Genomic DNA, 56,862 nt, shown 5'->3' with positions numbered 1-56,862 from the left:
AGTGTGTGCTCTTTGCCATTGCGGCCATTTATCTGTGGCGCAAGTGCAAGCGCCAGACTGTCTGGGTCCAAAAAACAATTCAGAATCGCAGGCAGTGTAACAGATCATCGATCACGTGTCCGCTACTGTATTTACTCCCATCAAATTCCCTTTGTCGCGTTGCTGAACACACCCACATCTAGTCACCAACGGACGCTATCGCTCATGTTGCCGGAAGTCACCAGCTCTCATTGAAAATCAATGGTCTCTGTTCGCTTTGTCGCTAGGAGACACTGTATGTGTGAACGTAGCTTTAAGAGGTACTAAACTGCATGTCTTCTTGTTGCTGAGGTGGTGATGTTATCTTTTGTATATGTGTTTAACCTGGAAATGTGGATATAGTGTGTCTTTAAGAAAGATTAAATGAACACAACTGAACTGTAATTATCTTGTAGTGGGTTTAAAGGTAGACTACATACACCTTTTTATGTAAAAGATGCATACTAATGGTACTAAAGATAACCGTATCACCACAGTAATGAGGAAACAGAGTTTAGTTAGAGAGAAACAATGCTCTTAACCATCTTGGAGATGCTGTATAAAATAGATACAAATTTAGATAAAAGGGTCTACCAAATACATTCATTTATTGTACTTAAAAATACAGCCATCTATGATAAATTGATGAAAATCATTCTTAATAGATCCAACTAATATTTGCTCAAAAATTTAATGACATGATGGTCCTGGTAATGTTTAGTCTCTATATACTCAACATTCAGCCAAGAGAAATACAGGCCGATAATGCCACGTGACCACACCCCGAGAGAAAATATTGACTCAGTGTTGCACCTTAGAGCCGCGCCCTTACATGAGCCACTGTTTTATGGCTTGAGAACCGCCAAAGGCACCGAGATTTTATTAGTCACGTTCATGCAAACGTGCACTAAGAACACTAAGCAGAACAGAGCTCTATTTATCACTTCACTTACACTTTTATTCATTAGACTTGCAGAATTCATATGCACAGATGCCGAAAGGAGGCTTGCACATCACACAGTCATTGTCACTGTATAGCAGGTCAGTTTCTGCTATTTCCTAATACCATGCATTAATATTATATATTATTCATGAACAAGATTGAAGGTATCCATGCTTTTTGTGTAGTTCATTCATTACAACACATTGAGAGGGTTTTGTTTTTGTTTTTCCTTCCTTTGAATTAGAAGTGCAAAATAATAAATATTAAAAAATTTAGCATTGGTGCGTACTGTATTTGTACCAATTTACAGATTTATAACCTGCTAAATGTTTACTTAAGTTGTCAACATGTAATAACATGGACAGCTGAAAAGGCTGAACTTTATCGCTTGTAAAGAAAAGAAGTGAGCTAAGGGTGTGTCTGCATGCAGGAGGATCACATTCATTCAGTTTGAGAAATATTTTATACTGTGTGAAGAGGCTGGAGAAAGCTTGAGGTTACATTTATTTAACGTGGACATAATTGTGTAGCTGCATGCAAAGTGCATGAGCAGAAATACACACTAATACCATTCACTAATTATGATATTGTATTTCATCCCATGTTAATGGATGAAGTATAAACCAGATACATAACACAGTTGATATAAGAATTGGGTCAACAATTTGAATAGCTTATTGCTGCTCAGTAAAAAAATATATATGCTAAAAAAGACAGCATTTACAGTGCCCTCCACTAATATTGGCACCCTTGGTGAATATGAGTAAAGAAGGCTGTGAATTTTTTTTTTTCCTTATTGTTTAACCATTTGATATTTTGTTTAAAAAAAACAACACAAAAATAATCTCTCATGGATATAAAAAAAAAAATTGCAAACAAAACAGATTTTGTTAAATGTGTGCAACAATTATTGGCACCCTTTTAGTCAATACATTGTCCTACCTCCCTTTGCTAAGATAACAGCTCTGAGTCTTCTATAATGCCTGATGATGTTGGAGAATACATGGTAAGGGATCTGAGACCATTCCTCCACACAGAATCTCTCCAGATCCTTCAAATTTCAAGGTCCATGCTGGTGTACTCTCCTCTTTGGTTCACCCCACAGGTTTTCTATGGGGTTCAAGTCCAGGGACTGGGATGGCCATGGCAGAACCTTGATTTTGTGGTCAGTAAACTATTTTTGTGTTGATTTTGATGTGTGTTTTGGATCATTGTTCTGCTGGAAGATCCAAGCATGGCCCATTTTAAGCTTTCTGGCAGAGGCAGTCAGATTTTCATTTAATACCTGTTGGTATTTGATAGTCCATGATGCCATGTATCCTAACAAAATGTCCAGGTCCTCTGGCAGAAAAACAGCCCCAAAACATTAAAGAGCCACCACCATATTTAACCGTGGACATGAGGTACTCTTCCAAATGACTACCTCGCTACTGTGCACCAAAACCACCTCTGGTGTTTATTGCCAAAAAGCTCTATTTTGGTTTCATCTGACCATAGAACCCGATCCCATTTGAAGTTCCAGTAGTGTCTGGCAAACTGAAGACGCTTGCGTTTGTTTTTGGATGAGAGTAGAGGCTTTTTTCCTGAAACCCTTCCAAACAACTGGTGGTGATGTAGGTGACTTCGGATTGTAGATTGTGATCCTTGGAGATTATTGGTCACTCGAACCATCCTCTTCAGTGTGTTGAAACAATATAGACACACGTCCAATTCCAGGTTGATTCATACATTTCCAGTTGGAAATTCTTAATTATTGCCCTGAAGGTGGAAATTGGCATTTGCTTTTCTTTTTCTTTTTTTATAATCATAGAATTTTTATTGGAAAATCGCATGTTACATATTATAACACCCCATCCAACAACCCCAACAAAATAATCACAGCCAAAACCAAAAGAAAGGGGGAAACAAAAAACAACAACAAACAAACAACCAGAAAAACAAAAACAAGCAAACAAACAAATAAATAAAGAGAAAAAAAGACTACTGTCTACCTCTCCTCAATCCACCTCCAGGGTGCGTACATCATTGAAGTAGGTAATAAATTGTTGCCATTTTCCCAAAAATGAGTCACCCCTGCCTCTGATGTTATACTTGATTTTTTTTTTTCAAGTTTTAAAAAAAACATTAAATCTTTAAACCAGACTGATATAGAGGGGGGTTGTGGAGAGGTCCAAGACAGCAATATTCTGTGCCGAGCAAGTAACAGTGCAAAAGCCACAACACTAGCTTTTTTATGGTTCAGAGTCTGAAGCTGAGATGGAACACCAAAGATGGCAATTAAAGGGCAGCCATCCAATTTGATTTTAAGAACATCGGACATAGTTTTGAAGAAAGAGTTCCAAAAGTTCTTCAGTTTGGGACAGAGTGCAAACATATGACTGAGGTTACAGGGCGAAAGTTTGTATTTTTCACACGTCAAGAATGGACATGGGCATTTTCACTGCTTGTGCTATTTTCTTATAGCCACTTCCCATTTTGTGAAGCTCAACAACCTTTTGCTGGACATCACAGCTATATTCCTTGGTCTTACCCATTGTTATGAATGACTAAGGGAATTTGGCCTATGTGTTACCTCATATTTATACCCCTGTGAAACAGGAAGTCATGGTTGAACAATTTCCTAGTCAAAAATTTTAAATATCAATGAGAATATACTTCAAATATATTTTTCTCATATGAATTCCTAGGGGTGCCAATAATTGTTGCACACCTATATTCAATTAAGGGTGGTTGTTGTTTTTTTATTTTTTTAATTTTTTTTTTTTTTGCATAAACCTGTGTTGTTTGCAATTGTTTGATATCCATGAGAGCAGAGTATTTTTGTGATTTTTTATTTATTTATTTTTTTTAAACAAAAGATCATAAGGTTAAACAATAAAGACAAGTTTTTACAGCCTTCTTTGCTCATATTTACCAAGGGTGCCAATATTTGTGTAGGGCACTGTATTACTACAGAACCAGGAGGAACTGTTCTCAAATAAAATATTTTTTCCTGTTTAAGGCTGCTTCAGAATTAAAGAGTCTGTGTATCTGTTTTACAGGAGTAGTTTGATGATGCCAGGAATGTTTCAGACCATCTACATTAGTACATTTGTGCTGTTTAGTTCAGATACAGAGGACCCATCTGTTACAGATTCATAATTTGTTAGTTTTGTTATGGAGGTTATACTGACCAGACTTGCCAATTGCATTGACCTAGAGGCATAATTACTGACTTAGGAATTTGTCCAAAGACCTCACATGCATCGTCAAATACTCATCCAAGAAACTCGCATGAGAATTAATGAGTGCTCTATAGATGATTTTAACATTCAAAAATGATTTTCATCCCAGCCCTCCTGAAGTACTTTTCATACCTGTAAACTAAACTCTTTCTGGCAAAATTCTGCGTTTTTGAATTAAAATAGGTCATTTATGTGAATTGTGTATATCGAAAGTGTTTGTTTTTTTTGGGGGGGTGCGAGCACAATAAACCTCACAAGAATTGGAAATTGGGTTATTTACATTTACGGCATTTGGCAGACGCCCTTATCCAGTGCGACTTACATTTATCTCATTTATACAACTGAACAGACAGAAAGTGCAGGAATCCTGCAGGTTGTGTGCAGCGTAGAGTAACACCACCCCTCCGCCTCCGGTTGGTGCGAGCAGTCAGTCACCTGTGTGTGAGTTGCCCGAAGGAGGTGAACCCCTGGAACTTCTTCCCCTGTCGAAAAAGACTGTCTGCCGTATGGTAATTTTTCATGTACCGAAAACATTCAGACAGCCACAGCTTGGAGGAGGAAGAACATCCAACTTAAAAGATGTGTTTAAGAAGAGCGGCTGTTAGAGGAGGCAATACGTCAAATATGATATCCCGTGTATGGGAGTACCACCCATCACTCTTTGCTAAATTCAAGGTAGCACTGTCTTGAAATGAATATTTGCGTGAAATAAATACTATTGGCTTTCTACTGATGCAGATAACTTGGCTAATTAACTAGCTAACATCAAGCCAGTTTCCCCCTTCACGTTTCTTCACAGAGCAGGGAAGAACAGAGTACTACGTTTTATACCGGCCCATGCTTACACTGGAGTGAGACCACAGCCGTCTCTCAAGCTGTTGCGATCTTTTTCCAAATAAAACATCCTTTGTGTGGCGCCTCGAGTCTTTTGGCCAATCAGAATCAAGATAACGGCATTGTCTTCTTTTCCATGGACAACTTTTCACGGTACTACGACAATTCTGAGGTAAGTTTAATTCTGAGACTAGTTTAACATTAGGTAACTAGTTGCTACAGTAACGTTAACTTGCTAAATCGAGTTACTTTGTTGGTTAGTAAGTCAGTCAAGTGTGTCGGGGCAGTACACAGGAGGCCGTGCAGCAACATCAATTCAGCAGGAACAAGAGACAAGGCCCAATGACAAAAGAATTTCCGAAAGAGGAGGATGGAGTTTGACTGCCAGCCATCTACAAGTGCTGCAGAGAAAAGGCTTGAAGCCAGAGAGGAAGAAAATGTTGCAAATGGTAAATGGTCTGAACTTGTATAGCGCTTTTTTTTTAACCTTAGCGGTTCTACAAAGCGTTTTACACTGCGTCTCATTCACCCATTCACACACACCAATGGTATGCAAGGCGCTAATTTGCCATCGGGAGCAACTTGGGCTTCAGTGTCTTGCCCAAGGATTCTTCAGCATGTGGAGTCACTTGGGCCAGGAATCAAACCACCAACCCTGGTGGTAGAGTGGGACAACCCACTCTACCACCTGAGCCACAGCCACCCAAGAAAGAAGCACATTGCTAAGCAGTGAAAGTGGGCACTTGAAAGACTTGTGCAGGCCAAAAGAATGAAGAAATAAACATTTTGACCAGCAAGTTGTGGCTGGTATGCCAAAAATTTTAAATGAAGTGGTGTCAATATATTTATTTATTTTTTAAAATATATTTTTAAATACTGGAAACAAATGTTGTTGTCTTTTCCCTTTATTTTGCTGTCAGAGTGGACCAGAATGCTTCGTTTACATGTTTAAAATCACAAAAATTTTCTCCTGGGGAAGGATGCCCCCTGACCCCCTACAGGGATTTAATTTGTAAACGTCACCTTTTTCACCTCTTGTGAGTTTTCAGCTCTGGCCTTTACATGTAGACCTTAATCTTTGCTTTCTGGAATATGTGTCAGTATAGATAAAATAATGTAAACGAAAAAACAACTACAATCAAAATGGCTGCTCACTGAATGCAAATCTAATTCGCTACAGTGTCGGTGCCGTTCTACTTTTCAGCCCAAACTTCTATAGTTGAGTACCTAATAAATATGTTGTTTGAAATTTCTGTGCACTCTGGAACTACATTTAACATCACTGTAATTCTTAAAACACATCCAGAAGATTTCTATCTAGTTCACTGACTGTCCTCACAGCAGCCAGGATGTGCCTTAAAGCAGCCATATAGACAAAACCTTGGACCTAAATAGGAAAACAGACTTAAATGTACTGACGTTTCTGCTTTTCATAGGTTTGGTAAAATGATTCCTGCACCAGTAGCTTCCAACATGCTCTAAATCCTGAAGCAATATCTATTCCAGTAAACGTTCACATCCTATAGAGCTTTGGGTTGATGTGAAGTGCAGGATCACTTTAAAGTCACAGAAGTTTTACAAGTTTTACAGAAGTTTTACTTACATTTGACATTCGACTTTCTGATTTTTTGGGGCAAACGTGACATTCATTGATGGGCTCTAAATGAACTGCATAAATAACCACATGGACAATCTATAAACAGCTACATACACACACACACACACACACACACACACATATATATATATATATATATATATATATATATATATATATATATATATATATATATAGAGAGAGAGAGAGAGAGAGAGAGAGAGAGAGAGAGAGATGTGTGTGTGTATGTATATGTGTGTATATATATATATATATATATATATATATATATATATATATATATATATATATATATATATATATATATATATATATATATTATATAGGTATAGATTTGTGTGTGTGTGTGTGTGTGTATATATATATATATATATATATATATATATATATATATATATATATATATATATATATATATATTGTGTGTGTGTGTGTGTATGTATATAGATGTGTGTTTAATCCCCTTCAAAGTACTTTCCTGATGCAATATACCCAGCATTTCTCCCATTCCTAGAAACATTTCCTGTAGTCATCCTTTGTCATCATGTCTACAGTCTCCTGCATTTTCATACCACTCCATCAATAGTAGGAATTACTAAAATTCTGTTGGTATTAATGAGATTACTAGTTGATGCTAGTACAAAAAGTTATTCGTTCTGATGCATAATATTTAGGAATTACAATGAAACTAATGAGAAAGGCACGTGAACGGCACAAAAGGGCACAAAAACAAACAAGAAACCTAGAGGAAGTGAAGCAGTCCTAATTTATATCAGCGTACATGGGTATGAGAAGCGTTTAACAAACACCAGAATTGCAACGCTGCTACTGTTCACTCACAAAAGTACATTAAATGCAGTCTCCACATTGTTGGACAACTTTTTAACCTCACTGTAAACTGTGAGCACAGAATCTAAATTTCTTTTAGTTAAAATTAAAGCATCACATTAGAGCAATGTGGGGTTTTGTTTGTGATACTTAAAATATTCAGGTATTTTAAAAATACTTAAAATACCTGAGATTTAACCATACTGTATTTACAGCCATATATTAAAGCATATTTAGTTTCTCTTATTTAACCTCTACCTGTCATCTCCGGTTGACCCATAATCTATTATGATCCCCTGCTTGATATCAAACCGTGTGTAAGGCCATAGCCTACTCTTGAAAGTTCTTTTGTATTTTATTCCTTTTTTGTATGTTTCTGATCTGCTATATTATACACTCATCAGCCACTTCATTAGGTAAAGCTGTACACCTGCTCAATCATACAATCAGCCAATATGTGGCAGCAGCACAATGCATCAAATCATTGTCAAACGCTTCAGTTAACGTTCACACCAAACTTCAGCATGACCAGGTGATGTTTTCCAATCATCAGCCGGTCAATGAGCCTGTGTCTATTGTAGTCTCAGATTCCTGTTCTTAACTGACAGGAGTGGAACCTGATGTGGTCTTTTGCTGTCGAAGCCCATGGTTCAGCTTGTTGTACATTCTGAGATGCTTTTCTGCTCACCATGGTTGTAAAGATGGTTATTTGAGTGACTGTAGCCTTCCTGTCTGGTCATTCTCCTCTGACCGCTCTCCTCAACAAGTTGTTCCTGCCGACAGAACTGCCACTCACTGGATGTTTTTTGTTTATCTCTCCATTCTGTATAAACTCTAGTGACTGTTGTGTGTGGAAGTCTCATGAGATCACATTTCCCCCATTCTGATGTTTGATGAACATAAACTGTAGCACTTTACCTGTATCTGCAGGACTTTTTGTATTGCACAGCTGCCACATGATTGGCTGATTGGATAATTGTATGAAAGTACAGGTGTAGAAGTGTTCCGAATAAAGTGATCAGTAAGTGTATTACATCATTTTATTTTATTCTTTTAAAGCGAGAAAATCGGAAGTTTATCTGTGATCTATTTATAATTTGATCATTATTTGTAGCGTGTTTACGTCATCATTTTTCCAGTTGCCATGAAGAATACCAACAATTCTACAGTTGACTTTAGACAGATAAAGGTGTTATTTTATTTATTTATTTATTTTTTTATACATTTACGAAAAGGTAATAGTTAATGAACAGAAACTTTAGTAGGTCTGTTGAAATGCTGTACATACCAGCAAGTCTGTAGTGTGCTTAATCAGTTTCCACTAAACCCAGCTGTTTCTCTCGCTTGTGTCTCTCTCATTTTTAGCCAAAATCTGTTGAGCAAATTAGAGAAACTCTGTTGAACTTCACAACATGATTGAGCCTCTCATCTAACAAGCCTGTATAATACAAGGTCTTTAATGATGGAGCCTTAATTTGATCTTAAAGTTATCTCTCTGTCCATGAAATCCTTCACAAAAACATATTCATGTGCAGTTTTTTTTTTCTTTCTTCTACTTCTTCTTTTTTTTTTAGCTCTCATGTGGATCACTCAATGTTGTCATATAGTGACGTTTACCAGTTGGAAAAAGGAACTTCATAGAGAATTAATCTCAGAAAACGTTCCATCCTTCCTAATTGCATCAAGCAGCTTTCAGTAAGCTAGTTCTTTTTCTTTTTTGCTTATGAGTCAGAGAGCATTGGAAATGGCATGTATATAAAATCAGAAAGTCAGAATTCTAAGGAAGTATCTTGTTAAACATGGTACATGGTTTTTATTTTGTCTTTGAATGGTGAAAACCAATTCCACCGATTCCACTGAGATTAATACCTGCCCTTCAGTTGTACACAAATGCTGTTCATTCAGACTGCAGTAAATCACACTGCAGGTACTAATTAATTGGTAATAAATCAGCTTGGACATTTTTTTTTGTTGGTTTTATCAAATTGATTCTTACTCATCTTAGTTGGTTGTATTTGTTCTAGGCTTCAATATACAAGCAGAACATGGTTGTTAAAAGTTTATTGTCCAAGATGACCGCTAGTGTGCATGAAATGATGAATAGTGAGAGTTCGTAGAAAAAGAGCAGTCTGTAGTTTTCTTTTATTAAAAATGAGTGCATTCCTATGTTTGAGAAAGTGATTCCCATGTTTACGAGCTTCATATCATTGTGGATTTAACAATACCAATATCATTTGTTTTTAAAAATACAACATGGCATACATCTTGTGTACGCACAGGGAAATACTGTCATTAATAGGCAATTCTGAATCACCTTCAGTGGAGACATTTATCAACATATGTGTCTAAATCTTTAGACAGTATGTGCCCAACAGTTCGAATGACGTACAGACCCATTTTATGAGATATTTCTAGTAGATGAGGTACTATCGATACTTTTGGGATTACAGTTGTGCTTGAAACTTTGTGAACCCTTTAGAATTTTCTATATATCTGCATGAATATGACCCACCAGATAAAGAGAAACCAGTTAAACAAATGAGACAAAAATATTATACTTGGTCATTTATTTATTGAGGAAAATGATCCAATATTACATATCTGTGAGTGGCATAAGTATGTGAACCTTTGCTTTCAGTATCTGGTGTGAGCCCCTTGTGCAGCAATAACTGCAACTAAGTGTTTCTGGTAACTGTTGACCAGTCCTGCACATGGGCTTGGAGGAACTTCAGCCCAGTCCTCAATACAGAACAGCTTCAACTGTGGGATGTTGGTGGGTTTCCTCACATGAACTGCTTGCTTCAGGTTCGTCCACAACATTTCTATTGGATTAAGGTCAGGACTTTGACTTGGCCATTCCAAAACATTAACTTGATTCTTCTTTAATCATTCTTTAGTAGAATGACTTGTGTGTTTAGGGTCGTTGTCTTGCTGCATGACCCACTTTATCTTGAGATTCAGTTCACGGACAGATATCCTGATATTTTCCTTTAGAATTCACAGATATAATTCAGAATTCATTGTCCCATCAATGATGGCAAGCCTTCCTGGCCCAGATGCAGCAAAACAGGCCCAAACCATGATACTACCACCACCATGCTTCACAGCTGGGATAAGGGTTCAAAAACTTTCAAGCACCACTTTAATTAATCACGCTACCATCTTAATTAACAAAAAAATAAAAATAAAGCACATGCTGCAGGAGCCAAATATGTTGGACTGTCGCATAACAGATGTGGCTGCTTTTAATGCTGAAAATATTTAGAATCCACCAGCATTGTATTCGAATCTGAAAAATGAGAAAAGGTCTTAATGAAGATATCAAGTGTCTTAATTTGTTCTGACTAAATGCTGAATGTTAAACTGCATAGATGAATGAATTTATTTTCGTGTCAATGCTTTGGAAGCCATTGCACGTATATAAAGCATCGACACAATGATGATGATCATGTTCGTGTCTAATGGCCTGTGATGGACTGCTAAGGAAATGATGCTTTATTTTGTTTTTGAGTTGGATATTCTGTGCAGGGTGTCAGAGCAAGGATTAGTGTTGCCAAGGTGTTGGCAAGGTAGTATAGCCACCTCACAGCTCCAGGGTCCCCGGTTCGATCCAGATCTCAGGTTGCTGGCGGCTGTGTGGAGGTTTTCACGTTCTTCTTGTGTCTGTATGGGCTTCCTCTGGGATCTGCAGGTTCTTCCAACCTCTCAATAAACATGCCAGTAGTGAATTAGTCTGCAAGTGTGTGTGTGTATGTGTGTGAGATCCTGGTATAGGCTCCGGATCCCCCACAACCCTGACCAGGATAAAGCACTTGAATAAAATAACGGATGTATCTCAGTCACACAGGTCATCTTCACCTGATCACAGTCCCACAGGACATCCAGACTTCCAGCCACACGGAACACTTTTACTGCTCAGATCTGCTACACTTAATCCAACTCAACACTCTAGAGTCTTAGTGGAATGTTTACTACCCCATTCTATAATGTACCTTTTAATATCGAACCTTCGCAATGATTTTGTTTATAAGTCATGTCTTGTGAGTTGTGTGGACACGCTGAGAAGCTCTCAGGTGCTCTTCTGCTCCGAGTTCTCGTGGAAGGCTGAGCCCGAGCCTGACCCTTCCTGGCTCTTCTCACCTGATGCCGTGTTGTCTTTTGGCCCTGAAGTCACAGTGGACGTGGCGTCTATACTCTCGTACGCTTCTGATGTCAACTGGCAACAACAAAGAGAATAATATTAATTGTACACTACTTTTTACCTAAGAATGTATGTCTCATTGACACAAAGCCATCACCTCTAAATGGAAAATCGCTAATAGGGAAATAGAGGTGCAAAAGCACAAAGGCACAGATGGGAGTGTAAATAAGAGACACTTTTTTGTTCCTGAGTTGTCATTTTAACACTTCTGTTTTTGTTATCTGGAATATAAATAGGATTTAAAAAGTCATTAGCTTGTGTTCATTAGAGAAGTCATTTTTGGTAGGGCTGCAACAACAAATCAATACAATTCGATAGCAAAAAAAGTAGCAAAGCTATTTGAAACCAATAAGGATTAAATTAAGCACGGTTTGGAGCTAATCTAGGATTTGTTGATCTGGGCTTTATTTTAAATCGAGTTGTGTTGCACCACTTCATTTTAAACACAGATTAACAAATCAGGGATTAGAATTCTAATAACTAAACAGCAACAATGTAACTCTTTCACTCGTTCATCCAAATCCAGGATTAACGTGATGGTTTAAATGTAAGCCTGCTTATTTCAAACAAGGTTTAAAGTTGGTGCAGCAGAATTATTAGATCAACCTTGATTTAATCTAGATTTAAGCTTAATCCTTATTGGTGCAACCCACCCTATAAGTAGTTAAATTGATAAACGTTTAATCATTTTATTTTCTTAACTTACACAATATCTGGGGGGTTTTTTTTATACAGTATGTTGTGCTTTCAATTCGCATCGAAGGTAGTTTTCACACTGGGCATGTTTGCTGCGGTCCGAATCCGAGTGCGAATGTCGTCCCCACTTCCAACAACAATCTGGACAACAGAATCTGTCTCTATCTTCAAAAGACAGCTAAAGACCCACCTCCTCCGTGAGCACGTAACTAAACCCTAAAATACCAACCCCACATTATTTAAAAAAATAAAAATAAAAAAAACTTCTGCTCTTACACCTCTACTCTGTGCACTTTGCTTCTCTAGAACTCAATTATAAATCTTGCATGGTAGCACTACTTAAGTACATACCATACTTGTATTGTTCTCTGCTTGATATATCGCTTTGCTTGTATTTCCTCATTTGTAAGTCACTTTGGATAAAAGCGTCTGCTAAATGAATAAATGTAATGTAAATGTTTTTTTTTTTTTAAATGCTGAACCAGCAGAGAAAAATAAACAGAATACCATGACCTTATATTAGGTTTGGTGTCTAATTTGGAGGGGAAACAAGTGCTTGGCATAATCACTTGATAATATTCTCATGCTGTAACAGATTATATGATAAATGTCATTTATGCTGTATTTTATTATAGTGAGCTGTTATTTAATTAAGACAGGTTAAGAGTTGTGTAGTTGTATTAGTCGATTGGAATGGTGCAGAAATATTCCAACTAATCGATTAATTCAATAGCTTAAACGATTATCCAAAAAAATCATTAGTTGCAGCCCTAATTTTCAGCAAGAATATAAAACAAACATCATGGTTAAGCGGTGTAGATTTTCTACAACACTATGATGTCGCCATGACATTCCTCATACTTGTGTTAAGACGTGTGTGTGAAGCTGTACCTGTGAGTGTGTGTGGCGTACTGATGGTCCTGCGGTGATGATATTGACAGAGCTGGATGACTGTGTGTCACTGCTGTTTCCTCCCTCGGCAGCGGAGAGACCCGACATGACCAGACCACTGGAGAAACTGCGCTTTCCGAACAGCAGGCTGAGAGTGGAGCTGGAGGAGGAGCCCTGACTGCAGCGTGGCTGAGCTGAGAGCACGGCACCCGCCGCAGACACACGCGGCACCTACGATCATCATCATCATCAGCTTAGTTGTAGAGCAAGTCTTATATGTGGAATTCAACTCAACATAGAAAGATCTGAATTCATTAAGGATCAAGGATCGGTCAGGATTTAGACCTCATCATAGCACAGAGACAGCGTTAGTTAAAGTAGTAAATGACCTTCTACTGACTTACGATCAGGGTTGTGTCTCGCTGCTTGTGTTACTCGACCTTAGTGCAGCTTTTGATACTATAGATCACACAATTCTACTTGATAGATTAGAAAATGTTGTTGGTATTAAGGGAACAGTCCTCTCCTAGCTCAGGTCTTATCTGACCGATCGTTATCAGTTCGTAGATGTAAATGGTGATTTCTCCATGCGTACTGAGGTTACTTTTGGAGTTCCACAGGGTTCTGTTTTAGGCCCACTGCTCTTTACTTTATATATGCTACCCCTAGGTCAAATTATTCGTAAACATGGAATTAGCTTCCACTGTTATGCTGATGATACACAGTTGTATGTTTCAGCGAAGCCAGAGGACAGACAGAAGCTTAGTAAAGTTGAGGATTGTGTAAAGGACATTAGACATTGGATGTTAATTAACTTCCTTCTACTTAATTCTGATAAAACAGAAATACTTTTATTAGGCCCACGTGTAGCTAGAAGTAATCTTTCTGATCACATGGTTACTCTGGATGGTCTTTCTGTTTCATCATGTACAGCAGTTAAAGACCTTGGAGTGATTATTGACTCCAGCCTATCGCAGGGCACAATCGCACACACTCACACACTACAGACAATTTAGAAATGCCACTCAACCTACAACGCATGTCTTTGGACTGGGGGTGGAAACCAGAGTATCTGAAGGAAACCCTGAAGCACGGGGAGAACATGTTAACTCCACGCACACAGGGCGGATGCGGGATTCAAACCCCCAACCACTGAGGTGTGAGGCAAAAATGCCCCCCAGGGGTTTACTGCACTAACCAAATTAGTGAAATACAAAACATGGCAGTAATCCAGCAGTGTCTCATGATCTCAAGGTGCTTATACTGTATTTGTGCCTAGTTGAAGGAGGTAAAGGAAGACTTTTTTTCCCCTACAATTCCATTCAAATCCTTTGTCCAAATAATTGAAATAATCCCTGGAGAATGTTTTTCTCTCTCTAGCCTGTGAATGGGAGTGCAAAATACACTAGGATCCTTTTCCATGTTTATTATAGCTCTGGATATTTTCAACTTAAAGCTATTTATATAGTCATGGTCTAATTTATGGAGGTCAACACACTTTTGTCTCATTTCATTTGTGTTTTCTCTAGTCTTCCCCATGTTTATGAATGAAATGACTTATAAATACTAGCAGTGTCACTAATTGTAACACAGACATCTTTGTTTCAGCTTTGTTGTTGTTGTTTTTTTTAAAACAAGATATTTATTGTTTATTGATATGTATTGATTGTTATTTCCAGTGTGTGATTACGCTACTTAACCACCAAGACATTTTATAACCTTCCTTTATCTATCTTTACTAGGGGTGCCAATAATTCTGGAGCTGACTGTATAGTACTTAATACAACTAAAATAGCTATAAATAATGAAGTAACCTGCAATAATGAATAATAACCTGTAAATCAATAGCTTGCCATAAAACTAAACTATATATGTAATACTTTACAGAAAGGTGAATGGTTCTGAGCAGAAAATTAAATGTATGGATAGTTTTGGGTTTGCACGGGAGCTATGAGATGAATGCAGCTATCATGCCTTTGCTTAGAGTATATGGATTTGCATGATGGTTTTTTTTCTTGGGGGGGTGAGTTCTGCACATAAAAAGCACAGAGCACCTGGGAGAAGACAGAGGCGATAGAGGAGGTGTTGAAGGACTGCTGACTGTTGGAGAGGCCCTGCACAACGCCGTTAGAGCCCTGCTGGAAATCCAGGATCGGCCCAGAGCGACTGCTGACCGGGGCTCGCTGACACTGAGGCTGCACAGATCCACTGCGATACTCACGACGTCCTGCAGGGGGAGACATGAGGGGACATCAGCCGACTCAGGCAAGCGTGTGACGTTTACAAAGAGTTTAGTCTTGAGGACATTTTGAATACTTGTAGTGTTCAGTCAAGGTGACAAACAACAGAATTTCTACCTCAGTATTACATTATCATTTAAAATCTTTTGTATTACGGAAGTAGAACTGGTGAGACTTAAAGGTGTTAAAGGTTAGACCACAAGTTCAGGCTAATTCATTTAATGCTACTCAGTCTGTACAGGATTTCACGGAGGTTTTTTGTTTGTTTGTTTTTTGTGATTGTTGCGGCCAAAAATGCTTGATTTTGCTGCGTTTTTTTTCTCTCTCGAAATTTGCAATTCAACTTTCCATCCATCCATCCATCCATCTTCTATACCGCTTATCCTTCCTTCGGGGTCACGGGGAAACCTGGAGCCTATCCCAGGGAGCATCGGGCACGAGGCGGGGTACACCCTGGACAGGGTGCCAATGCAATTCAACTTTCTTTGCGGAAAACTACTTGAATTGGCAAAATTGCAAGCACAGGAAGCTTCTTTTAAACTACTACCAGTGAAGACACATGTAATCACTTTCTATGATTAAAAAGTATACCACAGGCGCCATTTATTACTTTTCAGACCTCAAGAACCGTTGGCCTCTAAAATTTTTGAAACCATTGAAATTTATTCAAATTCAAATAAAAAATCTGAGAAATTCATTAACGTAAAATGTAAAAACCTAGTTTTAAAATTTAAAGTGCCAGTTGCTTGTTTTATGTACTTTTATGTTAATCTGTATTCTTCTGCAATTTAACAGAACACGAGCTATTCATCAATTTTATATCATGTCATGATGATCTGCCTTGGCATTTTAGACACAGCCACCATTTTTTTTCGCAGAGGAAAAGTGACTCACCAGACTTGATTTTATATTATGTTACATTTTGCCTCCACTTTCATGTAAAACATCTGGATAACTCCGGAAACTGTCTTTCGCATTGACGTTTGTAGGTAAATGAGACCTTTTAACTGTACTCATGTTCGACGCACGTGAACCGGAGAGGGCTTTGGCTGAATGCGTGTTATGGTGAAGTCACACGACACTTCTTGACCCAAATCTACAGAAATCTTGAAAAGCCGCGACCTCCTCCAAATATTGCGGAGTTCGCTTGCTTGATATCCTTGAGGGACTGACTGTTAGACAAATCTGTGAATTTGTCATATTAGAATAATGTGTGAATATCTGTAATGAGGAAACTATGAAGTAAACTTCAAACATTGTTATAATTCTTCCCTGTGTCCAGTATATTAAAAGAACAGTAGAAACATGAAGTAAATAAAGATTTCCAGATATTAGCACAAGGTTGATTCATTAATTGTGAGGCTTTAAAAGAAAAATAGACTATTTTCTATATCTGTCATGCTAATTGTATAACCAATACTTGCAGTTTTCATTCAAGACAAGTGCTTTGTCCTAGTCAGAGCTATGTTGGAGCAGGACTCTATCCTTTGAACACTGAGTGTGAAGCAGGAATACAGCCAGGATGTGATGTCAGTCCTTCCCAGGGCACCATGCACTGATACGTTTACACGTAGAGGCAATTTGCCAGTCCACCTACTTATTGTTAGATAGTCAGAGGAAACCTGAGAACCCAGAGGAAACTCACACATACATAGCGAGAACGTGTGAAACTCCACAAAGGTAGTAACCTGAGCTCTGGATCAAACCGTGTATTCTGGTATAGGAACACTTCCCGCTGCACCACTGCGCCACCATTTTGTGGTTTTGACCTACTCGATTTATCTATATATGCTTATACACATGCTTCCATCCAGATTCCATCCCATCTTTACTTCTGAGAGACTCTGCCTCGCTAAGATACTCTTTATATACCCGATCATGTTACTGACCTGTTGCCAATTAACCTAATTAGTTACAAAATGTTCCTCCAGCTGTTTCTTTTTAGTAACACTTACATTTCCAGCCTTTCGTTGTCCCGTCCCAAGTTTTTTTGAGAAGTGTTGTGGCCATCAAATTCAAAAGGTTTTCCTTAAAATGGTACATTTCCTCAGTTTAAACATACGATATGTTTTCTATCTTCTATCGTGAATAACATACGAGTTTATGAGATTTGCAAAATCATTGCATTCTGTTTTCATTTACATTTCACACAGCGTCCCAGCTTTTTTTTGGAATCGGGGTTGTATAAACAGATACGCAGAGGCGCTCTGACCTGTACTGTGGTGTCGTGTGCGTGAGCTGCGTGGATGCGCCTGCTGCGTGCTGACGCTTTGGGAAGTGACGGAGTTGTGTGTATGACTAACGGAGGAGCCGGCGCAGTCCACATCTTCCATGTTCACTCCGCTGTTACAACTCGTCAGATTGTCCTTCCTTACACTGACAGAGAAGAGCAGAGATACCGGTCAAAATGACAGTGTGTTTCTATTATATACAACTCAAATCACACGTTGTTAATTTCACTTTAAAAAATCAGGCAAATTCAATCTGATCAAACTTAAAACTTTTCGTTTAACTTGTTACTATTAATTATTGAATCTATTTCTAGGCTTTATTTTTCTTTACCTACTTTTATTATTCATACTAAACTCACCTTTTATTTCAAACTTACTTATGTTAACTTGCTAGTAAAATTTACAACGTGCTGCATTTCAGATGTAAGAAAAGTGCTATCTCCATGTGACCCACCGGAGCCACCGGGAGCAGAGCCAAGTGCGGATGCCCTCAAGGCTGAGTGTGCCGCCCCACATGCTGCCCGTGTGCTTGTGTGTTCCTGCGTACGAGGTGGTGAGGGCAGACACGAACATGGGGTAACCTAGCGGCTGGTCACATGATGAGTTGATCATGTTCCGCAGTGCCTGCTTTGAGTTCTGGATGCTTCCTCGCTCTGGATTACGGTTACGCAGGAAGATCAGTTCCTGCTGCTGTCCTGCCCACAGCCCACGCACACACTCCTTATTGATCTGAGAGAGAAACAGACAAAGGCGTAATGGATATGAGAGCACTTTATACTTAGTAGGAAGGGATCACACCCTGATTGGGGCAATAAAGAAACTTGTGTTCTGTAACACTACGAGTGCACCCAATTCCTCAGGTCCAGGCAGAGTTTTTAGTGCTTTCAGCTAAAATAAGTTCTTAAAGGGATAGTTCAGCCAAAAATGAAACTTCTGTCATCAGTTACTCCCCTTCATGTCGTTCCAAACTAATAAGACTTTTGTTTATCTTCAGAACACAAACGAAGACATTTTTAATGAAACCTGAGAGATTTCTGTCCCTCTGTTTAAAATCCAGTAACCAAAACTTCAAAAAGTTCATAAAGGCATTGTAAAAGTGTAATCCATGTGACTCCAGTGGTTTAATCCCTATTTCATGAAGTGATACGAATGCTTTGTGTGCAAAAAACCCCCCCTAAAATTAAGTCTTAATTCAAAAAATATCTTCACTTCCGCATATATCCCGGCATGCGTGTTGTGTTGACGCGAGAGCGGACAAAAAAGTTCTCAGAGGGACAGAAATCTCCCAGGTTCCAGAAAAATGTCTTCATTTGTGTTCCGAAGATGAATGAAAGTCCTGAGGGTTTGGAGCGATGTGAGGGTGAGTGAACTACCCCTTTAATGTGTCACACGCAGAATCCCAGAATCACACTGTCTGCTCTTTATCAGTGCTAAAATAATCACTTTAATTGATGAACTTTTGTCCTGTTGGCGAAATTACTCATTTTTTATTAGTAGTCAAATATTACAGTTTTGTTCGCTGCGGTGTCTACAGAGCAAACGCACATCACAGATCGTTCCACATCCTATGTTTAGACCAAGTGAATGTAGTAGGTTTATGTTCATTTCGCCATGGCATACATCCAACAACTCGGTCGAATCATAACGTTCACTGCAAGCGGAAAGCATTCTTAGCTACCTAAAACTTTTTTTTTGACCATTTGTTAAACGTTCTCCTTATCTGCATAACATGATCTTTCCAGAAAGTACGTTTAGAAGGTTAATAAAATATTGCTGCATTGTTTTAGAGACTGTTACAATATTTATATTAAAGCCGATGCGTCAAAGTAGGTAGGAAAGGCAGAAAATAAAATCGCAGTTTCTGGCTGTTTGCCAGAATTCAGCCAGTGACCTCCGATGGTTTTTCCCAGATGACTACACATATGTGTAAATGATTTATTTTCCATTAACATGTCTTACCTTGATGACTTTAAAGTTGAGGTAGCGTTTGTACAGCATGATGATCTTGTATTCGTCGTTGCCATCGTCCAGGGTGTGGCGTAGCGTCAGTAGCGTATCTCTGCCGGACAGCACGGCCTTACGCCACGCCGGGTCGCCCTCATCACATATCACCAGCGAGCTCCTGTATGTGCTGATGGCCTCGTATAGCACGGCCGGCTCCTCGCTCTCCTCCAGACTCGTGAAGTGGTCCTTTCATCCATATGCACAGCAATGGACATTAATGAGCTTGCTTTCAGAAGATGAATAGATTTTATAAAGGTTGCTTTCATAGATATGTACAGTGCAGTAATCTAAGCAAGGTCTGAGCAGCATGTGATTCCCAGCTCAGTGTTTAATCAGTTCATCGGTTCCCTTTTTCATAAACTGTGCTTATTGGGCTTAAAACTCATAAATTTTCATTCATTCATCTTTATTAAATGCTTCATCTTGGTCAGGTTTGCAGTGGATCCGGCTTCTATCCCTTCTATCCCACTGACTTGAGCCGAGAATACACCGCTGATGGGATGGCAGTCCATCACACCTCACCTGTTCACACTCCTGTGAATAACCTGGACTTTCATTTAAATGTCTTGCTCCTAGTGTGTAATTAGTGACATGACTGAGCCTCCTTATTGTGTTAGTATCCTGGTTTTGTTTGGTAACCTATTTTGTCCCTGCCTAGTTTAATCTGCTTGCTGATCACCTGTTCTATTTGGGTTTGCTTTCCACTTTCTGCCTGCATTTGCATTTAATACATTTGTACTTACAACCCCAAAATAGTTGATAGTAACTTTAAAGCTTATAATGAGAAATAAACACATGAACTACTAAGTGATTTGTCAATAATTCTTAGTAAATGTTATGTGTTTATAATTATGCATTACTAGTCCTAAACTTAGTGAGCTAAGCGATGTTATATGTTCTCAAGTCATCATAAGCTTAATCCTTTCTATCAGAACAGTGGCGTAATGGAAATAGTAGGATATTTTCAATCAGTATAAACAAATGACTTATTTCATTGCTGCACATCTGTTATAAGATTAGTCAGGACGCTGTTGGGTTTCTGTGTGTAGAGTATCATGACTCTGTTTAGCTGCTGGTGAGCAGGATGATGGGAAAAGGGGAGGGGTGTGAGCGCCCTATTGGGCAAACAATTCACATCTCTCAACAATAACATTGGTACAGAGATAAAAAAGGACAGCACAAGTAAAGCTTTTTCGATAGTAAAAGATTGTACGCAACGGCCACAATAAAATTATAACATTTAAACTTGGTAAAAAATAAAATAAATACTTGTGAAAAACTGAAAATTCTTAAAGCCCTTAGTGTCTACTTTCATATGAGTCATTAACCACTACTGTGGAGTGTGACAGCACAAATAAATACAATGCTGAACACAGGCACCTCCAAAACCTCCCATTTTTTGGCCTCTGGTAAAAATGGTTAATCATAACCATTTATTTTGTCGCCTTACATTTTTTCATTTTAGAGTTGATAGAAATTGTCATGGTTATGCCGATTATGGCACATCAGTACGATTCCCATCAGCCACTACACCCCACTAGATCGTGACCCTCAGTCACATGACTGTTTACACCTTATTTATATTTTGGTTTAATGAGCATTAGTATAAAGTCAAGTCTTGTATAGCACTCATTGTCTAATTTTTGTCTTTACTTGCCGTTTGTTGTCAGGTTGTACCTGCTAGTCTATGTTTTCTTGAGATCATAGTTCATGTTTAGGTGTCTAAGGTTTAAGGTGTCTGTATTGTTTGTGTTTTGTTAATTACTTCTTAAACTTAATCTGCACTTGCATCCACCTCTGCTACTAATTTGTGACCTTACGAATACTTTTTTTTAAAAATATAATTTAGCGCTTAGGGGACATCATGTTTATTTCATTTTCTTGCTCCCTGTCTTCCTAGCAGCACTGCACACATTCATACCTGATGAAGTTTGAGGCTCATCCTAACTGCCGGCGCAACCACCTTCTGGAGTAGATCCATGTCAGCAAAGACCCACTCGTCCTTCGCTGCAATACGGAAATCTCCTTTAAACAAGGCGCTGAAGCCATACAAGAAGGACTCCAAACTGAAAGAGAAACAACAACGAGAGCGTATTAAACACCTGAACTATTATTAGACTGACACACTGTATAACATTCTCACTACATGAATGAGTGTGTATGTCACTCTGTCCTCTGACGCAAAAAAGTCAGAGGATAAAAGTCAGAAAAACACTTTATGTGAAAGAATTATAAAGGCATACACTGGGCCATTCACAAGAACTGTAGAAATATTTTACAAATGAATACTTACAACTGACACAGGAAACAACTGAGCAGTTGAGGGTTAAAGGTTTTGCTGAAGAACCCAACAATATAAGCTTAGCAGTGCTGGGATTTGAACTAACAAAGCGCTGAGCTGCAGGCCAATGCCTTAACCTTTGAGCCATCGCTTCTCTATTAAGATAGGCACTAAGCACTTTTACTAAGGAATGAAGATGATACCTGTTGGACATGCTATGCGATGCCGTGCCTAGAGATCTCCTGCCCAGGAGCGACAGAGCAAAACACAACGTGACCAGAAGAGAATCCTCATCACAGTCCACCGGCTGAGAACATAAACCACACACACTCACTTCACTACATGCAGCAGTTGGCCATTAAAAATCTGTTATATACACTACAGGTCAAAAGTTTGGAGACACTTGACTGAAACGTTTCTCATGATCTTAAAAACCTTTAAACCTTTTGATCTGAAGGTGTATGATTAAACATTTGAAATCCGTTTTGTAGACAAAAATATAATTGTGCCAACATATTCATTTCTTTCATTAGAAAGCTGACATTTTATTTGAAAAAAAATATTTATTTAAACGGACGACTCAGAGCGAAATATTCCGAAAAGCAGCTGATAAGTGTCCAGTGTAGGTGGGAACTCTGTTTAAAAATCATCTCTGGGGATTCCTCAAGAAATCGGTTGAGAAAATGCCAAGAATACATTTCTGGAAATTCTGGGCAAAAAGCTGTCTACTTTGAAGAAGCAAAAATATTTAATTATTCTGATTTATTTTGGATTTTTTTAATCACAACATAATTTCCATAGTTCCACTTGTGTTACTCCAGAGTTTGGATTCGGGGGATGAGGCGGGGTGCCAACCAATTGCAGGGCACAATCTCACACACAGACAATTTCAAAATACCAATCAACCTACAAGGCATGTCTTTGGACTGAGGAGGAAGCTGGGGTACCCGGAGAAAACCCCTGAAGCAGAACACGCAAGCTCCGCACACACAGAGCAGAGGAGAGAATCGAACCCCCAACTCTGGAGGTGTGAGGCAAACGTGCTAACCACTAAGCCACCATGCCCCCTGCAGCTCAATCTTTCAGTTTATACAGTACTGTGACAACAGTATCTCACTTGTTCCATCTTGCCGGCGCAGTACTGGATCCACTCGAGATAGACATTGCAGTAGCTGGCCCTGGTGACGCCCTGCAGGCAGTGGACGTAGTCCTCGTCAATCTTAACGCTGAACACCACTGGGTCTCTCTCTATATGGTGCCATTTACTGTAGGGCTGCAGGGCCTCATGGATCGACTGCTCCTTAAGCCACGTCTGTAGCTTCGGGTTGATCACCAGATAGTAGATGATACTCTAAAGGCAGAAAATGTAGCACAGACATTCTTTGGTATCATATCAGCTATCATTCCTCCATGCAGTCCCTTCTGATTGGTCAGGTGTTGATTCATTATCTATAACAGCACAGCTCAGCCACTAGTGAAAACGCATGCAGTTGTTCATATGGTGAAGTTTTCTGTGAGTCGATATTTATTTAGCATTTTTGGAAGGAGTCTCCAGTGTCAGCGCTTTGTAACAGTCAAAGTTAAGGCTCTACCTTCACAATTTCAGGACAAAAGACTTGGCAGCTGTTTTGTGGATGTTCCACAACATTAGATGGAATTTATAAATGGTTATGGCATGTCGTTCTCTCATAAACAAACATGGTTAGCACTGGGAAATTGCTGTGGTATGTGAGGAATAAAACGCTTCAGGATGTTCTGTTGCTGGAAAATAATCAACATCACACCACCCAGTCATCATTTATTTTCCTTTACCAGTACATCCTGTAGTGTTTTATTCTTTCATACTGTATGACACAGACTGGGCATGATAAATAGAGACATCCATATTGGATGCTTCATGTTATAATCATTGACTCTATGTACCATTTAACTAAGCTGAGAGATTAAAAGAAGTATTTCTGACTTAGCAACTTTCATGCACATAATAGCAGAGGTGAGGACATTTGGCAGAAGGGCAGGCATAAATACTATGAATGTGGGATTTTTGTAAATACAATATTATGATCGAAACATATAGGTGATGATCGTGATATGAACATCCAGTATCAGCACAGTGCCTTGTATATTTGTATTTGTATATTTTAACTTTGCTCTACTGTCTATGTGAGCTTCAGTACAGCAAATCTGATCATTATACAGTCCATACAGTCTGAGGTTTTTTTTTTTGTGATTGATTGAAATTGAAAAATGCTTGATTTTGCTGCAGCTTTTTTCAAAATTTTAGATGCAACTTGCAGAGATTTTTGTGTTTTTGTGCAGAAAACTACTTGAATTGGGTAAATTTCAATTGCACAAACTTGCTTAGCACGGTCTTTCACAGTGATGTCTGTTGGTAAATGAGACCTTTTAGCTGTACACATGTTCAGTGCACATGAATTGAAGAGGGCTTTGGCTGAATGCGTGTTATGATGATGTCACATGACGCATCTTGGCCCAAATCTGCAGAAAATCTGCATTAATTTAGAAAAATTGCAAGCTCCTCCGAATACTGCAGAGAATATTGCTTGATTTTGTGTTAATTTCTGTGATTGCGAAATCTCAAAATCCTGGAGGGACTGATTATAATCATCAACACTCTATCTAGATCATGGGTGCTGCAATACTGTAAGTGTAAATGAAAAACTGTAAGCCAGGGCTGTGTAATTGTGAGTGGATCTCAATATATGATCAAGTACACGATGTACATGAAAAATAACCAATGATTCATATGACACAATTTAGAGGGGAAAAAAAGGGTCAGGAATGAGAAGCCACACCTCTTTAGATGGCAAATGCCAATACACTCTTCCTCAATACATGCTATTTTGAATCAGAGTAGCTGTATAAATACCAAGACTACTGCACTAATTTGAATCAGCGAATCTTTATACACCAAGCTGACATGTTGTCAATGACTCGTGGAAAAAATAAAAACTACTCAGGACAAAATTCCACAACTGTTAACGTCATGAATCCACGCTAACATTTTACTATAAGAGGAAATGATGTGTCATATATTGTTTTATCCATCATACCTTGAAATAAAATATTCAACATAATATGTAAAAGCTCAACCTTGTGATAATTCGTACCTATGGAAACAGGTGTGAGGTAAAACTAATGCAGGTGGTACCTTGAGGTAGTAGGTGATGAGCAGTTTGCGTAGGTCGTAAAGCTGCAGCATGGTGGCTGCGTTGTTCTCACTGATGCTGTAGCTCTGAAGCACGTACTTGGTGGTGGTGAGCTCCCAGGCGAGCCAGCGCAGATTAAACGCAGCGTTACATGAGAGAACGTGGGCCAGGTGACCCGGCTCGCAACAGCAACAGCCCTCATCCTCTTCCACGCCCTCAGTAATGGCCTCCACCTCCCGCTGCTGACAGTATGTGCCTGATCGGTTAAAACAAAGAACAACAGTAAGTGATTTCCCTACAATATTCTACTTGTTATAGATAATAAAGTGATTTTATGTCTTATATCTGAGAGAGACAAAAGGAGATGGACAGACAACAAGAGAGGAACCAGAACTTGGTTTACTAAAAAAAATTCCATTTGAAAAGTACACACCAAAAGAGGTTTTTAAATGGTTATCGATTTCTAAAGAGGTCTTACTTGGAACATTTTCTACAACGTGTCCACATCCAGGCCGTTAGATGTATGTATGAATACTGTTTTCCATTGTCTAGGTTTACCACATTTCTAATTTCTCCCCAATCCTGGGTAAGGTTTGAGTATGTTTTACCCTCACCATTCACAAGGCTGTATTTTTAAACTCAACAGTACAAAACTATCAAACATATTGCAAATGCTTAACTACATTCCACGTCAGTACTTCTCAAACTGGGGGCCGTGGCCCACTAGGGGGGCCACCAGATGGCGCCACGGGGGGCCACATAGAAATTCTAAAACATATTTTATTTTACCTGTATGTAAATCAGGATTGTCAACCTTTGAATGTGCATAAAAATGAGAAACATTAATAAATTAAATCAATTATACATGGCACACTAAGACACACAACAAACAGAGTCATCTAAGTTTTTAGATAGAGGATGTAGTCTTTTAGCTGAGAAAGTTAATACAGAAGAGCCTAGCGTGAAATCTGATGACTCTAGGTGGCCACAAAGGGATGGACCCTCCACAAGGGGTGCCTCACGCTGATAAAGTTTTGATAATAAATAAGGGTAAGCCTCTTGTTATGTGTATTAATTTTTTTTTTTTAATATCCAGCCACCATAATCTGAAGGTTTCCATTTCTCTCTATACCTACTTACCCCTGAACTCGAGACCCCTCAGCTGGAAGGTGACGAGTCCGTTGCCAACCTCGATGAGGTGTATGAGAGCATTGAGGTAATCAGAGCCCAGAATGAAGCAATCGCCTGTGCTGTAGTTCCCCCAGCGGCCCAGCAGCAGATCCCCACAAAGAGAGTGCTGCAGTGAACGTGTCAGGTACTCATAGAAGATTGAATTCAGATTGTTATCATCACAGCCTGGAAGGAAAAAAATGAATATAGTCGAATTTATAGTCGAATTCGAGTAGAATATTGTTGGATTTATAATAATAAGATTACACCAAATCAATGAGCCTTGTTCTCATGTGTACATCTATATTATCCGCTCTAGAGTTAAGCATGAAAAAGTCATTTACCGGTATCCTTGTCAATCTGAGACATCAGTCTGCTGTTGGAATTGTCAATACGTTTTGTACTGAAAATAACAAATCAGAATAATCAGTGCATAAATAATAAGTATAAAGTCATAAAAGCATCATTTAAATATCAGGCAAGTCTCTAGACTGTTGAGACATCACTGTGGCAAAACAGCTGGCATTCCCAAATTCCATCAAAGTGCATCAATCATCCATCCATTTATCTATCTAACAATAAAGCTTTTTTTTTACTATTAAGGTTTTTTTTTCTATACACATCAGCCTCATCAACCCAGCTATACTCAAGCATGAAAAGTAATTTTGCAGTATGTAGACACTAGCATTTGAATATACAGTACAGTAATCTGAAAGACTTGCTCCTGCAAAGAGCTTACGAATATTCCGTGAACCCTGCATTTTGAGTGCAAGAGGCTCTTACTTGTAGTTCCTCTCCCAAAACTTGACGGGACGTGGGTAGGATGTGATGAAAATGGCACTGCCCAGAAACGGGCTCAGTGGAGTGTAAAAGACGGTGGTGATTAATGTCTGCACCAGCAGCATGGCAGAATCTGAGCACATCTATTAAGGAAAATCGAAACATCTGAACCAATGAGTAAATGGTTATTTAGCACTCATGCACTAAATTGAAGGGCCTTGGAGTCGAAAATATTACTTCAATATTTATGTAATGAAAGTTACACATGTTCAGAGTTGATTTTATGAGTTCCCCATTCAGACTATGCAAAATAATTGTGTGTAGTTTACACCTCTGAGGTTGTCAGATTTTTATCAGAGATGGGGCTCTACAACAGCATCTACACCATCACTTTTAAACCCAAGCGCTTGCTTTTAAGTCCCAAAACACATTTTGGAACATTTGGCTTTGACATCAAAAGATGAATATGAGATGATAGATCAGAATTTCAGCTTTCATTTCCACACATTTACATCTAGATGTGTTAAACAACTTAGAACACGGCCACAGTAAAGGAACAGACTGTATTAAAGTAAATGAAAGTAAAACACTTCATATTTGGTTGCATATCACTTGCTTGCAATAACTGCATCATGTATAACACATCTCTGTATTTCCTTGTGAATGCCAATCTGGCCTTTTGATTCTTGCGGCTCATGAATGGTTTGCATCTTGTGACATTCCAAATTGTTGCATTGGCTATGCCCAATGTTTGTGCAGTGGCTCTGATGCAAGGGTTCAAACAAAATATGGCAAGTTGTTTATCACATCTAGATGTAAATATGAGGAAATGAGAGGCTGAAATTCTGATCTTATGTCTCATATTCATCTTTTGGTCTCAAACCTAAGTATCTTCAGTGTATAGTGAAAACAATTGAATTGGCCTTGCTGTTCCAATACTTTCAGAAGGAATTGTATATAAATGAGAAGATGGCAAGATAAACATCTGAGATAAACATCTAATATCTAATACCCTGACAATATATTCCTGCATATTGTGGTTATATCAAACTGTCAGACAGTGGCACTGTGCCAATACTGTAGCACAACAACTTGGGCTTAAATCCAAGCTCGGAATCATGTGTGACTGAGACATGCCTTTATTTTACTGAAACGTAACAATCTGAATAGTTCTTAAGCCTGCAGATCTGAATACTGATGTGGGCAATTTCGGGATTAAATTCTCACTACACATGTTTAACTCAACTATGATTACAGCCCCAAATATGCATATGATATTCTGTTTTTCCATTCAAATATTGGTAAGTATCAGTTTTTACATGCGGTAATTACAGCATGCAGGTCAGACTGTAAGGATACGTGGCACGGCGAAGGGCTGGGCGAAGGCGTGAAAAGCGCTGCCCCATGCTATCTGCCAAGGAGCAATGTAGACTAGAACAAAGTGCAGCTTGTGCAGAAGATCCCAGAGCTGCAGACAAAACACAGACCAGCTGACAATAAGCAAACACTGAACTGAAAGCACATTCTGAACTGACTCTGCAATCATCATGGATAACTGATAGTACACTACAAGATGGCAAAAAATAACAATGCCGTTGCTTGGCTGAAATCCACAGTAATGCTTAAGACACAAATCAATGAAATATTACTCTATAAATAATGAAGAAGTAGTTCAAGTAAGCATGTCATAATTATCTAAGGAGCTTTTTAAGTACACTAGACCCTGGAGCTGTGAAGTGGCGATGCTACCTGCTGCACTACTGTGTACAACGAATAACTTGGAATACTTTGAAAGGATTTTGAAACTGTTCTGTGCATAATGCACTCCCAAGCCTTTCCTAATTGAGAATGCAGTAACGTTTCAGCCAGCAGAGCTCACCTTGTGGAAGAGTATGGACATGAGGAAGAAGTTAAGCAGGAAGGTCTCAGAAGCCCTGCTGTAGTCAAACTCGAAGAAAATGATGGTGAAGATGAGCGTGAGGAACTGGTAGCTGGGATTGCAGAAGGACGAGCGCAGAAGCTTCATCCCCGCAACTGTCATCAATAAGACATCACAGCTGGAGCGAGACACAGACACCTGAGAAACTCAGGTGCAGAGGCAAGACACAGCCAAGCAAAGCACAGAGACATAAGGACAGGACTGGAAGCTAACAGCTAATGCTGACAAGCGCTAATGCTAATAAGCGCTATCACTGACAAGAGAGTTAATGCTAAAACTGAGCAAGAACTAATGGTAACAATTCATATATATATATATATATATATATATATATATATATATATATATATATATATATATATATATATATATATATATATATAATGTCTTTAGATTTTTGAAAGCTTTCTTTACTTATTCATATCCGGAAAAATCTTGAGTGGCCTTTTTTTGTCAACTACTTGGTCTCATTGATCATTCCAAGTCGAGTTATTCTGTTATTCTGATTTATTTGTTTTTAGTCGTGTCTTGTCTGTGAATTAAAAGCCAATATCAAAAATGTCTTTCCTGCTCTACTAGGGCACGTGACAATTTTACATGAGCTTCCCTTTTTAAAATGTTGTGCTTAAGTGTATAAATTATGAGTGTGATTTTTTTTAAAAATACAAATCTGCACAGACACTTACTGTATACCCAGCTTTTTCCGGTGACTGAGAGCGAAGCCATCATTAGTAAGGGCACTGAGCACAATGGCAGGGTACACGACATACTTCTCAAAGCTCAAGAGTCCTACATAGAGCCGCTCGAACCACATTAACTGAGCATCGTCTGAAATGCATCCATGACACACACACACACACACACACACACACACACACACACACACACACACACACACACACACACACACACACACACACACACAGTGAGGCACTGCTTTCTCTATACAATGGTGCTGGTTATGAATCAAAGAAATGTATCTGCAAAACGTGGCGTAGTAAAGTCTGAAACAAATGACAAATGATATATCAAAATATGATATTATGATGAGGCCATTTTCCACTGCACATTAAGAAACTTTCTGCCCCATAAAACTGGAACTGTGCTTTTTCCATTGGCCACAGGACCTGTACCAATGGTTCAAGTTTTACAGATTTGTGTACCTGTCGAAGATTGTCACTAACAGGAACTAATGGTTCTTTTGGTTGTTGATTCAGTACTCATATCCAGATGAATATAGAATTAAAAATAATAATAAATCAGTTACGTTGCTGCTATGGATTGCTACGTATTGCTGTTGTGGATGCCTGTACAATGTTGTTCGTCATTTTTGTCAACAGTGGGCTAAAATTGAATCACAAGCAGGGGTTCCTGTTAACATTGGTGAAATTTCAAAACTTTTTATGTTGCACAACTAAACAATGGTGTTATTTAGTCCGTGCAGGAGTTCACGCAGAGTTTTTTTGTGATTGTTGCGGCCAAAAACGCTTCATTTTGCTGTGGCCTTTTTTCAAAATCTATGGTGCTGAGTTTTTTGTGCTTTTTTGCGGAAAACTACTTGAATTGGCAAAATTGCAATTGCACGAAATTGTTTTGCACGGTCTTTCACAGTGATTGTTGGTAAATGAGACCTTTTAGCTGAACTCATGTTCGATGCATGTGAATCGAAGAGGGCTTTGACTGGATGCGTGTTGTGATGATGTCACGTGACCTATCTTGGCTCAAATCCGCGGAAAATCTGTGGTAATTTTGAGAAATTGCAAGGTCCTCTGAATATTGCAGAGTTTGCTTGATTTTGCATTCATTTCTGCGATCGCGAAATCCTGAAGGGACTGGTTATCGGCAACAATGGTGATATGCCAAAATAATGGTGTAGTCGCTTTTTCTGCCATTATTAGGACCACTTCATTTGTCTCTGAACTTGGTGGAAATATTATTAAATATTATTAAAGTATTATTATGTCCTGTTTGAGCCGATTCCTTTTATCGAACCTACAGAGGATAAAACCTCTTGCACAAGAGTCACATCTACCAAGGAACTGTGTAATCAAAAAACATGAAATTGTACATCATAATCCTACTAGTAGTGCAAGTAATCTGTATCACTAATGTTACACAGAACATGAACCCCAGCCTCATCTTATTAATCACTTACTCGTATTAAAGTACTGTTCATGATGAGGAATGGAAATCTGGACCCACAGTAAGTCCTGTAGGATTTAAGGATTAAATGAAGGTATAGAATAAGGAACAGCACTTACCTGAGGGCTCATATTGGGGGAACTCTTTACTCTTAAGCACTGGCTGTGAGATCCACAACCAGGGATGATGTTTGCGTAACTGAGGGATTAGATAGTGGGTGACGAAGCCCACAGTTGCTGCCAGTGCATACAGTACTATGGTCACAAAGGGCTGCATTAAAAACACAAGAAATGTTATTTGAAAAGTAGCAACCTCATTTGCTATACATACACTATAATAGTGCTCTTCAAAAATGATTACATGACTAATTAGACTATAAGCTCCCAGGACAAACCATTTTAGATCGTGCTTGGGAATGAAGCACTGATCAATAACTGATCATTCATCCAAATGCCCAGCCTAGTGATAGTGTACATTAAGGCTACTGTTATTGGTTGATGTAGCATTTTTGTTCTGGGCACTTATGTTGTTCATAACTAAAGCTTCTAGCATTAGGATTTGGGAATCATACATTAATGCAGTCTGGGGGGAAAACTCCATCTAAACCATCAACGCTCATCCACTGTCCAAATATTTGATGATTTTTTAAAATAAATAAAAAGTCAATATTTTAAAATCAGAAACACTCACCCTTAAAGACAGGAAGACCGTACTGGCAGTGACAGCAAAAGTCAAAACTGAAGCGACGGTGCACACAATCAGATCCGAGATCAGTATCTCTCTCTAAGAAAGGAAAAGAGCCACGGTGAGGCAATCAGACCAGCGGTGCTCCATCTGCACCATATTAACCATAATGGTCCTTACCACTGAGCTCTGGAGCTTCTTTGGAAGAGGATCTTCATTCTCAGAGGGCTCTTCCTCCACCTCGCCTTCACCGAACGCTGGCATGAATTTGGACTTAAACAAAGAGCTGAGGTGAAATACGAAGAAGAATGGTATTTATTGATCAGATGTGTAATTTCAGATGTATCTGGCTCTTGCAGAGAAGCATAACGTAGTAGTCTAGCTGAGAAATACGCTATCCAAATAGGGTTTTCTTACAACAGTACAGAAGGGTCACTGCTTTGTCGACTGAGATGGTACGACAGGGCTACCAGCAGAGCACAAAACCCAGAGAACAGGGCTGGGATGTGCTGCTCATTCCAAGGTTCCTGAACACATTAGCAATGGCAATGAGAAAGAAGTCAAATTCACTTCATGGTGACATTTTGATGTGAATTGAGCATGTCTGACCAGGCTTACAACTAAACCCTAACTGAACTAAACTAACAGAAGTTTGCACTACTGCCCTGCTGAAACACATACGCATAGTCAATATGCATGAACTGGCTTTGTAGTTGGTAAGTGTATATACGCAGTCCCTGCAGGATTTTGCGTTTTTGCAATCGCAGAAATTAACGAAAAATCAAGCAAAATATATTCGGAGGAACTTGCAATTTTTCAAAATGACCGCAGATTTGGGCCAAGGCGCATCATGTGATCTCATCACAACGTGCGTTCAGCCAAAGCCTTCTTTGATTCATGTGTGTCGAACATGAGTACAGCTAAAAGGTCTCAGTTACCAACAAACATCACTGCAAAAGGCCGTGCAAAACAGTTCCGTGTGATTGCAATTTTCCGTTAAAAAAAAACTCAAATTTTTTAAAAAGCCACAGCAAAATCATGCATTTTTGGCCACAGCAATCATAAAAGAAACTCCACAAAATCCTGTAATGACTGCTGCTGCTGGTGTATAAACTCCCAGCTGCTCAGTTTTATTTTAAGGCCTATATTGATCTACCATCATGCTCATTACACACAAGCCAACTCAAATGAAGAATAATGAAAAACTTCAAGTTCCTCAGAATATTGCTTGATTTTGCATTCATTCCTACGATCCATGAATAAATCAGAAAAAATAGGCTTTTGTTCTTGGGTGAACATTAGCCACAAACGCCACTCCACTCACATCAGACATGTTCATTCCTGACCACAGAAATATCAACTAAGCAAGAACAAGAAAAACTGGCTCATGCTTCACTGTTCATTTATCCAGCTTTTCTTATATATCATCTTATAATTACAGGGCAGTAACACAGAACGTAACACAAAATGTTCTTAATTTAAACCACACCTTCAGTGCACCAAAACAGAATCCATACAGTAATGTTAACACCAACAGACTCCTCCCTATACAGTAGATGGCTGAGTGGAGTCCAGTTGCAGCTAAGAAGAAAAGAAAACGTCAGTGACCATCTCATTAAATAGTTTATAACGTGTACTAACATTATAGAAAATTGTTACAAACCTGTTCCACCAAAAAAGTGTATATCAATTTGCTCGAGAAAGTAAATAACAAATGTGTTGATTTGCGGGAAGAGGCCAAGGAGGAAGGTTATTGGAAAGCAGTATGTAAATCCTAAAAGGAGCAAAGGTACAAGTAAGTATACATATATACATAATAATATATAATACAAATACTGAAATACATTTTTATACTGAAATAAAAAATATTAAAATATGTATACTTTTTTTTAATCAGTTTTATTGAGTGTCAATCGCTTAAACACCTCCTACTAATTTACTTTAATATTTCTATTGGTCCTTTAAATGTAATATTAGGGCTACACACAAAAAAAATCATATTAAAATCGCAATTTCACAAATAAAATGTGATTCAAGACTGTCACGTTTTGGACGTAATGGAGGTGAGGACGGATGCAAGTGCAGATAAGAGCTTTTAATAAAGAGAGGCAGGCAGACAAATCCAAATCATAAGACAATAGCGTGGTCAAAAACAGGTCATGGGTCAGGCGATCTGCAAACAGGCATAAACGAGGCAAGGCAAGAACCGAGAACAAGATCAAAGAACAAGAATCCAAACGAGGAACAGGGTACAAACGCTTGGTATGGTGATAACACTCAATACTTCGCGAAGAGTGAACGCCTCGAAAGTCGTTTTAAACTATGGTGTGATTGTGTGTGAGATTGGCTGCAGGTGTGCGTGAATAGAATGAATGAGTGTTCTGGGAATTGCGGTCCATGGTGGCCATGGTTGTAGGCCACAGTGCATGATGGGAAATGTTGTCACTGGTTTGCTGTGATACGACAAAGACCAACGATGATTCTGCACTCAGACAACCATTATACAAAACAAAGTGCCAGTATTTCTCCTTATGCAGCATATATGCTGTACCACATGACCCCTCTCTCTCTCTCTCACACACACACACACACACAAAAAAAAAAGAACAAGGTGATAGAATTCATTTCAAATATAGCCAAACTTATCTGTACTAAACAAATGTTTAATATTATCTACTAAATATTAAATTACCAATGAAACAAACAACATCATGCTCAAAAATTGCCAGGGATGTATTACGCATAGAGCATGTTTATCAAGACAGATTTTCACCCACGAGTAGCTTATGCACTGCTATGGGCCAAATAACAGAAACTATGACTGTGACTATGACTAATTATTTATCCAGCCATTAATACTGCTGGTTTCATTAAATTTGGGAGGATACGCTGTGCTCTCAGCATGCTAATATGATTAAAGTTTTATACTAAACAGCAGGTATTCTTGGATTTTGGCTATTGCAGTACAATTTTGCCATAAAACAGCAATTCAAAATGCAGATAAGGAAAATCTAGAGTTGAGGTCACAAGTGTACATACACCCTGCAGAATTTTTTATTTTTTTTAATAAGAGCGATCATAAAAATTGCATTTTGTTATGTATTCTGAATAAGCTATTTCACACAACAGATGTTTACATACAGTCCACAAGACACAATAATAACTGAATTTACATATATGAACCAGTTCAAAAGTTTACATACGCTTGATTCTTAGTACTCTGTGGTGTTATCTGGACTTTTGATGTTCTTCAGCATCAGTGAATGTTTGCACCTTTTGTAATAGTCGTGTATGAACCCCTCATCCATATGAATGGATCTCAACATCATATAGCTGCTGTTGGAAAGGGGTTAAATATGCAGAATATGCTGGAAAAGTAAAGAATGTGCAGGACCTGGAGGATTTTTCTGGAGAACAGTGGGCAGTTTAACTGCTCACGACAAACAAGGGACTCATGAACAACTCTCACAAAACATACAAACAGTCACTGATCACTTTTGAAATGGTTCATATGTGTAAAATCAGTTATTATTGTGTCTTGTGGACTATATGTAAACGTCTGTTGAGTTAAATAGCTTATTCAGGGCAGTACTAAATAAAAAAATGAATGCCATTTTTATGATCCCTGTTATTTTCTTCTTTTAAAAAAATAAATAAATAATTATTAACATTTTGAAGATTCTGCAAGGGGTATGTAAATTTATGACCGCAACTGTCCCGAAGACAGTAATGTAAGAATTTAATAAATGCACATAATGTTCCTTACCGAATTGCGCAAAGAATCTTCAGTGAGAAAATGAGAAAAATCAGAAAGCACACTCTATCCAAAAAATTGTGCAGCTCTTTAATACATAATACTTACCAATTAAAACATCTTGTACAAATCGGAGTATGTCCGATATTACAATCGTAATGCCGTATAAGGTGAACACAGGCAGGTCTGATCTTTTCAGCTTCAGCTCCAGAATCCAAATAAGGCCACAGAATATGCAGAAATATGCAGCTCGACTGTAGGCAATGATTTGATTATGTCCCTAAAAAAACAACAGCCATAAAAGGTGGTGAGTCCTAAATGAACCCCATTACATGCCATTATTAATGTTGTTCTGATTCAGTTGCTCTTACATGTGTAGGTGATGCTGCGTCTGGCTGGACACTCTGCAAAAACAAAGAACAGTTTATAACAGCCTGTAACACAGCAACAGGTACGTTATGGTTAATAAGTAGTATACATTACCTTTAATAAGGAGTACTGACAGCTGGCCATGACGAGACAAAACTGGAAAACCCAGAAGTCCTTAAAGTAACCTTGGTTCAGGAGCACAAAGCCCAGAAAAGCAACCAGGAAGGCTAAAAACACGGCAGCCGTGTTCTCCTTCCAGTCCCGATTCCTGTAAGAACCATGGAGGTGCTCAGTTTGGTTTCAGACACTTTATATCCAAGTTAATATACAACAGTAAATTTCTGACCTGTCCAGCAGCGCCATTAAGGTCAACCGATCGTACAGGATGTTGATCCATTTCCCAGGAAACACTTTCAGCTTATAGTAGAGCTTCCGGGATGGCTTCTCCTCAGTAGTGGTGTCAGAGGAGTCGTCAAGAGAATCCTCCTCCTGCAGTCAAACAATATAAGCACACCGATGAGCGATCTGTCTTCATCTGACAGCTGCTCATTTTACAGACAGTTAATAATAATAATGTGTAAATATCATAACAACAAGAAATATTTGTAAAAATAAATAAATAAATAAACTCACAATACAAAAAGAACAAATCTCTGTAGCATTTTCTAAAGAATTTGCATTACAGTTATGGCATTCAACAGACGCCCTTATCCAGAGCAGTTTACATCTCATTTATACAACTGAGCAGTTGAGAGTTAAGGCCCTTGCTCAAGGGCCCAGCAGTGGCAGCTTGCCTGAAAGATCTCGGGGTGTGTTCTCCTTGGCCGAAGCCGGTGAGCTGGAATGATACGGCGCTGAAACGGACAATCAGGATGCCCACCCACTAACCCATCCTGGCACTCCGAGTTGGAGGACGTGGAAAGGAGATCACTAATCAAATATAATAAGGCAAAGGCAAAGTGAGAGATAATCATGCAGGTCAACATGCAGATTTAAATTTCTTTAGCTACAAGGATTGGCTGCAATCTCTGGCTGATGAGCAAAGTACTGAATAATGGTTTGTCAAAATGTGGTATGATATTCCAGGCTTTCCACTGTACCATATGTTCCCTGTGATGAGTTCAGCTCCAAGAGGCAAATTTAATGATCTTTCATTGTACAGCTTGCGAGGTCTGTCCCCTGAAAAACATTTCCCATTTCCTATTAGCCTTGGTCCATCATTTGGAAATGACTTAATAAGAATAATTACTACTTTTGCCATGTTTAAATTGCCACACTGATTAATTTTTAACTATATGTCACTTACTGTGTACTGTGTGGAAGGTGTAGGCCTCCTCTTTGGATGTTGCTTCTGGTCTACAGATGACCTGCAGCATTGAGCTTTCTGATTGAGAGGTCTGAGAGGGCAGAGAGTCGTAGTCCGGATCTCTTTCCTTATCTGTCTGAGGACTAGAAGAGGGAAGAGATTATGGTTTGCCTATCGGCTGGTTTTGTTAGTGTGTGGTGGGTGTGTGGCTGCTTTCATATTGGTGAAATTAGAGGTTGCGTAATATTGCCAACTATATATTAGTGTATTGTACATACATGCTACAGAAATATTGGGACTGATAAATGAGTGGTCCAAAATATCTTTTAATTCTTGTGTTCTGATGATAAATACACATGTTGTACAAGGTGTTTCCCATGAAATCAAAAATAAAATGAAAACAGAAATGAATATGTTTAAGACTTACCTGTAAACTACTGAATAGAAATGTTCAATGTCTGAATAGACATCTAATAAGTATGGAACAAAGAATGAAATGGTGTGCAGTTGTGGTGTGATGCAGTCCGATGTGAACTGGCGTTATCCCGGAATCTAGTATTTAACCAATAACAGCATGTCTGGAAGTTTTTTCTTCCTCTTAATCCAAAGTAATTTGCCAACAATTCCATTTTTTATTTATTCATGAACAACATTTTGTGCTTTTTAAGCAATTATAGTTACATTTAATGTTGTGGAAAGTCTGCAAAACAAGTTCATTCTTGTTAACACTTACATTATAGCAGCTATAAACAGTCGTTCCCTCGCCAACCACCCTTTCTTTCTATCTCTTGAAGTTTACTGTATAAGACAAAACATAGCTTGTCATGCTATACAGAAAAAAGAAAGCGCAAAGTCACCTGTCATGAAGACTTTCCTATTGCGGAAAACTTGCTTCTGACCAATCAGATTCAAGAATTCAACAGTGCTGTTGTATAAGACTATTTAACTCACAGCCATAGCTTTGGAAATGTAGGTATACAATAATACCTGTTGTGTCCACATATATGTTATAAATACACATCCTACCTGTCAGGAGAGACGATGGGAATCTGCTTCTCTGGAAGGCTGTGCAGTGTGTCTGTAACCAGACTGTTCGGAGGGTTTGGAGGACCTTGCTGTCCAGCCTCGTCTGTGCGTTCTAAGCTCTTCGCCACAACTGTAGTGTCCTCTGATAAGAATCAGAACCAGGACCAATAAGAACACAATGCCTCTCGTATCGTATCATAGCATCAAAGAAACAAGGCAACGTGTCCACTAACTTTTCAATTGCAGTGTATGTATTATTAAAATAAAGTGCTCTCGGTTTATCAAATTGTAGGTATATTTAGTGTTTAAGGGAACATCTGTATTTGCGAGTTTTTCAATAGCCCATCAAAAAGCATTGGCATGGAGAATTGTACATTGATGTTACAATTACAAATCATATGTACTCTATATATTTATGATGTGACTTAACACTTTCAGTTTTTCAGTTTTTTCTCTCTCCATATATTTCCTAATCTATTATCTAACCTGTTATCTATTCAGAAGATCATCAGGATCTCTGTACCTACCATTGGCAGCTCCAAACATGAACACTGAACCCACAAGGTCACAAGCATTATGGATGGCCCCTCCCACCCCACGCTCTCATGGACCTTTTATCCCTCTGCCATCTGGCAGAAGATACCGAAGCATCCACAACTAGACTCCCCAACAGCTTCTTTCCTGAGGTGCTCTCCAACTCCAACCTGGACTAATCCCAACACCCACTATCATTCGACCGTCAGTTCACACTTGCATTTTAAAATTACACCATGTCTACCCAATAGACAATACTACTGTGCTGCTATAAGACTGAACTTGCTTCTTTTTTATCCCATTGAAAACAGTTCTGTTGTTCAGTCTAATCATATGGTGTGTATTTATTTTGCTGTGTATTTATTGTATATTTTTCACGCATCTCACCCTGTCATATATTTTGCACTTTATGTACTCCTGTATACCATCATACTGCATTGTGCTGCACCATGGTTCTGAAGAAACATATAGTGTTTATAGGAGGAATGATACCCAAGGATATTCTTCTTTGATAAAATGTAAAAAAAATTTTTTAAAAAAATGTCATGTTACAATGTCCTGTTTGTTCATGCATTGTTTTAGACACTCCTTCTACTGATATACAATTTTGTTTGTACTTTGTACATTTCTTAAATTCACTCTTGACAAGACCATCTGCCAAACGACTAAATGTAAATATCCAATGATGTCTTCTCTTTTGCTGATCAGCACAGACATTGTTAGTGGAGCTCATCTCAGTTGTTTCAACATCACACAGCCTCACAGTGATCCTGATGCATCCATTAACTGCAGTCCATTAACTCCAGCCCATTACTGCGACATGAAGATAAAAGTAGCTGGAGTACGTTTCTACTGATGTATATAGGCTATTAGATTAGACTCCAGTTTGATTTTTTAAAGATTTTTCATGTTCACACATCTTGATCAAAATCAGATCTGTGACACATTTTGGGTAAACATCAGATTTGCACCACTTCAGCCCTGAATAGTGAATGTAGTCTATGTGCTTCCCATGTTTTCTGCTTATATCACAGTAAAGCACTCCAACACAAGCTCTGAATTATCATCAATGGAAGATGGAACGTTTATGGATACTTTGTTTTCAAAGTTAATAACTCCTCATTGCATGTTTTAAAAAACCCTGGAGGAGTTTGATAGCAGATCCTAAAGCAAGTATCAAGCGATGTAAAATTCTTTCCTCTGAAAATATCCAACTGATTTTCATTATCTCCAGCAGCTAATGAATTTTACTCAGATATGGAATGGCTTTGTAACTGGGTTATCATTAGTTACTGCGGAATATTGCTGAGATCGTTACAACGATCTCTGTAATCTGAAGCTCAGTTAGGAGACGTACATAGAAACCATTTTAGTTTTGAACTTTCATTGTCATTCCAGACTTTCATTGTTAGCTGCTGTTACGGCTTGTCCACAGTAACACGTATCCGTTTGGAAACGTGATTTTGTATCAAACCGATTTTCGTCAACATTTGCATTTTTGTATAATTTCCAACGTGTCCACACTTTAACACAGCGAAGATGTCCATATTAGAAATTTGCAAGTATCATGCAAACCACATCCGTGCATGTTCTCTGCATGTCTGTATGGGTTTCCTCCAGGTTCTTCAGTTTCCTCACACATCTCAAAAGCATGCCGGTAGGTGTCCTGGCTATGCTACATTGCCCATTGAGTGTGTGAATACATTTGTGCATGGTGCACTGGATTTCCATCCAGGGTGTATATTCCCACCTAACTCCCAGCGTTTCCAGAATGGGCTCCAGATCTGCCGCAATCCTGAGCAGAATAAAGCACTTAAGTGCTGAAGATGAATGAATGAATGCAGACCTCAGTCATATAACAGCGAATAAAAAGTAATGCTGTGTTTATATTATGCATAGCTTTGTAAAATTGAATGACCAAAACAGCACCAACAAAAGCAATAACTTATAATTTCATTTTAAATGTGTTGGAGTTGAGATCAGATGATAATTATGGGCTAATCACCAGATGACAGATATCCATCCATCTAGCTTCTGTACCGCCTGTCCTACACAGGGTCACAGGGAGCCTGGAGCCTATCACAGGGGACTCGAGGCACAGGGCGGGGGACCCCCTGGGCAGGGTGCCAACACAGGGCACAATTGCACACACACTCGCACACCCATTCACACAGTACGGACAATTTGGAGAGGCCAAATGGTGAGGAAACCAGAGAACCTTAAGGAAACCCCCAAACACAGAGGCTAGAGCCGAACTCCCAACCAGGGACATGCGAGGCAAACGTGCTAACCACTAAGCCACTATGCACCCCCCAAGACAGATATCACCATTTTCAAATATCTGGATTGTATGGACAGAAGGTCAAAGCAAGAAATAAAAATCTTTAAATGTTTCCATTGTACTGTGGGCATGTTACAGATGCAAATTGCAAATCTAAAATTCTCATTGCAGTTAAGCGGATAATAGATGTCTCATAACATGCCAATCATACCTCCCCCCCAAAAAGGAAGATTAAAGACTGACCATCTGTTTTAGTTTTCTGCTCCTCCTTCTGCTGATCCTCTGTTTGCTTCCCTCCCCCACTTCTGGTACCGCTGATAGACTCCAGCATTGAAACAAACTCCACAAAGTTGGATTCGTTGGGCAATTGGCCCTCTTTGTCCTCTAAGTCCGACTTAGATGAGGTCATGGTCTGCAGCTTGGATTTGGCTCGGTGGCCAATCAGGACAGCGTCCCTTCCACTGTCAATGCTAAGTCCTCTTGCATGCATCCTTCCTCTTCCACCAAACCTCCCAAAGCCAGAAGGGATTTGCAAGAATCCATCAGAGTCTGACTTCAGCTCAGTGTGCTCACTCTCATCTGGATGGGAGCGCACATCAATGCCCGAGGAGCTGTTATTAGTGCTTGGACTGGGGTTCTCAAACTCATGTTCAATGGACAATGCTTCTTGTTGGGCAGAACTAGACCCAACTGGCTCATTTGAATCTTGACTCTCATGAGCCACAGACTGTTTTTGAGGAGATAATTCATTAGGATTTGTCCTCCTGTCTTTATTATCTTTGACACAGCTTTCTTCCTCCTCTTGAGGTGAATCAAAGGTAATGACTGGGATTTTGACAGGAGAATCCCCCATCTGGTCTTGCTGAGCCAGGCGGTATTGAACCGACTCCAGGAGGCTGAGCCTGACTGACTCCTCGAGCTCAGCTGCTGTCTGAGGATCACAGCTCATTGTGATGACGATCTTCACCGTATCATTCTCATCCAGGCGGGTTGATAAACCAGAATTGTCAACCAGTACCACAGAGATTTCATCTGAGCAGTAGGTCTCCTCAGGCTTCTCTTCCTCTTCATCCTCTTTAGCCTCTGAGGACCGACTGCCAGTGTTGTTGAGGTCTGGAAGTGGTGGTGTCTCTTTCTCAGCTTCTTCTTGGATCCCCTCCTCTTCACTGCTGGTAGAAGGTGGCAGACCTTCATCAGCTGTGTCCCCTTGGGTTGGCTGTCTTTGCTCTGACTGTAAGAGTGGGGCTGATTGGTCAGTATTGGGACTAAATGCATCTTCAGGGGTCAGTTTCTCCTCAGCTTCGGTTCTTTCCTTACATTTCTGAAAGGATGTGTCATCTTGACCTGCAAAATCCATACAGATACAAATAATTCTACTCAGTACTAGACTTTGTCATAAGCTTTATATTTAACTGTGTATTTTTTTCCATGTAAGCACACCAAGTAGTTCTGATTAATTTTACACTATACTCCAATCGTCCAGTGCCTCCCAGAAGAGGCTTGGTTCCTTCTGAGTCTGGTGTCTTTTGATGTATCTTCCTCATGTTTTCTCAGGGAGTTTTTCCTTGCCACTGTCTGAATTTCTGTAAAGCCATTCTGTAACCATGTCTATTGTTAAAAGTGCTACACAAATAAACTTGAATTGAATCGAACTATCCTCTCATCAAATAGCATTACAGGGACTACATAAACCAGATTCTCTTCCAGAAATCCTAATTCATTTTGTTCAAATTAAAACTGCTCATGTTGACATTAAATTAACTTTGAATACTAAAAATAATTGAGCTTAGATTGTTTTTAAAGACTGAATATATCAATGCATCTTAGTTTTGCATGCCAGCTTTAACTAAATCCATCAGTGCCAATAAAATTGTCACCTTCTAGAAGAGGGCCTTGTGGAAGAAAAAACATCACAAGTAGTATTTACTGTAAAGTGCTTTCACACTCCGGCTTAATATCATTCAGTGAGTATGATTATTACCTACCCTCTGTGTCCTTTGAATCCTTTTTTGAGCACTCCTGAAGTTTAAAAAAAAAAAAAAAGATAAACATATTGTTGAGCATAAAAGTATGTTTTCCCAAAAGTATCCTATTTCTGTTAACCAGTATGAGTGGGAGACCACTCACCCCAATCAGTCCAGGTTCTGTTTCAGTCTGTTTCACTGTGACTTGGATTACTGGACTTGGAATGTTTCTAGTCAATACTGTCATGGCAACACAATCAGGTACTGTGCTGCTCTTCCTGTGGGGGGGGGGGGAAACGTTTTATTCCTCTGGTGAAATGGCTGACATTTAATCAAAAAGAGCTTCTAGATCTGTCCATAGCATTCACTTTGACTTTAAATGAGAAGTAGTAGTATACAGCCTGTTGTAGCTATTAATGTATATCTCGTTGTGTTTTATAATCCATGATAAACAAGTAATGGTTTTACAAGAAGAACTGAACTGTTGTGTCGTACCTCAAGCTGGCTCGACGGCAGGTGTCTGAGGCATTACTCTTTTTTTCGGCACCTTTGCTGATGTCAGACACACTGTTTCGGGGTACAATTTCACCTTCGTCAAACATCAGGTGAAGGCGATAGTTCACCATCTTAATGAGGATGAAGAAAATGGTCACTGAGGTGCAGTAAATACTGAGGGCCAGACTTGTGGGTGGAAGAGCCTGAGGAACATAAACACATAAACACATTAGATGCTCTGTGTTCGGTAGAATGTTTCTCAAGTAGGTGCTCTTTCTTTTATAACAGTGCTTTAAAAGATAGCATTATGAAACCAAGTGCAAAGAAGAGTGCACTGTCAAAGTGTTGTATAGGATGTATGTGCTTCAATTTCTATTTTTCTTACAGGTAAAATACTGTGGCATTCGTGAAGAATAACCAGTAAGCACTGCAAAAACAACACATTTGCTCTTTTACTGCCAAATACAAACTTTATAACAGCAAACACTTTTTTCTAATAATAAATAAATACTAAGACATACTAACTACCAACGTAACGGGAAGCCGCAGGGGCTCACTGGTATGTAAATGGCCAATGCTGCAATATGTTAGAAGCTAAAAAGTTAGATCACTGGCAAAGAACCGATTTCAGTCCATATTCAGTAGCACTACATAGAATGAAAACAAATAATGGGCTGAAAACTGATGTAGACTGGCACTGACGATGCCAAGACCATATTCACCACTACCATTCGCCTCAATCAATGAGAATGATGCACTGACAGACAGATTACATCAAAATTATGCTCAATCGTTTCAGAGTTGAACATCTGACAGAGCTGAACATTTGTCATTCATGTCAGCTTTCAGGAAGACAAAGCAAAAACTATTCACACTTGTCAAGCTGCATTGAAAGCTGTACAATCCTGTGCTAAAAATCTGTGCAGCTCACAGCGAGACTCGGCTTGAACAATATCAGAGTGTGAGCAGATAGGCCAAAACACATGGGTATGTTTCACCTACTATCAATTTCCACCCACAAACAGGCCTTCTAGATACCAGCAATACATATCAATGCGTAACATCATTATGACTTTACAGGCTAACTACTGTTTGCTTTTTAATTCATTGTTATGGTTGTTGACTGGAGTGGGGGTTGAGAGGGGTTAAGGACTTATGGTTCAGACTTAAGGAGGGGTGTGGCTGCAGGTTTTCGTTTCAGTCAAACAGGATCCACACCTGATTCCACCTATTTAATGAACTGATCTTAGCCTTGTATCAACTTTAGAAATTTTGAGAAAATCTTAGAAAATTGTGAATCCTAGCTGTCCTTCTGGTGGAACTCTTAGTTTCTATGTGGAACCCTACAACAAAGTGTTTCCCGTTTGGAAACTAACATCCTTTAGTTATCTAATGAACCCTTAAAGAACCCTTGAAGAACCTCTTTCTCTATGAGTATATATATACAACACCCTTGGAGGATTGGAAGTCACTTTGTATATACAACACTTTGTACATAGTAAAAAATGACTGTGGCTAAAAATAGACAGCATGATGCTACTAGCAGGCTCTGTGCAACAGCCTTGCTTACCAGCCCTGAATACATTTCTGTGCTTCCCCTGCTCTGTCGCACATGACTCAACCATCCAGTAGCTATCAAAACCTTTATAAACTGGCGTGTTAAAGCAGGGAAAGCATAGGGAATTGTTTAGTCTGTTTCGGAAACTTACCCAGTACAAATGAGAATCAAGGTATAGTAAAGTCAATTTTAAATGTATACATGTGAAAATGTATTTTTCAGATAGAGCTACGCCACATTTGTCCATCACTTCGACAGCATGCAGAGAAAATGCGCAAAAAGCCAGACTGCTGGCAGCCAGAAGAAACTGAGTGCAGGGAATAGTGGAGCTGACTACTCCGGGCCAACCTGGGGAAGGACTTCAGAGAACCTGGTATCGATTTTCTGTGTTTTTAGGTAATGACAGTCATGAATATATGAAGGTTGGCATAATAATTAGGTCAGTAGAGTGAACTTTCTATCCATAGAAACACTAAAACCTCTGGGGAATTGTGTCCCCTCTCAGAGGTGCAAATGGTTCTGTCGGGTTTCTTCATAGATTCGAGATTGATGCAGGCGTTTAATAATTTTTTTTTTTTTTTAAACTATGGAAAAGATACAGAAAACAATGAAATAACGGAAGTGTAGAGGGAAAGAACAACCTGCTGTGATTTAGAAATCAAAGTGATGGAAACAACCGAGAGTTCACATAATGGTACAAATACCTGCAATCCTATATATTAGATACACTGTCCAGACAGAATCATAACCCTAATATTATAGGATCGTACACTTTCAGAATAAACAGGGTGCCATTCCTTTCTGAGGGGGTACCATCAAGAATACACCTTTAGTATCTTTAGTAAATCCATTTAAAGAATTACTGCAATAGGTAATTACAATCCAATTCTGTAGAATAAATCATGTTTAAAGGTGAAATACATACACCTACATATTAAAGGTATTGTTTCTAAGAGTGTAGAGGAAAAGATACAACATAAAAAAAAACATTACATGGACAAAGAAGGGTGGATAAAATGAGGGGATTGTATTACAGTAGCCTGTAATAATGACTCCATATAACCACTCTGTTGGTGATTGGACCCCTAAGGACTGAGCTTGTATATAAGATGGAGTGCCACTCTATAATTCACAGCCTTCTTCATGCTCATATTGCATTGACTGCTGACTCATTTCCATCCCGGACCACATGTCGTGCCTGCGCAACATTTTACTCACCAGATGCAGAGACAGAGGCAACATGAGCAAGAAGAGCCACAGATAAAGGTGGCAGGAGTTGTTGAATTTATTCTGCTCGGGGTCGTGGTACCATCCGCCGGTCAGGGAAGCCCACACCCCCTGGCGGAGCGTTTGAAGCACCTGGGAGCCCATCCTCGCTGAGGCAAAGACTAAACCCGGATCCTTCTGGAGGATAAAATCACCCTCACCGCCATCTCCTCGATTTCTTCCCCTGGTAAATAGTACCCTACATGTTGCGGATGGTTACAACATTTATGATCCAGAACCTCGAAATTCGTCGGCTTTTCTTCTCGTCCTCTCGTCGTCTTCTTGGTGTGCCATTATTAAAGGACTGGTGCTGTGCGCTGCAAGCTGAGCATCATCCTCCCAGTGTGTGTGTGTGTGTGTGTGTGTATAGCGCGCGCGCGAGAGAGAGAGAGAGAGAGAGAGAGAGAGATTAGTAGTGTTTGTTATGTGATGTCCCTTTCTCCTGCCCTCAATGATTCTTGCGCCCCCACTCTCTACTCTCTAATTCACTGCGGTCCAGGTTTCCTTCCCTAAATCACAAATGCGCATATATTATAAACTGTACGGTAATGCACCATATGGAGCTTCACTTGTAAAAACATGGCTGTAAAGCGGTACTGTAACACATTTTACCGTAAAAAACAGTAAAACATATTTGCACTAAAGTACTGTAAAATTTTATAGTACATAGCATAAAATAGCACATAATCCAGTAGCTACATGCTCCATGTACATCATATAGCATATATGATCAGTATAAAATGTTATTACTTTGTCTTCTGGGAAACATGTAAATATCTTATGTAGATTCTGAAGGAGAGTACTAAGTACTAAATGAAAAATAAGACATTTCAACAAAATAATAACAATTTACACCGATCATCCTATTCAAAAGTTTACACACCCCTAGATTTTATTGTATCGTGTTGCCTTCTTGAGCATCAGTGAATGTCTGCACCTTTTGTAATAGTTGTGCATACATACATACATAGACAGCAGGTAGCAACACCTTGACATAGGGCATACATGTCTTAACATGTCTGGCCCTGCGCTCTTAAGCTAATTTTATTCTTAGTTGCGATATTGCATTTTTGCTGTTTAGATCTATTGGAGAATGCCTCACAGCTCCAGGGTCACTGATTTGATCCTGAGCTCAGGTTACTGTCTGTGTGGAGTTTCTGTGCATGTTTTCCCTGTGTCCACATGTTTCCTCCAGGTTCTCTGGTTTCCTCCCACCTACCAAAAAACATGCTAGTATTGGTGGATTGGTGAAGATTAATTGCCCTTAGGTGTGAATGAGTGTGCGCATGGTGTCCGGTGATGAACAGGCATCCGAGAACTGGGTCCAGATCCACCGCAACCAGGATAAAGTCATTACTCTAAGTGATTGAGTGAGTGAGAATATAAGTATGAGCATATACAGTATATAGTCTAAAAAGTTGGAATAATAAATTTATAAAACATGTGGTAGCTATAGATTTTTATTAGAGTGAACCTTGTAAATAAAATTTTACACTTATTTTAGTAAAAAATATTAAGTGTAGTTTTACATTGTAGGTCATAAAAGATCAGGGAGCTATGTGGACATTAAAAATGATGGACATGTCTACTCATTTTACACACCCAACTACTACACTGCATATTGCACAAAACTTTTACGTAGTCACTGCACATTCTTACACACACACACCACCACTTTACTTATGACTACTGTACATTTTTATACACACACTACCACAACTGCTCATCACGCATGTCTAATGTACAGTTTTAAGCCTGCCAACCTGTAATATATTTCATACATATTAATACATGTTAATATATACAGGAATCTTAGTCGGTAAATAATTTGGAGAGCATTAGCCTATATAATAATAATAATAATATAATAATAATAATAATGATAATAATAATAATAATAATAATTATTATTATAAACTTTATTTTTATAACGCACTTAAAGCAGCTTCTCAAGGCACTTTACACAATAAGAAAATACCAAGAAAAAAATACACAGATAAAAACACACACACACACACACACACACACACACACATTATATATATATATATATATATATATATATAAAATATTACCTCTTATTTGTGTTACATTGTCAGTTTATTCAGTATTATTAAGTCATGTGAACTGTTCAATCTTAGTCGTCCCTGTTACTCGTGTGCTGTGTCTGTTGTGACACCAAATTTCATATAAATAAAGTACTATCTATATATCTATCTATCTTTAAAATAATTAATAGGTTGGATAAAAAAGTAGATTTTACAACACACAGGTGTTTCCCAATTTAAAAGTTTTCATAAACCTTTCCTGAGAGAAACTGCATTTGTTCCGACTTGCCTGCAGTTAAATACAGGTGACTGTAATAATTTCAAAATATTTAATTACGGCTAATTCAAGTTCCCAGACTGAGGTGTAAAGGTCACGTGGGTTTGCGTAACCAATCGGATTGCACTTAATCGCTTTCACGAAGCAAAGGAATGCTGCCGTAAAAACATATATATATATATATATAGCAATGGGCGGAGCGTGGTACGGGGCGCTGTTATCTGATTCGTTGGTGGTAGCAGTGATTGACCGTGGCCCCGCCTCTCAGTGTGTGTGGCTGCGTGTCGGTAGGCTGAGTGGCGGAGGCAGGCTGACGCCATGGCGCTGTTCTGCCGAGTTTCTCTACCAACTTACTGGACTTCTGGGACTCGCTGTAGTTAAAGTCTTCTCTTTTACTCGAATTTTTTTAGCTTCGGATTTTCACTTGTGCCGACGTGTTTGTTTTTTTGAGCCGGAAGATAAAGTGTGTGCTGTGTTTTCGGGTGTGTGTGTGTGTATGTGTGAAGTGGAGTCAGGTGAACTCAGCGGCTGTGTTAGTAAACTTGGTCAAGAGCTACGTTTAGCTTTCTCTGCTAGCGTTACTCTGTCGAGTAACGAAAAGGAAACGATGTACAGAAAGTGGGAAACTCGGAGGTAGTAAAGACGTGTTGTCTTCTTTTTATTTATTTATGTAGTGTTGCCTTCAACTCTACCCGGTTTGTGCGGTTTATTCTGCCGCACTGGGCAGGTAGGACAGAGTTTGCACCTGTAAGTTAAGCTCGTTGCTAACGTTAGCAGGCTAATAACTCAGCAGTGGCCTTTTCCAAATGAGTTTTCTGTCTGTTCGACTCTGGAGAAAGTTGACTAAACTTAATAAAAAGTTTAGTTTAGGTTTAATGAACGACCGAGTTGTGTTTGTAAGTGTGTAACATCATCTTTTGGGGCTTGAGACGCTACAGTCAGAGTGGTTTAACTGGTTCACGCGCAGGCACGCGCATGCAGGTCAGACTCAAACCCCTTAACGGATAGCTCGTGCACTAAAGTAATGAAGAGCGCGTCCGTCGTTCCGGTGCTTCTTGCATGTCTGGAGAGGTAAAACCCCGGTTTACGTTCATTCTCCGCTCGGACATCAGCGCACCTTATGGTGCCGCCGCAGGCGCCGAGTCATGAGTGTTCCCCGGGCCGTTTTCCCGAACGGTGAGGGGCGACTAGCGGAGCATGGCTGGCCGGAGAGCTCTACTTCCTCCTCCTCTTCCTCCTCCGCCGCCGCCGGGAACTCTCGCGCGCACTCGGCGCCGGCGCGCACGCGCTCGCTGTGGACTGCGGCGTACGACTACGAGGCGAGCGGCGAGGACGAGCTCAGCCTGCGGCGCGGTGACGTGGTCGAGGTGCTGTCCAAAGACGCGGCCGTGTCGGGCGATGAAGGCTGGTGGACCGGCAAGCTCAACCACCGCGTGGGCATTTTCCCGTCCAACTACGTCACCTACCAACCGGCAGTTGTGTCCTCGCCGTCAGCATCGCGAGATCCCTTGAACATCCCGTTCAGCGCGCTCGTGCTCCAGGAGATCATCGGCGTCGGCGGCTTCGGTAAAGTGTACCGCGGCACATGGCGCGAGCAGGAGGTGGCCGTGAAGGCGGCGCGCCAGGACCCGGACGAGGACATCACCGCCACCGCGGAGAGCGTCAAGCAGGAGGCCAAGCTCTTCGCCATGCTGCGCCACCCCAACATCATCCGGCTCGAGGGGGTGTGCCTGGAGGAGCCCAACCTGTGCCTGGTGATGGAGTACGCGCAAGGAGGCACGCTGAACCGCGCGCTCACCGGCAGACGCATCCCGCCGCACATCCTGGTCAACTGGGCTGTGCAGATCGCCACGGGCATGCAGTACCTGCACGAGGAGGCCGCCGTTCCCATCATCCACCGCGATCTGAAGTCCAGCAACAGTAAGAGAATTAGAGGATTATGGAGGATGTGACAAATATGATAATATAAAGTTTCACAATATTTAGATTTGCAAAAAAAAAAAAAGTAGTGTTCTTAAAAGAAACAAACTCCTGAAAAGTTATTAACTGAATGTTACCTACCAAATATCAGAAAAGTATTGGTATTCATCACAATTTCAGTCTTATCATATCACCCGGTCCTGTAAAACACTAAGACACAGTCCCCTTATCTTCACTCATAGGGCTGCTGCAGTTTGTTCTCCTGCATCACTCACTCCAAGTTTATCACTTTGTTGTTGCTGCCTTTCAGTTACTGTGTTAATTAATTCACTAACTCATTTTGAAACACTGTCCCCAAATGACCATTGGGGCTTTTCAGAAAAGTGTCTGAGCTTATTAACTACTGAACCAGTGCTTCAACATAAGATGGGTAAAGAGGAGAGGAGGTTTTGAGAAGGACATGTTGGTTAAATGCACTTTTATGGTAAATAACCACTTTGGCCCTGTTCCCAAATACGGTCAGTTTCACTTCAGTAAATACATGGGTTCAGTAAACTGAGAGTGGGTTGGTGATTAGAAACCTCCTCGCCCCGGTGACCAAACGAGTAGGTTTCACTGTGTACACCACCTAGAGTGCTTGTCTTGTGAAAAAGCAATTGGAATTTGATACTTTCTGTATCACGTCCTCAAAAACTCGAAACCTACGTATTTATTAACTGTTAACTCGGGTTGGAGGTCTGATGTATGTATTGTTATTGTTGTTGTTTGTGTCAAATTTCTGTAAATTGAGACTTGTAGTAGTTCTGTGAGGGGACAATTGTTGGGAGAATTGTTGCGTATGAAGTCATTGACTTATCACGTCCGATCTTGGGCATGTACACACACCCAGGAACTTTAGTTCATTTAAATTTACGTTTAAAAAAAAAAAATCTAGTTAGCGGAGATGTAAGCAATGCAAGAGATAAGCATGTGGTATATTTTGACACTCGGATATCGAAATGCAAGCTTTTAGAGATGTTTCCTGACCACTTTAATGGTTTATTAAAGATAAAAATGTTTCATGTGTGTTTAATCTAATGTTTAGATTTAGGTTTGCGGTCATAGGGAGCGACTGCAGTGAGATTGTGCAGGTTTCGTGTGATGGCACTCAAAGAATGAAGGTAAATGCACCACTTTTAAATCAGCTAGACCTTCTGAAACGAGTAAAGACTGCTCTGGCACTATGAAAATGAACTCCAAATGTATTTAGTGCTTTCTTAAGCATGATTTGTTAATGTAGCTGCAATTGATGTGGACAAATATGGTACTTTGGAAAGTGTTCTCCCCAAGTAACGTGAAGGCTTTCCATCTTTGGGTAAAGACAGGATTGTGGAAAAACACGGAAATGTCCGATTTCGCTATATTTCCACAAATATAGCCGACTTTTCCACACTTTATCATTTCTGTAGGTGTTACTGCTTAGGAAAAGTGAAAAATCTCCAGCTGTCATGTGTGTGGTTGGGAGTTGCTTGTTGGTTAGTCCCACTCTTATGAGGATGTGAAGTGAGGTAAGGGTTTGAACAGCTGGTCTTCTCAGAGATGATGCTTGCATGCCTCTAAACTGCTAAGGCTGCAACAAATGGACAAAAAAAACACCATACCTATGAATGATTAGCTTCATGTAGCTTATTTTTCACAGTATAGAGAGTTTTAGTAACAGGTCTACATATACCAGCTATGAAGTCGTCTTTATTTTATTTATTTGGTTGTGATCGCCTGATGTTTCAGAGTGCAGTCATTAGCGAATGGTTTGATGGTGGCTAAAGCGTTTCGTGATGTAAAGTTACCTCGTTAATGCCTTTGCTAAACTTCCCCCAGCACCCCTGTGATTCAGCAAGAATGTGTGTTAATTTTAAAACTTTGGAATGAGGATGTACCTGCATATCTGGATGACTATTATTATTTTTTAATAGAATTGTTTCGGAAATAACACCTGATTTGACCTTTTGTAGAAGACAAGCAGCTTTAGTATGGAACAAGAATAAGTGTTGCCATAATAGGATATGTGTTTTTTATATATAGCTGTAAATGAAGATGTCTGTTACTTTCTATGAAAAAAAAGGGCACGTTTAAGTTTTTTTCTGATTATCAGTGCCATGTACTGTTTGACTTCTACAGCCTTAAGTATGTCCTCTGCTTCCTGTAATCTGAACATTTCATAAGCATTTGGGTTGTGTACTAGCGTTCACCCATGTTGTATTTGGAATAAGGTAAGGGTAAAGTGTTTTAAAGGAATTGTTTGATATACACGTATTCAAAAAAAAAAAAAGAAAAATGTGGTTGTGCAGCACCGGTTAAAAAGTAATAGTAAATATTTGGTGGATTTCACACGAAACATGGTCTTCATGCTTGCTTCAACACTAGGGATGGGTGATATCTTATCGTTTGTGATATACAGGTAGAAATTCTCCCCACAGTAAGAATTAGTCTTCTCGTGATGATAACGTTAAAGCCTAGTTTATGACGTGTCTCTGTGTGCGACACATTCGCAGCTCGCGTGCAGAGCGAAAACAAGTACGGCGAAAGACGGACATGAAGCTGAGGAGGAGTTTATCGCTATATGAAGAGCTACTGTACCTCTACAACCTGGAACTGGTTTGGTTACAGAAAATCAGTTTTACTATTAGATCAGTGTTTGTGTTTGAGTCTCTCAAGATCACAGCTATCACTTCTAGCCAAAAACAGTGGTGCACGGTGCTATATCTATATCGTCACTGATGTATCGTTATTGCAATCAATACCAGAAAATATCGTGATATAGTTTTAAATCCATGTCGCCCATCCCTACTCAACACTCGTGGTTCTGATGGTTTGTCTGAAGGCCCACGTGATTTAATTCAGCTCTACCTATGCATCAACAGTGTCTAATTTCTGCCACGTTGCGTCTGATGTCAGATGATGTCGTGTAAACATTGCATCTAACATCTTTGTGTTTTTCCTGAGCCGTTTTCTCTGAAGGAATCCGTATTTCATGACCCTCGGGATTCCCACTGGTCTAATGCTACGACTTAAACAGGGGCGTTAATCCTTTAACCCTGAAAAGGGCAGATAAAAGTAAATTGACTGCTTGGCATTGTAGTGTGTCCGAGGAAACTTCTGAGCCGGGGGAAGTAGAGCATTTCTAAGTGTGCACTAGATATTAAAATGTTTGCTTTGTAGCTAAAATGTTGACTGGAGTTTATTACGAAGGCACAGAAGCCTTGAATGATGACCATGCACAAGTAGCTGTTCATAATCTCAAGAAATTTGGAAGTAGCACTCATTTTAATCTGAAGTTCTGGTTGGTTGGTTGATTTTATTTTTCTCTCTTTTTGTTCTTCAGAAAGCTTTAGAAAAAGTGCCCAAGCAGCTGTGAATGCAGCAGTGTCTACTTCCCCCGTGTTCCAGTGTAGCATTTACTGTTAACCCAGTTCAGTTTGTTTGTCTTTCCACGGGTTTGTGACGAACAACACTAGAAGCTTGCTGACCTTAATTGAAAAGTAGTTTGTGTTTGCAGAGGTCTGCACTCGCGCCACCACCCACTGTGCAGCAGAGCCTTTCTGTCAGGCCACGCTTTCAGCTTGCCTGGTAAGGAGGAGCACGGTGAATAAGGCAGTCCGTGGGTCATTCAGCTGTGCCATTGTTCACTAGTGAGAAGGTGAAACATACATTGTTAGACAGGCGCGCGCGCACGGCTTTCTCGCAGCACTGGACGTACTACTCTTCAAATTTAATATCACGACATTTGAACAACTTCTTCTGTGGCCACATCTGTGGTAAAAATCTGCGATGAAGACCTGAGGAGGAAAAAGTCAGTGAAATAGTGTTTGCGTGTCCTAATCTTTTAATACCTCATTCGAAGGAATGTCTCTAATGAGGGGGCAAAAGCTTAACGCAAGTTTGTACAATGGAGTGGTCAAGCACCGGTTGCTAGGTGACCACCGTCCCAAGAATGGCCGACTCCTCGGGCTGAAAGGCTTATTTTCCATTATATTTAATCTCCTCAATAGCAGCTGCTTTCTCTGTCGAGGAGCATGTGTAATGCAGAACCGCAGACAGCAGTCGTACTGAAACCTGGCCCGGTGCCAGAACCCCAGCACACACATGAATATCCAGTTTCAACCACATGAAATAAAAGTCTGCGGAATCTCAGGAGCGCAAAGCTTTCAGGAATGGACATTATGTTGTTTGAGGAAAGTTTATTAGCATAGTTGATATATAATTTACTGTAAGCTAAATCCAGTTTCTAATTTCAGGCTTATGATGTGGCCTCATGATTATAGATTGTACTAGCAAAACATGTATTTCAAGCAATTTTAATGAATATATTATTAAAAGTCACAAGTGATTGAACAAACTCCAAATCCAAAGGTTTACTAATAATAAATTGTTTAAGCTTATTCGTGATGTTTCCCATTCTGATGACCAACTATTCCAACACCTTTACTGAGAAATTACATTAGAATTGTACAAGGTAGCAGAGCTGCTTTTTTATTATTATTATTGGTTATTTATTTATTTTTTGGACACTTTCAGTACTACTACTTGTTCTATAGCTTTCAGCTACATTTAAATAGGCCATCACTAATCTGATGTGTTTTGCCTAAAGTCAAATAAAATTGTGCATGCTACTTCGACAGCGATGGGTGAGATGTACACAGTGGCTGGTAAAGAGCGTTTCAGGGACTCAACGTGTGGGTGGGGGAAAAACAAACTCGAAGAGCAGGATGGTGAGAGATCTGGTCGCCAAGATATCGTGACCTCAACTTCGGCAGGTTAGACAGCTCTACAGACAGTTTTTACAATTCTGAAAATGTTTTAGTGTCAGTTTAATTCAGTCATATAATTAACTGGTTTTACTCTGTAGCGACTCATGAGGCTTGTCGTGCTTTTTCGCAATTGCCATTACAAACGAATGATCTTTATGTATTATTTTTATCATCCACTCTCCCCTCTGTCAGTCATACTGATGCTAGCCAAATGTGGACATCTCTGAGGTCCTGTATGCAGAAGAGGGCAGATAGCACTTTCCTTCAAATGTGTTCTCTTGCCATGTGATGCAGCATGAGAAAGTACATATGGCTGACTTGTACTGACTTCTCGGATGGTATCTGTCATATGACAGGTGGTAGGTGCGGGAACACAAATCGACAACCCTGAAATATAAATTCTATGTATTCTAAAATTGTATTATAAATGTGTAGTTATAAACTAATTATAGCTAAAATGTGTTATGAATTTATTCTAACATGCTTTAAAAAAATGAACAGACATTCTAATTTCAGTCTCTTCATGGATTCACGATTTTTGCCATCGCAGAAATTTACACCAAATCAAGCAAACGTCAATATTCTGAGGAACTTGGAATTTTTCAAAATTACCACAGATTTTCCACAGATTTCAGCCAAAATGCGTCACGTGACGTCATCACAATGTGCCTTCAGCCAAATTCATGCATGTCGTACATGAGTACAGCTAAAAGGTCTCATGTACCAACAAACATCACTGTGAAAGACCGTGCAGAACAATTTCACCAATTCAAGTAGTTTTCTAGAACAAAGCACAAAAAAAAAACTCCAAAAAAACTGCATCACAAATGTTGAAGAAAGCCGCAGCAAGACCAAAAACTCAGCTACATCCTGTACGGACTGTAGTAGTATTGTAATTTATATTATACATGTGAATATTATTTAATTTACAGAAACAGGAAGAAACATTCGTTACATTTTCTATATAAACCTAATTATTGCTAGCTTATTTTGTTATGTTGGCATTTTACTATTTCTTTAGTGTTTTTGATTTGAAGCACAAGTGTCAAGTTTCCAGTGTATTACAGAGAGTGCAATTCCGTATACAGCTTTAGAGGTGTACTTTGGGTTTGCATGATTACTGTTTTGGATAAGAGAATAACAATGTTCTGCTGCCACTGCTTTAACTACTGGCTCTTAAACCTTCTCTGATTTCAGAACAGGATTGTGGAAATAAACCAAATTATTAGTTTAGTCTGTTTGTGGTTTTTTTTTTTTTTTTGCTGCTCTCAGGTTGCAGCTGTATGAATTCATTGTGAAAGCCTTAACTTTGACTCCACTGAATGCTAGCACTTGTGCACGTGGCAAATCTTTGAAAGGTGCTTTCCGTTTCATCACTCTTAA

The 56,862-nt window shown here is 39.3% G+C and overlaps 2 protein-coding genes across 4 annotated transcripts in view; one reads left to right on the top strand and one right to left on the bottom strand.

Moving 5' to 3' along the window:
• Nucleotides 1-9,429: 9,429 nt before the first annotated feature.
• On the bottom strand, nt 9,430-46,845 carry pcnx2 (pecanex 2). Its single transcript, XM_017463056.3, has 35 exons — nt 46,400-46,845; nt 43,624-43,826; nt 43,292-43,406; nt 43,150-43,183; nt 41,408-42,508; nt 38,350-38,491; nt 37,324-37,466; nt 37,118-37,196; nt 36,812-36,947; nt 36,364-36,506; nt 36,132-36,285; nt 36,020-36,052; nt 35,757-35,928; nt 33,558-33,668; nt 33,384-33,475; nt 32,312-32,421; nt 32,075-32,180; nt 31,901-31,993; nt 31,330-31,480; nt 29,755-29,896; nt 29,009-29,186; nt 28,489-28,597; nt 27,133-27,262; nt 26,694-26,752; nt 26,320-26,535; nt 25,182-25,435; nt 23,127-23,360; nt 22,213-22,316; nt 21,650-21,794; nt 19,684-19,914; nt 18,179-18,453; nt 17,706-17,869; nt 15,308-15,480; nt 13,254-13,484; nt 9,430-11,681 (listed from the first exon to the last, which is right to left on the bottom strand). Exons 1-35 carry the CDS (start codon nt 46,550-46,552, stop codon nt 11,535-11,537), a joined length of 6,063 nt encoding a protein of 2,020 aa, XP_017318545.1. The 5' UTR covers nt 46,553-46,845; the 3' UTR covers nt 9,430-11,534.
• A 2,183-nt stretch (nt 46,846-49,028) lies between these two features.
• map3k21 (mitogen-activated protein kinase kinase kinase 21) overlaps nt 49,029-56,862 on the top strand; it is a 27,748-nt gene continuing 19,914 nt past the window's right edge. For 2 of the 3 annotated variants that reach the window (XM_017464571.3, XM_017464570.3), the window contains exon 1: nt 49,029-50,692. In XM_017464571.3, the coding sequence (XP_017320060.1) occupies nt 49,918-50,692 (775 nt within the window). In that variant the 5' untranslated portion in view covers nt 49,029-49,917. The remainder of the gene's footprint in view (nt 50,693-56,862) is intronic. The other variant, XM_017464572.3, reaches the window with a different exon arrangement.

The sequence above is a fragment of the Ictalurus punctatus genome, chromosome 3 (assembly GCF_001660625.3).
Source record: "Ictalurus punctatus breed USDA103 chromosome 3, Coco_2.0, whole genome shotgun sequence".
NCBI lineage: Eukaryota > Metazoa > Chordata > Actinopteri > Siluriformes > Ictaluridae > Ictalurus > Ictalurus punctatus.
This window is presented reverse-complemented; position numbering and strand designations above follow the sequence as displayed.

What these genes read in the sequence shown, in the direction of transcription:
- pcnx2 (XM_017463056.3), bottom strand. Translation starts at nt 46,552, where the DNA reads ATGGGCTCCCAGGTGCTTCAAACGCTCCGCCAGGGGGTGTGGGCTTCC. An exon ending in CAGAACCTGGACTGATTGGG is followed by an intron (nt 43,184 to 43,291) that starts GTGAGTGGTCTC and finishes TTTAAACTTCAG; the next exon opens with GAGTGCTCAAAAAAGGATTC. An exon ending in AGTGACCCTTCTGTACTGTT is followed by an intron (nt 32,181 to 32,311) that starts GTAAGAAAACCC and finishes ATTTCACCTCAG; the next exon opens with CTCTTTGTTTAAGTCCAAAT.